Source organism: Narcine bancroftii, chromosome 8, assembly GCF_036971445.1.
Source record: "Narcine bancroftii isolate sNarBan1 chromosome 8, sNarBan1.hap1, whole genome shotgun sequence".
Taxonomy (NCBI): Eukaryota; Metazoa; Chordata; class Chondrichthyes; order Torpediniformes; family Narcinidae; genus Narcine; species Narcine bancroftii.
In genome coordinates, this window is record NC_091476.1 from 39,996,921 (window position 1) to 40,069,009 (window position 72,089).

The 72,089-nt window shown below is 41.3% G+C and overlaps 2 protein-coding genes across 5 annotated transcripts; one reads left to right on the forward strand and one right to left on the reverse strand.

Moving 5' to 3' along the window:
* Positions 1-6,452: 6,452 nt before the first annotated feature.
* ids (iduronate 2-sulfatase) lies at positions 6,453-31,802 on the forward strand. Of its 2 annotated transcripts, XM_069893489.1 has the most exons (10): positions 6,453-6,723; positions 12,549-12,685; positions 14,038-14,215; positions 15,847-15,935; positions 24,972-25,172; positions 27,195-27,365; positions 27,841-27,967; positions 28,919-29,092; positions 29,601-29,652; positions 31,332-31,419. In XM_069893489.1, the coding sequence occupies exons 1-9, from the start codon at positions 6,627-6,629 to the stop codon at positions 29,636-29,638; spliced, it is 1,212 nt and encodes a 403-aa protein (XP_069749590.1). In that variant the 5' UTR covers positions 6,453-6,626; the 3' UTR covers positions 29,639-29,652; positions 31,332-31,419. The 2 variants fall into 2 exon arrangements, with proteins under 2 accessions (XP_069749590.1, XP_069749589.1); XM_069893488.1 differs by lacking the exon at positions 29,601-29,652 and having other exon boundaries at positions 31,332-31,802.
* A 12,422-nt stretch (positions 31,803-44,224) lies between these two features.
* Positions 44,225-58,847, reverse strand: lygl1 (lysozyme g-like 1). Of its 3 annotated transcripts, none has more exons than XM_069893490.1 (5): positions 58,736-58,847; positions 56,705-56,791; positions 54,895-55,091; positions 46,826-46,964; positions 44,225-44,524 (listed from the first exon to the last, which is right to left on the reverse strand). In XM_069893490.1, exons 1-5 carry the CDS (start codon positions 58,740-58,742, stop codon positions 44,382-44,384), a joined length of 573 nt encoding a protein of 190 aa, XP_069749591.1. In that variant the 5' UTR covers positions 58,743-58,847; the 3' UTR covers positions 44,225-44,381. The 3 variants fall into 3 exon arrangements, with proteins under 3 accessions (XP_069749591.1, XP_069749593.1, XP_069749592.1); XM_069893492.1 differs by having other exon boundaries at positions 56,705-56,762; positions 58,736-58,839; XM_069893491.1 differs by lacking the exon at positions 56,705-56,791 and having other exon boundaries at positions 58,736-58,840.
* Positions 58,848-72,089: the final 13,242 nt, after the last annotated feature.

Genomic DNA, 72,089 nt, shown 5'->3' on the forward strand with positions numbered 1-72,089 from the left:
GTTAAAATATTTTAGGAATTATATATGTGGCTGGCACGGTTAACGTAGTGGTCGGAGCAGCATTATTACAGCCATAGCAAAATGGGTTCAAATCCATTGCTGTCTGTAAGGAGTTTGAATGTTCTCCCCTTGCCTGCATAAATTTCCTCTGGGTGCTTGGGTTTCTTCCCACATTCCAAAGATGTATGGGAATCATTGGGTATTTGGGAGGCATGAACTTGCTGTATGTCTAAATTTAAAATAAAGATTTAAAAAATATGAATGAAAAGCTAAAATTCTCATAAACAATATCAATAATGAAAAACACTAAAATGAAATAAAAAGAAAAACATTAAATTATGAATAATACAGCCACAAATCTCTAAAAATAATTAAAAACATTAAATCAAAACAAAATAAGAAATATTTTTAAACTATGAATAAAAAAGCTAAAATCTCTAAAAACACTTAAATAATTAAAATATTAGACTAAAACTAAACAAGAAATTATATAATTTTAAAATACAATTTAAAAAAGCTGAAGTTCCAAAATACACTAAAATAATTAAAAACATTAAACTCAAACAAAACAAGAAATAAAATTTTTAAAACAACTAAGCCAAATTTGCTAAATGAACTTTAAACTAAAACAGAAAAAAAAATATTTTTTTAAAGATGAATTATAAAAGGGTAAAATTCTAAAATAATTGGAAATATTAAACTAAACCTGAGCAATAAAAGAACTCACCATCCTCACTGTACGATTACCTGTAGCCCTGCAAATCCTCCATGGGATCAGTGAGGGTCTCGGTTCATTCCTAGCCGAGCTTGTGAACTGATTCCCCGGGGTAAACAAGGTTTGAACAAGAATAAGTGGGACTCTTTGCAAAGGCTGGGAGAATGACTTCTCTGGTTTCTATTAAACCACACTATTGGCTTTATCCCAGGTCAGTCTCTCTCTCTCTTTTCCCTCTGCCTCCTTTCACAGAGCCAAAATCACTTCTCACCTTTCCTCTTATCATATCCAATTAACACTTTTTGTTGGTCTGTGTCATGATAATGAATATGTATGAGATGTACCGGAAGTCACGTGGTATGAGAGAGAGAGATAAGAGCACAAGCAAGAGAACAAAGGAAACGGGAAAATAAAGCCACTAAGAAGTTTACCTGATAAACGTGTGTTTAATGTTTCATTAACTTCACATTTCGGGCCACAAATACTCTGACAACGGTCCACAATTCATTTCAGAGACATTTGCGGAATACATGAGGACCACAGGTATCCACCATCATAAAGTAACTCCGAAATGGCCGCAAGCCAATGGAGAAGTAGAGAGACAAAATCAGTCCATTGAAAAACGATTGAGGATTGCACACGCAGAAAGACAAAATTGGCGAGAAGCATTGCTATCTTATGTGGCTGTCTATCGAGCAACGCCTCATGCAACCACTGGAAAAAGTCCTGCAGAAGCATTTTTTGCGAGAAAAATCCGCACAAAAATGCCAGAAATAAAGGAAATCCGAGACGACCAGGAGATGAGGGACCACGATGCTGAAAAGAAAGGTGCAGCAAAGCTGTACACAGATTTGAAACGTGGAGCCAAGTATTCAGACATCATGCCAGGAGATAATGTTCTAGTGAGGCATGAAACTGGTGGTAAGCTAGACACACCTTATTACCATCAACCCTATACTGTCGTATCCAGAAGTGGCAGTATGGTGACAGTCAAGTCTCCGACTGGAGTCCTGTATAAGAGAAATGTATCAAGTGTAAAAAGGTACCAGTCCAGACATACATCGAGTGAAGAGGTTGAAAGGCCAATACGAGATGCTGAAACTGAGAAACCTGATGATGTTCCAGAGGCAGTTACCAGCACTCCTGATGAAGTGACTAGAGCGCCAGAAACACCCGAAGCCGTGGCGAGCAGTATGTCCGACGCTGAGAGTGAACAACCGAGAAGCGACGACAATATCGCAGGCAGGCCGAAACGAAACCGGAAAGTGCCCAAACGATACGAAGACTTTGTGCCATAGTTTTAATAAGAACTTTGGGACAGTATTTAATCTTATATCATAAAGTGCATGTATGAGTGCTGTAGGAAGTAAACTTTATGTAGTTGAGTTATAGTATTACCATTAGTTACGATGTTTGTATGTTTCCGAGGGATATTGGTAAGTGAAGGTAAAGTTTATTTCTGATTAAAGGAGGGATGTCATGATAATGAATATGTATTAGATGTACCGGAAGTCACGTGGTATGAGAGAGAGATAAGAACACAAGCAAGAGAACAAAGTAAACGGGAAAATAAAGCCACTAAGAAGTTTACCTGATAAACTTGTGTTTAATGTTTCATTAACTTCACATTTCGGGCCACAAATGTGACAGTCTGGACTCCTGCTGTTCTTCAGTCTTTATTCTGTCACCTTCCTGTTCTTTACTTATTTCTTGAAGAAGGGCTCAGTAATATATATTCACCTCCTCTGGAAGCTGTGAGACTGGCTGAGTTCCTCCAATATTTCTGCGTGTTTTTACTACAATCAGAGCATTTGCAGACTTTCATGTTTCAACCCATTTGGCATTCCAAAACCGTCAGTGAGTCTAATGCTTCTTTGTGTGGGTTGGGTGTGGATGAACTTCACATTAAATGGTTTAAGTGTTGATAGTTCTGTTCAAATTGTGATTTTTTTCAAAAAAACATTAGCAGGAAGCAGCAATGTCTCAAGAAAACTAGTTGTGAGGGCTGAGAGAACAAATCAAATGAGACATTCATTATTCAAGAGTGAATTATCCTTCACATGATCCTTAGTACAGGAGATTTGGTGGAATGGATGTGGTAGAATGTTCTTTCCACCAGGGGTCATACTCTCAAGAAACAGCACACAAGATTTTCACTCTTGGGGGAAGTGATGAACAAGGGGTCATAGATGGAAAATAGGGGGATGGTCATTTAAAATGCCATGCGGCCCATAGAAATTACAAAATTATTTCCCCAGGGAAGAAGGAGTGTAAAGTACATGCATTTGAAGTGAGGGTGGTGGAGTTTAAAGATGAGGTGGTAGGTTTTTGGAACAGATTGCCACGAGTAATGGTGGAAGCAAATACAATGGAAGCATGGAAGAGCCCTCTAGATAGACACATGAATATGAAGGAGTGGAGGGATGGGATAATGTGCAAACAACAGAGTTTTAATTTGATTTGGACATCATGTTCAACAACGAAATGTGGGACGAAGGAAATAAAATAGGAAAGTCTGCAGACACCACGATTAAAGTGAAAACACGATGCTGGAATAGCTCAGCAGGTCAAACAGTGTACTTTATAGAGCAAAGATACATAACCAATGTTTCAGGCTTGAGCCCTTCATCAAGGTGTGACATAATGATGGCAGGATCCCAAACAAAATGGTGGGGGAGGGGCAGGGGGATAGGCACAGACCTACAGGCAGGAGGCAATAGGTGGATAAGGGAGGGAGGGCACACTACAGGCAGGAGCCAATAGGTGGATAAGTGAGGGAGGGCACACCAGCAAGCAGGGGTAGGGGGGATGGCTCTGTGAATAGAGAGGGATGGGGATGGAGATCTGGAGGAAAGAAGAAAAAAGGAATGGGAAGGAAGGGAGAACCGAGAGTAGGCGAACAGAAATCTGAGAGGCAATGTAAATGACATCCGGTTGGAGAGTGCCCAGATGGAAAATTAAGTGTTGCTCCTCCAATTTACAGGTGGTCTTGGTTGGACGGTACGTGATGCCATGGACAGACATGTCAGCATAAGAGTGAGGTGCAGAATTGAAATGGTTGGCCCACTGGGAGATCCCTGCCACTAATGAAGTGCTTAGTGAAGCAATTTCCCAGTCTGAGTCCAGTCTCTTTGATGCAGAGAAGGCCTCCAAGGGAGCACCAAATGGAATAGATGACTCCTGCAGATACACAAGTGTTGCATCTCTGTTTGGGTCCCTGAATAGTGGTGAGGGAGATGGTGTGGGCACAACTGTGGCACCTCCTGCAGCCACAAGGGAAGTTGCCAAGAGGGTGAGTAATGTGGATGAGGGAATCACGGAGGGAAAGGTCCCCAAGGAAGGGGGAGAGGGGATGAAGTGTTTGTTGGTGAGATTATTTTGTAGAAGGTGGAAATTGTGGAGCTTAATGTGTTGGATGCGGAGATTGGCATGGTGGTAGGTGAAGATAAGGGGAATCCTGTTTCTTATGTCTGGGGGCAGAGGGGGCCAATGCAGATGAGTAGGAAATAGAAGCGATGCGGGTGAGGGCTGAGTGATGAAGGGGAAGCCACACTTGTGGAAGAAGGATGAAGGGCCTATTCCTGCATGGTTCTATGCTAACACAGATTAAATTTAAGATCACAACTGTGCAAGTGGATGAAGATCTCTTGATGGACATTCATAAATGATGCTGTGAATAAATATTTTGATATTTATTTTTATGATAAATCTATAATGAGTATTTTGTGAGCTTTTCCACTGAACGTTTAAATTCCTTTCATGATTCATGGATTGGGAGGATGACTCACTGTGATCATGGAGGTGCTGGGAATCACGACTGGAGAAGTAGTGGTTATAGTTAATTTAAATGCATAAGAAGTTATATATGTTGGAAGATGTATGGAGATTACGCATTTGGAATATTTTTTTATCAGAACCAAAAAGCTTAATGCAATAAGTTTCCTGGATGCATGAGTTATCTACTTCTTAAACTCAGTGAATGGAAAAAAGTCAGCGAATCACTGATAGTTAATTCAAAATTCAAGTTCAAGTTCAGCCTCACATCAACTTGGTTGACTACGAAACCCAGATAAACACCATGTGAGAGGCTGCATGCTTGGGTGATGTCCAAGGTTGAACCTAGGTTCTGTGTCTGCAAAGCATCTAACCTCCTGCAGACCTCATTGCTTGGTTATACCACAAAGTGGAGCAGTTCGCCTTTGTCAACTGGGGCCACAGGAGTGGAATCAGAGATTCTGCGCGTAGCCCATCCTCTATGGCCTTCCAAAATGGTCACGCTGTCCAGTTCTCAATGCCCCTCACATCTTGAAACGGTAGAAGCATGAATATATTTAGAACTAATAGATAATACATTTAACTTAAATAAAATATTTTTTAAAAAATGTTAGTGGCTTCCAGATAGATGTGTGAATATGAAGGGGATGGAAGGATTAGGTATCACCTCATCGTGTCGGAGGGAGCAACACAGTAGTCCCTTTCACACTTGTAAGTGATCCCAGGAATTGACCACCAATTGGGCTTTAAAGTGTCTAGTGTGAAAGTAAAATCAGCTCAACACCAGCATCAGATGACATCATCTCACGCTGGGGATTGATAACCTCGACCCCTGGTACAATCCTCAGCGTCTGCAGACGCCGGCGCTACAATCAGGCAAGTGTGAATTGTTGGATTGAAATTATCTAAGTTTTTGTGTGAGTGCAGGAACATGAAGGAAGAAAAGATTAAAATGAAGGCATAAACTTTGCCGTGTGAAAGTCGCAGCAGGAGAGAGGGGAAATAAATAGCAATAGCAGACAATTTTTAAACAGCGTGGGAAAGCAGGTAGTGCTATAAAGTACAATTTATAAAGACCAGGGGAAAAAGCAATGGCAGAGCTCACTTCCCAGAATGACATGTGGCAGAGAAACCCCTCCATAAATGCTCTGTTGCTGCAGCTGATCATACAGTTACTTCTCTGCCGCGTGGAATCCTGGGAGAGCAGGTCTGCCATTGCTTTTTCCTCCATGGTCTTTATAAATTGTATGCGATAGTGCTACCAGCTTTACCCACACTATATCAAGTGTCCCCTATAGCACTATAAACTTTCCCATGCTATATAAATTTAGGGCGAGAGCGCTACCAACTTTTCCACCCTGTTTAATAATTGTCCACTATTGCTATTTATTGCCTAACACTTTACCACATTCCCTTATAAAGGTCGGGACCTCAACAACTTTATCCTCATACTGTACTGTACATAAAGCTTAATTACGTTATAATCAGGCATGAATAACTTTGTTCAAATATAAGATCATAATACATTGATCAGGACTTCACTGGTTGAAGGTGGAACAGTTTTAACTCTGGGGATGGCTCCTTGCAAGTGTTCACTCTCCCAGTTAGGAGTGGTCAAGTGTGAAAAGCCAACCCCCCACTCCTATCCCGGGACAATTTAGTGTGAAAGGGGTGAGTGAAACTCGAAAGTCTGCAGGCACAGTAGTTGAAGTAAAAACACAATGCTGGATAAATTCACAGGTCAAAGAGTGTATCTCATATAGCAAAGATATGGATGCAGTGGACAGGAATAAAACAATGAGGGGCTCCAGCCTGAAACGTTGGTTATGTATCTTTAGCTTTGGACACTGTTTGACCTGCTGAGTTTCTCCAGCATTTGTGAAGGAGCAGATTGTTGCTCCTCCTCGGGTTCCCTGTGTAATGCGCTGAACCAGCTTGATGCCGAATCTCACAGAAAGGGACGTGCTCGCCGCTCGGCTCCTCATCCCCCCCCCCTCTCGAATCTAGGGCTGAGCGAGTCGGGGAAGAGCGCAGCCGAAGGCGGAACCTGCTGAGTAGATGGTCACAGGAGACGCGCACGAAGCTCCGGGGGGATTGCGGACGCCGAGCGAAGGGTGTTATTGCCACACTCTGGGCGATGACGGGCGAGCGGGCAGCGGCGTTGGCGTTGCTAGCGTGTTGTTGCATTGGGGAGCCCAGTGCCAGTCAAGCCCGGGACTCCGTGCAGAGGACACGTAAGGCCTTTCGCTTCGTGCTGGGACCGGGGGGGGGAATCCAAGCAACAGTCGGGCGAGGGGGGTGGCGGTGAGCAGCGTGCAGGGAAAGTTTGGCGTTATTCCTGTTAAAACAAGCTATGGCTAAAACTTGCGTAAGTCTGCAGACAGCGCGATTAAAGTAAAAACACAAGGTTGGAGACACTCAGTGGGTGTATATCGCAAAGATAAAAGACACAGCACCAACGTTTCAGGCTTGGTCAAGGTGTGCAGGGACAAGGCGCCACCTGTCAGGTGAAAATCAGTGGCCCTTGACCTGAAACATTCTCTCTCTCTCTCTCTCTCTACTCCACTCCCTTTCTACAGATGCTGCCTGTTTCCAGCATTATTGAATGCCACAGAACAAGCCCTTCAGCCCTTGATGCTGTGCTGGCCCATATATAACTACCCCAAAAATGTAACTCTTCCTAATGCTTAACCCTCTATTCTTCTTCCTTCCATGCGCATGTCTCTTAAAAGCACCTATTGTTCCAGCCTCCGCCACCACTCCTGGCACCCTACCTCTCTATGGGGTGGGGTGGGGGATGCTTACCCCTGATGTCTTCCCTAAACTTTCCTCTTTAATTCTATTTTCGAGTTGCACCTCAGTTTAGGCAGTTATCAAAACTTAATCTTTCCTATGTTTAAAAAAAAATAACTGCAGTACACAAAATTACTGGAGAAACTCATCTGGTCACACAACTAACATTCAAGCCATTAAATATTTAAAAAAAAAGCTAATTAAAATAATATTTATCGAGAAACATTGTTATTCCCAAAACCTTATTCAGCCATTTGCTGCCTTTCATTTCCATTGAAACAAGTTGAAAAAATCTCCCTATACTTGCTTGAGTATAAAAGCAAGGAAGTGATGTTGCAACTGTATAAAAGTTTGGTCAGGCTGCACTTGAAATGCTGGGTGCATATCTGGTTGCCCCACTTAGAAAGGGTACAGCAGAGGTTTACCAGGGATGTTGCCTGGTTTGGAGTTATGGGCAGGGGCCTGACAAACTTGGGGCATTTTCTTTGGCCCATCAGAGACTGAGGGGAGACCTAATAGATGCTTACAAAATCACGAAAAGCATTGATGAGGTGGACAGTCGAAACCTTTCCTCAGGGTAAAAGCATCACAAGTTAGAGGACAAATGCTTAAGGTGGGATGGGGGGGAGGGATAAATATTTTCCACAGAGTGGTGGGTGCCTGGAATGGGCTGTCGCGAGTGGTGTGGGAGCAGCATCACTAGTAGTGTTTAAAAGGCTATTGGATTGGAATGTGAAGGGGATGGAGGACAATCAGCAGACTTCTAGTTTGATTTGGACATCATGTTCAGCACAGGCATGTGGGCCGAAAGGCCTGTTCTTGGTGCTGTACTGTTCTATGTGGTTGGTCAATCTGATTTTTTTTAACCAACAAGAAGCAAACTGGGAGGAAATCAGTGTGTGGTGATGAAGAGCTTCACACAAAATGCTGACAATTCCTTCCTCCCCACGGATGTTGGTTGATGCATTGAATGAATCCTGCAGTTCGTTTGCTCTGTCCGTGCTGGTGATTGGTGAGTTGGGAGGGGTGTGATCAGTGTTGAGAGACGCTTACAAGTGGGATGAAAAGGATGTTAGACTAGTATGGGGGAGTTAAATCAATTGTGGCAGAGTTGGGATGGATTGGGAAAGACTGTTAGGTGTGGAGATGGAGGGTAGAAAGTAAAGAAATTAAAAGGGTTCTCACAAATTGGTTTCCCAACACCAGGCCCAGTCCTTCTTTGGGTGAGCCCCTTGAAATTGCAGCCCCATAGAGAACCGTCACTGTTAGTCTGGTTGGGCCAGAGGTACTTGGGAGCAATGTGATCTTAATTTATCTTCCAGTTTTCCAAGTGAGCATCACACTTGAATTAAGTGGAAGACTTGTAAATCAGAAGTAGAAAGTGACTGATTTACTACAGGAAGTGTGATTTCACTCAGAAATGTGTGGTAAAAAGTGCTGCAAGGCAAAATTTCCAGCTTCACTTCTCATGACTGCTAGGGGGAATTAATTGATGCTGATAATTTTATAAACATAACTGGGATTAACTGTCGGTTCCTTCACCAAGCTAAGTTTCAGTTCTATATGTGACAGCTGGAATAGCTGAGCAAACCTCAGAATCACATGAGGTTATCCCTGGATGGGTGGGAAGTGAGAGGAGGCACTAGGAACCCAATTTAAACCGCCTGCACCTTCTCAACTCTTCCAGCTGGATGATTTCACACTCGTTCATGCAAGGCTCTCTTAACTCTTTTCGCTTTCCTATATTGTGGCTGGCACTGAGAATGTTTACAGCCCAGAAGTGACTCAGTCGTTTTGAGAAAAGATCTTCCTATAACGTCATTACATCACAAGGGGACTTTTGTGTCAAAAAACGGGTCTACGTTTCTGTGAGTGTAAACAGGGAGGCGGGAATTAATTGAGTGATAAGAGTTTATTAACATTGTACATAAACATAAGTACAATGTTCTTCAGATGCACCAAAACCTTTCCAGGTGGGTAGGTTGATGCCGTTACTGTGACCCAGGGAGGTTCGCACACTGTCATAGATTTCTCCATCAGAGATGGAACTAGGGTGGCTGTGGGTGGAACTGGTGCAAGGATTCTACTTGTTGGAAGTCCTGGGAAAATCTCAGCGATGCAGTCTTGTGCACCAATAGTCAAATCCAAAGCAGCTGCGAGTTGAGACATATCTGGGAAATTGGGTTGTAAAGTGTGTTGGGGGGGGGTACATATTGAAAAAGCTGTTCAGAAATATAGAAATCTTCCAGCTTTAGAATTTCTGTTTTAGATTAAATCCACTATAGTTCCTTCAGCTTTGTGAGTTGGATGCAGACTGATGCAGCAGATTATTGGTCCTTACTGCTTGAACACTTGCTGTGAGTGGAAGGCCTCCAACTACTGCGCCGTCACACTTCCCCTTCCTCTGGCGTTTCAGACATATGTGCTTATAGCGTGTGGAGATGAAACCATCATTTTGGTGACTTCCCCCTAGTGATGTGGGTGGGTGAGGGTGAGACAATAACTCATTTTAAGGGGAGCATGACCCACAAATGCTCCCTTCATGACGCGGAGCCTGTGAGTCGAGTGAGAAGCTTCAGCGTTGTCCACCTTTGCTGTTGGTGGCATAATCTCAGAAACTCGCAGAAGGCAAAGTTTTCCAGTGGGAATTGTTTAAGAAGAGAAGTGGGAAGCATCTGAAGCAAGGAGGAGTTTGTTGATCACCTTAACATTTTCCTGAGCAACTGTATTTCAGGAGGAGTTTGAGAAGACACTGCAAACATCTACAGGTTTACCTGAGAGAACAGCCTGACCGGTTTATTTATATATAAAAAAACATTTTCCTAATGCATGCCTTTGTTTTTGCTATTATCTATTTTTGTGATTTTCTTTCATATTTTAAGTTTACTAGTATATTGGCCACAAAGGAAGTTGTTGTGGTCAGTCCAAGCATGCCTGGGCATGCACTCAGTGTAGGTGTTGTGCAAATGTTGTCTTAGGTTAGGGCATGCTTAGTCAGGATAGATGCAGACGGGCTATAAAAGCAGCTCACATATACAAATACTATGGATTACGTTGATTATAGATTGAATGCATGTTATGCACCTGTTCTTCAGACAATAGCATAGTTCAGGGGTGGGCAAACTTGCTTGCTGTATGTACGACCCACATTTGATAAACTTCAGATGCATGAGAGCCACAAGATTTGAAAAAAAATTACATAGATGTTTTTACTCTTACATGAATATTTTGTAACAAAAGCTTTATATAAATAGGAAGAAATATATGCCAGTAATAATTTTATTCATATCTTTTTCTTTGGCTTGGCTTCGCGGACGAAGATTTATGGAGGGGGTAAAAAGTCCACGTCAGCTGCAGGCTCGTTTGTGGCTGACAAGTCCGATGCGGGACAGGCATATATGTAGTTTTTAAATGGCTAATTTGTATTAATTTCAATCAACAAAAAGTACACATATACATACCAAATATTTTCAAAATCCTGACTGATTTTCTGTGGAAATCTCCGCCCAAGGAAGCAATTGAGGCTGCCTCATTAAGTATACTTAAGATACAGTAAGATAGATCTTTGCATTAAGAGAAATTGGGTTATGAGCCAGAGGTGGAGCTGGGTCCATGGTCAGATCAGCTGTTATCTCACTGATTGTGGGAGCAGGCTCAACAGGCCAAATGGACAACTTCTGCTCCTGTTTATGATGTTTTCTGTTCGGGAATGCTGCTGCCATTGGTCTCTGCAGATACCTGCGCCATTGCAAGGTCCACAGCTGAGTGCACAATGCAGGAAACGACCCGATGCAAAGCTGCCTCCTGCGGCAGACCAAGGCCAGGGGGCCCTCAGCTCTGCTGGTCCCCGTCTCACCTTCCACTCCCCTCTTCCCAGTTGCTGGCAGGATTGGAGAGTGGAGTCTGGGGTGAGGAGCGATCTAATCTCTGTGCTTTCTGGAGCTGACTCTCCATCTGATGAGCCCAGGGCTTGCCTATGGTCACTGACCAGGACCCTCACTGCTGTTGCTAGCTCTGACCTGGCTTGGTGCCTGCCTGTGGTCCTCACTGGGCATCCTCCAGCCTCACCCCATCTCTGTCATCTTGATTCCCCCATGCCGGAGTGCCTGGACAGACAGCCCACCTCTGGAGCAGACCATGCTTCATTGGAGCTTTACTGACCTAACTCCGGCTTCTTGACATCTGAAGCCATTCCCTGCAGAGGACCCTCAGATTTGCCTGGCCTTCCTACCACTGGTGCTCTGCTGTGGTGTGGCCTGGCCCAACTGAGGAGAACCCAATTCCAGTGTGCACTGCTCGCTCTGCTCCTCTATGTCCCGTACCTCCAGTTCCCTCTCCTTGTCACGCAGCCTGGGTTGTGACTGCCCTGGGACCCCCCTGGCCTGGCTGCAGGGATTTGCAGAGTCCTGGGGTGGCTTCGGAAGTTATGGTATCTCCTCTTGACAAAATATTTCCACAAACTACAAATTACACGTCAAAAAACTCATATAGCTCTGAGATGGTTTTTGGCCACCCCTGGAATAGTGAGTGTACTTGAAATAGCATTTTTTGTCTTCAGAAAGATTCAATACAGCAGAAATGTCTGGTCATTGTATATGCTTAAGCATTTATTAAGAAAACCTATGAGCTCTACTTCGGTTGTAAAATTGGTGACTAGGACAAACCCTGGTCTTCTCACATTTGTTGGGCAAAATGTACAGTCAACCTGAGTGCTTGGCTCAGTGGTACATTATGTGATTCAACATGCTAAATTCAATAAAAGTTGAACTTCCCACGTGATACAGCTAATCCGAAATTATCTTTGTGTTCAGCTTGAAGTTGTCTATCATAATCCCCAATTTTATTTCAGGAGGCAAACTTTTTGGGGGAAAAATATTGTTTTTCAGTGTTATGAGTATGGTAAGGTCCAGCAGATGATACAATAGAGAGGTGATGATGACTGTGATGGACAGTTCCAGCAGCCCTGTCGTGACATCAGCACTGTAAAAAATCACTGCAGATCATTCCACATTGGTAGCTAGTGACACTTCCAGCTGAGGAATATAAGGCAGAGCTTCTCTTTCCAGAATCAACCTCCCTGTCATTGATGGAAGCACATTATCAGGTGTAGCAGGATCAAAGTCTGAAAGCCTCAAGTCGTAGGTGGACAATCTCATATCAGTGTTAGTATGCTACCTGATCCTCTTGTAGTCGGTTGAATGTCTTTAAATCAAACTAAAAAGGTTTGTAAAATTTGTAATGTTTATAACTTCATTTTTGTCTTCAGGCCACATGAACGTGCTCTTCATTATTGCTGATGACCTACGTACCAGTTTGGGGTGCTATGGAGATCCAGTAGTCAAATCTCCGAACATTGACCAGCTTGCCTCAAAGAGTGTTGTCTTCAAAAATGCATTTGCTCAAGTAAGTTGAATATCTATAAAATGAAATTCTATATTCATAACTTTGCTTCCCTCCCCCATCTTCCTAATGGTTTCTCCTTCTACCTCTCTCTCTCTCTCATTCTACCACTCCTGTCCTATACTCTATCACTTCTGGGCCCCATTCCTTTATATATGTTGTTAAAGAGTTCTGTGTTGTGTATTGGCCTATGTTTAAAAAGTGACAGTTTGCCTTCGAGAGCCAAGGTGAAGCTGGACTGCTGAGAGAGTGGGAGACGGACTGAGCATGTGCAGAAAATGAAAAAAATTCTGGAGTTGACGATAAACCATCACTGGGTGGTGCTGTGGAGTGGAAGAAGGCCCAGAGCATGAGTCATGGTCTGGAAGACAGTTTAGAATGTTGGACATTTTAAAAGGCATGAACAATCCGAAGGCAGCCAGAAAGATCTGGACCAAGCCAGTGGTTCCTCTCTCTGCAGGCAACACAAGACAACTTCGATATTTGTTCTCTCTCTCTCTCTCTCTCTCTCTCTCTCTGCTTCAGTTGAGATCGAAGTTTCGTGAGTCTCGTGTGTTTTTATCTAAATTTTTCTGTGGCCTGGTTGGAAGTGTAGCTTAGACTTTGATTAAGTGTGTTATATTTAGGCTGGGGTATTTATTAGTTTTACACTGTTATCAAAATTTGTAAAGTGGGCATTGTTATAAAAGGGGGGGGGGATTTTGTATTAAAGTTTGAAGGTGAATTTTTTTGTTAATAAAGTAATTGTTCATCTTTCCCCCTGTGTGATATGCCTTCTTTGTGGTTGCTGGTTTGATCTTGTAACAATGTTCAGATTTATTGTGAGATAACTTAATGTTATGGTTAGTGCTACGCTATTACAGCATCAGCGAAACTGGTGCTCTCTGTAAGGAGTTTATATGTTCTCCCTATGACCTGTATGGGTTTCCTCTGGGTGATCCGATTTACTCCTGCCCTTCAAAACGTATGGGGTTAATAGCTTAATTGAGTGCAATTAGTCAGCATGGGTTTCAATGGCTGGAATGGGCTTCTACCGTGCTGTATCGTTTAAAAATAAGAGAGAAATAATTGTTAACGTTTTGGATCTGAATCCAGAAATGTTAACCATTCCTTCTCTCCCACTGATGCTGCTTGATTCACTGAGTTCCTCACCAGAGTGGTTTTGCTCCTGAGTTAAGAGCGTGTTGCGTGTATTAAATAAAACATTCAGTAGTCTGGCAGAGTGTTGTATTAGCAGATTTTCCAAAGTTTCAAGGGTATCGGATAACTGGAGTTCTGTAGTTTGGAGGAAACTTGAATCATGTTGAAATGAACTCTGGCTAGTGAGTGATCAATGTTCCTCTTATTGCACTCAGCAAGCTCTCTGTGGGCCCAGCAGGACGTCCTTTCTAACCAGCCGAAGACCTGACACCACTCGTCTATATGATCACAATTCATATTGGAGGTCACACGCAGGGAACTACACCACACTGCCTCAGTATTTGAAGATGAATAACTTCTTAACCCTATCAGTGGGGAAAGTCTTTCATCCAGGTAAGATCCTGCTGAGGAACAGGAGGAGGCCAAGCGATCTGGCAGTTCTGTCCCGAGGTTGTGCGGGAAAGCAACCCATTTTTACAGTTCAGCCCCTGTGTCTGCCACACCCCCCCCCTCCTCTACATCTGGCCTGCAGTGACCCCTTTTGGTGACTGGCGTCAGCCCCACCCCCCTCCACATCTGGCCCGCAGAGCACCCGATCCACATTTGGCCTGCAGTATCCCTATCAGCAGTAGGTATCATCCCGCTCCTTCTCCACTTTCTGGTTTGACATCCAGAACTGAACCCCATGTGGACAAAGCATTTGACATTTAGGAGGAGGGGTAAATTGATTTAATTCTGAATTCCTGCTTCCTGCCAAAGGAGCAATCCTACGACATCAAGGAGAGGTAATGCTACTATCCTCTCTTGGGGCGGTGAATCATTACCAGATGGGGAGGAGCTGTTATAATATATAAATAGATAAGAACATCTGGCAAAGAATGAACATGGAACCAACCACTTTTTTTGCTGAGGCTTGTTCTACAAGCGAGTCTCGTCTGATTCCACTTACTTCGTCTCAGCATTTCAGAACCTCAGGGCACAAAAGGGACTGAAGGCATTCAGTCCTGATGAAGATTTCTAGCTCATTGCTGCTGCTCGACCTGCTGCATTTCTCCTCGAGCAGAATGTGTGATGTTTCTGAATCTCTTTCCTTTGCAAGTGGGTACTTGATGTTTGTTTCTTGAAGATGTATTCTTTTTATTGAAATAGGGTTTGCGAGCACTGGGTTGGAAGGCTAATTGGCGGCACAGGTTTCATGGGCAAGAAGGGCCTTTTTTACTTTTAAAAATATTTTTACAATGGAAAGTTGAACAATACCATTATGAAATGTGCCTCAAGAGCAAGAAGATAAAAAAAGTTACAAAAATGATCATAAGTAAAAGTTCCAAAGCACAATTGTGATAATAAAATAGAACATAAAGGGAATAAATTTCAAAACCCCTTCCCCTAAACCAGGTTGAAGGTTAATGTTCATAAGTCAAAGTGGCACAATCCTAGAGTGGGACAACACTGCCAGAATTCCACATTAGCACTAAATCTTAAAGTTATGGTAGTAGTCCACAAACGGGTCCCTTATCATTTGGAATTTAATTTTTGAATCATTGATTGCACATCTAATTTTTTTCCAAATTTAAGCAAGACACAAGTCCCTTAGCCATTGTGCATCTATAGATGGGGTATTTCTACTTAAAGAAGGGCCTCGTGTATCGTTAAAATTGAATTAAAAATAAAGACCACGTGAAGACCATGTGGAATGAGCAGGACATTTAGCTGGAGCCAGGATGCTTTACACTCTATATTGAATGCATTGAATGAGGTTCAAGGTCATGCTAATGGCAAGAACAGGAGTTCACCTGGAGTCCACTTTCTCTGCTGTAAATTCTATATCAATCTTTGGTCAACGTTCTGATTTCAGGCATCAGAATAATAATTAATTGCAGGATGATGCTCTGTCAAAACTTGCCCAGAGATCTGGCATAGAAGAGACCATCATCAGAATCTTTTATCAATCTTTGTACTTCGTAGATAAACTGGAATTTGTGATCTGTCACACTGAGGCTTAAACGATGCTTCTCTCCTTTCAGGGATTGTGTCCAATCATACAGATGACTATCCATACAGCTGGTCAATCCCTCCATTCCATCCTTCAACACAGAAATATAAAAATGCCAAGGTAAATCTAACATTATATTTTAAAAATATTTGTTCTATGGATGTTCTTGATGGTACTTCAACATTAAAAGCATTGCTCTAAGGATGTAATCATTGATAAGTAAGGGGGAGAAGAGGTGAAAGGTGTTAGGAATGTGATGCGAGCTAGATCTGGTTGAATGATGGAACGACCTTGAAGGATTAAGTTGTCAGTCCGTGTGTACGGTGATATATTTCCAAGTGCCGCTTGGAGAGTAATTTTCAAGGGGTGGTATCTCTATGCTTTTGCTGCCCTTATCCTTCCAGTTGGTAGAGGTGATGGCTTTGGCACGTGCTGTCTGTGGAGTCTTGGTGAGTTGCTGCAGATGGTACTCGCAGCTGCTGCTGGGCGTGAGTGGTGGAGTGAGTGGATGGGGTGTCTTTCACGCTGTGTCTTTGATCGTGTGGAGGTTCTTGAGTGAAGCTGCACTCATCCAGATAGGCTTCAAGTTTGAGCCAGAGTTGGTGACTACTTTCCACAGGATTCTTAACCTCTGACCCACTCTTGTCACTACATTGTGTTTATGGCTTCTCCAATGGTAGCCCCCTGGGGTATTGGCACAGGGAGATTCGCTGATGGTAACAGCATTCGGGTCAGTGGATGAAAGCTGGATTTTCTCTTCTTCGATATCGTCATTGCCTGCCACGTGTGTGGCACCAACGTTGCTGATCCCTAAGAGCCCGGGGCTGGGTAGTAGATTTAGATTTGATCTGCTTCATCATCTGAGGAATCACAAGTGTTGCTGAATATTGTACAGTTATCAGCAAACATTCCCACTTGACGCTTGAAGGAAGGTCATTGATGAGCAGTGGAAGATGGTTTATCAAGAGATAATTTTGCTTAAAACTGGAGAGAACAATTAATATATTACATCAACACTAAGTAAAATAAAGTTTAAAAAACCCTTCACTTTATATTGAAGGTTTGGACCTCGATGGGTGTCATTGCTTTAGCAATTATAAAGCCCAATAGACAGGTACAAAATGTAAGGCAGCCCCATTGATATAGCAGTTTGTGCAGTGCTGCTATTACAGCACCAGCGATCCAGGTTCCAATCTATGCTGTGTAAGGAATTTCTACATTCTCCCCGTGTCTACATGGGTTTCCTCGGTGCTCTGGTTTCCTGCCACCCTCTAAAGCATATGGGAGTTGTAATTTAAAAATAGTCCTCAACAGAACATATTAATATTTGAGAAAGGATTGATGGACCAATGTCTCATCATCTGCAACTTTTGTACTTTCCTGCTATCATCTGTATGGAAATGCAGCCTGGAATCAGCCTGTTCTATCAAATCAATCAATCCTCAATTCTGAGAGAAATAAGTTAGTTTTTGATTATCAATATGCATTTTTTAAAAACCTTTGCAAAACTATAGCGGTCTGTGCCCAAGATGGCAGCGCTCATGCTTGGCAGCGGGCCATGAGGTTTGTGGGCTCTGAGGGATCAGCAGACCAGCGCAGGGCCTGAGAGCAAGAGAAGGAGAAGCCTGGGAGATGACCCTACCAGGGAAGGTGATCACAGCAATGGGCCAACAAAGAGCTCAGTGACTGAAAGACCCACGCAGGCCGTGGGCTGCTAGAGACTGGCTCGTGGTAGTTGATTGCGAGATGAGGGGGTTTCTGAGGGCAAGAAGGGCTCCCAAATGAGCTTGGATGTTTTTTTTAAATAATTTTTTTATTTTTCATGCTGTGAACCATATCAACCAAAATATATACAAAAGTTTCTCATTAAATATACACAGTGGCATTTTCTCCCTTTTTTTTCCCCCCACCTTCCCTCCCCCCTTCCCAACCACCTCCAAAATCAATAAATATTGAACATATACAATACTATAAAATCATTAAACAATGTCATCACACAATGAAAAATAAACAAGAAAAATGTAATCTACTTTTACACACTGGATCAAGTCGTTTTGTCTTCTTATCATTTTAGGGGGTGGAGGTCTGAGGCAAGCCCTCTGTGCTATGTTCCATGTATAGTTCCCAAATTTGTTCAAATAATGTCATTTTATTTTTTAAATTATATGTTATTTTTTCCAGTGGAATACATTTATTCATTTCCATGTACCATTGCTGTATTCTCATGCTCTCTTCCATTTTCCAAGTTGACATTATCCATTTTTTTGCTACTGCTAAGACTATCGTAATAAATATTTTTTGGGCTTTATCCAATTTGAGGCCCAATTCCTTACTTCTTGTATTTCTTAGAAGAAAGATCTCTAGATTTTTTGGTATGTTATTTTTTGTGATTTTATTTAATATCTAATTTAGATCTTCATAAAACATTTTCACTTTCTCACATGCCCAAATTGCATGTATTGTTGTTCCCATTTCCTTCTTACAGCGAAAACACCTATCTGATAATGTTGGATCCCATTTTTTAAACTTTTGGGGTGTGATATATAACCTGTGTAACCAATTATACTGTATCATGCGTAACCTTGTGTTTATTATATTCTTCATAGTTCCAGAACATAACTTTTCCCATGTTTCATTTTTTATCTTTATGTTTAAATTCTTTTCCCACTTTTGTTTGGGTTTATAGCTTCATCATTTTCCTTGCAGCTTAATGTACATTTTCATTATAAATCTTTTAATTATCATTGTGTCTGTAATCACATATTCAAAGCTGATTCCTTCTGGTAATCTCAGTCTGTTTCCCAATTTATCCTTTAAATAAGCTTTCAGTTGATGATATGCAAACATTGTACTATGAGTTATTCCATATTTGTACTTCAACTCTTCAAATGTTAATAAATTATTTCCCAAAAAACAATTTTCTATTCTTTTGATTCCTTTTCTCTCCCATTCTCTAAAGGAAAGGTTGTCTATTGTAAAAGGGATTAGCGGATTTTGCGTCAATAGTAATTTTGGTATTTAGTAATTCATTTTTTTTCCTTTCTAAGTGGATCTTCTTCCATATATTGAGTAAATGATGCAATACTGGTGAGCTTTTATATTATACCAGCTTTTCATCCCACTAATAAAGTATATGTTCCAGTACCTTCTCCCCTATTTTATCTAGTTCTGTCTTAGTCCAGTCTGGTATTTGCCTTGTCTGGTAAAAATCTGCTAAAAACCTTAATTGTGCGGCTCTATAATTTTAAAGTTTGGTAGCTGCAAACCACCTTGGTTGTACCTCTCTGTTAATTTATCTAATGCTACCCTCTGTTTCCCTCCTTTCCACGAGAATGTCCTTATTCTCTTTAGTTCATTAAATAATTTCTCTGTTAAGGGAATTGGTAACGATTGAAATAAGTATTGTATCCTTGGGAAGACATTCATTTTAATGCAATTTACCCTCCCTATCAATGTTAGCGGTAATTCTTTCCAATGTTCTAAGTCTTCCTGCAATTTCTTTATTAGTGGCTGATAATTTAATTTGTACAAGTGGCTTAAGTTATTATCTAACCTGATCCCTAGGTATCGAATTGCTTGTGCTTGCCATTTAAATGGTGATTCTTTTTTAAATTCTGTATAGTCTGCGTTACTTATTGGCATCATTTCACTTTTAATTGCATTGATCTTGTACCCTGATATTTCTCCATATTCCTTCAATTTCTTATGTAATTCTTTTACTGATACCTCTGGTTCTGTTAGGAATACTATGATGTCATCTGCAAATAAGCTGATTTTATACTCCTTCTCCTTTATTTTTATCCCTTTTATTTTATTTTCTGTTCTTATCAATTCTGCCAAAGGTTCTATTGCTAAGGTGAACAATGAGGGGTATAGTGGACATCCCTGTCTAGTTGACCTACTTAATTTAAATTGGTTTGATACATATCCATTTACTGTTACTTTTGCCAATGGTCCATTATATAATGCTTTAATCTAATTAATATATTTTTCTTGTAGATTGAACCTCTGTAATACTTTGAATAAATAATTCAATTCTACTCTATAAAAGGCTTTTTCTGCATCTAAAGCAACATCCACTGTTGGCTTCTTATTTCCTTGAACTGCATGAATTAGATTAATAAGTTTACAGACAATATCTGCTGTTTGTCTTTTTTTAATAAATCCAGTTTGATCTTGTTTTACTATTTTTGGTACACAATCGGCCAATCTGTTTGCTAATAATTTTGCTATTATCTTATAATCTGAATTAAGTAGAGATATTGGTCTATAAGATGCTGGTGTTAGTGGATCCTTCCCTGTCTTTGGTTTTACTGTAATTATTACTGTCTTACATGAATCTGGCAAATTTTGTGTTTCTTCTATTTGGTTCATTACTTCCAGGAGAGGAGGAATTGATACCTCTTTAAATGTTTTATAAAATTCTATTGGGAATCCATCCTCTCCAGGCGTTTTATTGTTCGGCAACTTTTTTAATATATCCTGTACTTCCTCTATTTCAAATGTTCCTCTTCTTGCAATTTCAGCAGTTCAATTTTAGCTAAAAACTCTTCTACTTTATCATCTTTCCCCTCGTTCTCAGTTTGGTATAATTGTTCATAAAATTCCTGAAAGTTCTCCTAAATCTCTATTGGGTTATATGTAATTTGTTTGTCCTTTTTCCTTGATGCCAATACCGTTCTTTTAGCTTGTTCTGTTTTAAGTTGCCAGGCTAATATTTTATGTGTTTTTTCTCCTAGTTCGTAATACTTTTGCTTTATTTTCATTATGTTTGCCTCCACCTTATATGTTTGTGATGTTTCGTATTTTATTTTTTTGTCTGCCAATTCTCTCCTTTTTGTTATGTCATCCCTTTTTACTAGTTCCTTTTCTGCACTTACTATCTCCCTTTCCAACTGGTTTATTTCCCGATTGTAGTCCTTTTTACTCTTGGTTACATAACTTATGATCTGCCCTCTAAAAGGCTTTTATTGCATCCTATAATATAAATTTGTCTTTCACTGATTCCGTATTTATTTCAAAATATGTTTTAATTTGGCGTTCAATGAACTCTCTAAATTCCTGCCTTTTAAGTAACATGGAGTTTAACCTCCATCTATATGTTTTTGGTGGGATGTCCTCCAGTTCTATTGCTAATAACAGGGGTGAATGATCAGATAGTAATCTAGCTTTATATTCAGGTTTCCTAACTCTCCCTTGAATATGGGCCAACAACAAAAATATGAATACGTTTTATGCCTACTTGAATAATATGAGTATTCCTTCTCTCTTGGGTGCTGCCTCCTCCATATATCCATAAGTTTAATTTCCTGCATTGATTTAACCATAAATTTGGCCACTTTATTCTTTTTGCTAGTCTTTTGTCCAGTTTTATCCAACATTGAATCCAAATTGAGGTTAAAATCCCCTCCTATCTATATATTTCCTTGTGTATCTACAATCTTCAAAAAAAATATCTTGTATAAACTTTTGATCCTCCTCATTAGGTGCATATATATTGAGTAAATTCCAAAATTATGAATATATCTGACACTTTATCATTACATACTTCCATGCTGGATCTATTATTTCCTCCGCTATTTTGATTGTTACATTTTTATTAATTAATATTGCTACACCTCTAGCTTTTGAATTATAGAATGCTGCCGCTATGTGCCCTACCCAGTCTCTCTTTAATTTGTTATGTTCAACTTCAGTTAGATGCGTTTCATGCACAAATTCTATATCTATTTTTTTTATTTTTTGTGTACATTTAATAGCCTCTTCCTTTTAATTTGGTTATGTATTCCATGAATATTTATAGTCATATAGTTCAACATGGCCATCTCATATCCTGTTTACACCTCATTTCCGCTTCCTCACCACCACCATCCCCCTTTTCCCCATTTTCATCTCTCAGTTTTCCCTTTTTAAACTCAATGTATGACAGCACATTTAAAATTCCCACATCCAATATTCCCTTAACCCCAAATATCATCCCCCCCTCTCTGAGTTTGGATTGCGAACCTGCTCGCAAGCATCAACTGATTTTGCAGTCACAGTTATTCTCTTCCCCCCCCCCCCACAACCCCTCCAGAAAACACTTTTTTACACATATAACATTTTTTCCCCCTTACTTCCTTTCTTCCCTTCTCTTTCTCTTCTTTAGTTCTTTACATATACATTGTTTTTACATCTTTATATTTATTTTATTGCCATTCGTCATTCTTGTTACAACTCTTCATCTCTCCTTCTGTCCTGCAAGTGTTCTGCAAATTCTTGTGCTTCCTCCGGATCCGTGAACAGTCTGTTTTGCTCCCCAGGGATAAATATTTTAAGCACAGCTGGATGTCTTAACATAAACTTATAACCTTTTTTCCATAGGATCGATTTTGCTGTATTAAACTTCTTCCTCTTTAAGAGTTCAAAACTTATGTCTGGGTAAAAAAATATTTTTGTCCCTTGTATTCCAATGGTTTATTGTCGTCTCTAATTTTATTCCTTGACCACTCCAGTATATTTTCTCTTGTCGTATATCTCAAAAAATTTTACTAAAATGGATCTTTTGGCTTTTGATGTGTCTGTGGTTTCGGAGCTAGTGCTCAGTATGCCCTTTCTATTTCCATTCCTTCCTGCATTTCTGTCGTTCCCAGGACCTTCAGGATCCATTCTTTTATAAATTCCTTCATATCTGTGCCTTCTTCATCTTCTGTTGTTTCGCCTATCATAATTTTCCAACATATCAATTTTCTGAGCTAACAACTCTTGTGTCTCTTTAATTTTTTAAACACTTTCTTCCAATTTTCCTCTCAAGTCCTTCACTTCCATTTCTACAGCCATTTCTCCTCCTTCCACATTTTCTACTCTTTTCCCTATTTCTGTCATGACCAGCTCTAATCTTTGCACTTTATCTTCTGTTCTTTTCATTTTTCTTTTAATTGCATTAAATTCTAATGACAACCATTCTTTTAATGCTCTCATTTGTTCTTGAAAAAAAGCTTTATCTATATTCTGTACATCTGTTTTACCTTCTGTCCTGGGTAAACTTGTACCTCTCACTTTGTTCGTTTTAGATTGGTCACAGTGTTTGAGCTACCGAAAGAAAACAGACACACGCTGAGAGCACTTCAGTTTATACAAATCTTTATTAAAAAATCTTAAGCTGATTTCAAACTACAATATGCAAGCCCTTCCCAATTATACTTATCAACGCCTGGACTGGTCCAAACAGCCAAAGGCAACGACCACACACTTGTAGTAGGTTGTTGGGGCGCTGGTAGCAGCTTCTCCATCTCCCCCGACCGGGATGTTGGTTGGACTCTAGAAGTTCTTATTCTTTCTGAGAGACATTTCCACTCCTCAGAGAGTCTGAAACTTCAGCAGCGGGACCATGGCTTATATTACCCAAAAATTGCTTACTCAATCACCTATTCCCTGCGTAAAAAAAAAAAAAGATAACCGAGCACGCCTAGGCTTTTTGAGCTGGCCGGGGAAACTAAAATGAGAGGACACCGTTTCAAGATTCGGGGGAGTAGATTTCGGACAGAGATGAGGAAAAATAGTTTTTCCCAGAGAGTAGTGAATGCTTGGAATTCTCTAACCAGGGAAGTGGTTCATTAAACATATTTAAAATTCGGTTCGATAAATTTTTACATGATAGAGGAATTAGAGGATGTAGGGAGAAGGCAGGTGGGTGGAGTTAGGTCATAAATTAGATCAGCCATGATCTTATTGAACGGCGGAGCAGGCTCGATGGGCCATTTTTTGCCTACTCCTGTTCCTACTTCCTATGATCTTATGTTCTATCAAATACCACAACTTTCTAGCTTATCACTTTGAATACAATGATTTGCTTAGCTTCAAGGTCTTGCTTGACAGTCTGCGACCAACAATCCCATCAATCTCAAACAGCAACCGGCTAACAAGTAGGAAGATTAAATGTTCTTGGTACCAGATGTCTTTTTGTCAGATAACTGCATCTCAGGGCCCCATGGTGGAATTTAGCTTATGATTCTTACATTATTCTCAAAGTAGGTTACTGATACTCAGCCTTGCATAAGCAAAAGCATGGTCTAAATCTTCCATTACACCTTCTATTTCTCTGTGAAGATCTTGGTCTTCTTCTTCCTTTTATTCTGTGTCTGTACCAGTGTTTGTGTCTTCTTCTTCTCCTCTTCTTTGCATCTGCCTGCTCCTCGGCTAAGCCCCCCTCCCGTCGATGTTTTCCTTCTCCTTAGATTGCACAATTGCGCACTTTTGTTTGGCTCAGAGAGCCATTTTTGCAGTCCAGCAGTTGGGGGGTTGCAAATCCAAAGGGCCGTCACCAACCTCGGAGATCGGGCACTCTTCACCATGGCACCTTGTTTCTTTGTGCAGATTAGGCCTTCTTTCTTTTCCAGCGTCTTTTCTTCTTTTTTTTTCCCCCGTTTTTACTTTTTCCTTCTTGGGTGCCATTTTCTTTATTTTCTCTACAACTTTATTTTTTATTTCTTATATTTTGTATTTATTGAACTTTGTCTTTTTTTAACTTTTTTTCTTCTTTTCTGGAGAGGGCCGGTATTACCCTACTGGCCACTACTCCATCACGTGACTCCTTCATGGGCTCAGATGTTGAAGGCTTCCTGACCTTATAGGAGATTCTCTTATTAGTGAGGCTGCTGGGCTAGTGGTACCACTTTGTGTGTCTTTACAGCAAGCAGCAGTTTACAAATCTTGCTGAATTTCAACCTTGGTTAGTTACGATCAGAAGAACATCAGAAGTGGCACGGCATACCCTGCCACAACTATGGAGTATTGAATTCTCAGCAATCATCTGGGATATTTAACTCTTGGGGGAGGGGAGGAAGGTGTAATTTGGAAGAGATTAGCTTTGGTGATTGTCATTCTCTTTCCATTATTTCTTATCTTTGTTCAAATGTGGCTATCATTGAGTGTTGCTAAAAGTGTAAAGAGAAGTGAATCAGTGACCTGGTTTAATTTTCTATGACCACAGATGTGTTCCTCCTAATCCTAAAGCTCCCTTGTCAGTGAACTGTCTTTGTAACTAACAATCTTATCATTTGTTTCAACATGGAAGGCCTTTTGAAGTTGTGCACTGACTGTGATTCAATGCATGCAGTTCCGACCTGCCCAAGGTTATAAGGAGAAATTGATTAACTGGGATTTATCTCCAACTAGGTGTGCAGAGGACCAGGCAGTAAACGATATGCAAACTTGGTTTGTCCGGTGGATGTGAAGGAAATGCCTGAGCACACACTGCCTGATATACAGAGCACAGACGAGGCGATTCATTTACTGAAAAGTGTGAAAAACACAGGAAGCCCATTCTTCTTAGCTGTTGGTTATCATAAACCGCACATTCCACTCAAATATCCCAAGGTAACAATTCGCCGGAGTGCTGCTGTTCTTCCACATGACTGCTTAGTGTTATTTTCAATCATGTTTGTCTTTCCTGGAGTGAAATACAGCAATAGCCATTTCTGGGTCGTTTCCTCTTGCGTAGATTGTTTGACTGACACCCTTCTGCCTGTGATGGAGTTTCAAGGTCAGGGTACCAGCACAGCATTCCTTTTGGAGTATTTCGGTCTATTCGGAGAATTTCAGAGAAATGTTAGCAAGATAATGTTCAGGCCCATGATTTTGGATGTTGACTGGACAAGGCACTGTTGAAGTGGATGCCTGCTGGTTGTACGTAAACCACCCCTCTCCCCAATACCCTGGCACTGAACCCCCAACCTGCCAGTCTTATTTGTATTTTATCCGATGCACAACATCCTTGACCTGACCCCAACCCCACCCAATGCCTTCACATCCCTGTCTCATAATCCCTTGTCTAGTGCTCTGGATATGGCCCCTTCTGAAAGATGAGCTGGTAGATTAATCAGCCACTTGAAATTCCTACGTGGTCTAGTTGGGTCAAAGAATCAAAGGTAAGTTAATGGGCCTGTGGTTGAGAATAAGTTTCAGGGATACAGGGAAGTAGGCAGGCAGTTGGGTAGCTCTTCTAGAAACTAGTTCAGTAGCCTCCCCATACAGCATGGAAACAGACTCAACTTGTCCATGCAGATCAGGTTATTTACCCAAGCCAATCTCGTTGGCCTGCTTTTGGCCATTGAACATTTTTTTTTTCCTTCTAAACTTTTCCTATCCATTTAACCATCCAAATGTCTTTCAAAGAACATTACCGAAGATGTACCTATGAGGGTTTTCTCAATACTACTTGCCAAGTCTTCTCGTGCCCCCTTCTGGTTCCCAGAAGTCCTTTCTTAAGTTCTTTCCTGGCTACCGTATAATTATTATGAGCACTAAACCTTGTGTATGTTTCCTTCTTCCTCCTGCAAGCTGTCCTACCTCTCTCTACCACTTGTCCTGGTGTGTGGAAAAAGGTTGCCCCTCAGGTGCCCTTTAAACCTTTCTCCTCTTACAGTAAACCTGTGCCCTCTCATTTTAGATTTCCCTAATCTAGTACAAAGAGTATGCTTGTTCAGCTAATCTGTACCCCTTGATTTTATAAACCTCAATCGGATCACACCTCTGCCTCCTAGGCTCCAGAGAAAATAGTCCTAACCTATCCCTCCTCTCCTTATAATTGAAGCCTTGCACTCTGGTAAGCTCTTACACAGCAAAGTAGTGTGAGTCAAAGGTCTTTTTTTTTAATTTAAAGACGACAGTAGTGCAGTTAGATCTCCAGCTGGACTTGACAACTAGTTGAGTATTTCTTAGATATGAAGATGCCTCCTTCTATTCTATACTCTCAATACCAGACTTGAGTAAAAAAAAAGGGTTGAAGCCCATAACCCTCTTTTTCTTGCACCCATGTACCTATCAAAGAATCTTTTAAATGCACCTATTGTACCAGCCTTCACCACCATCCCCAGCAATGCATTCCAGGCACCCACCTATCTCTTTGTAAAAGGAAAAAAAAGATACATCTCCGATGTCTCCCTTGAACTTGCCTCCATTCACCTTAAACAGACATCCTCTGATAATGACCATTGTCACCTTGGGGCAAAGGTGCAGCCCTTATATTACCTCTATTAACTCACCTCCCACCCTTCGTCACTCCAAAGGAAAGCCCCTGATCTGTCAACCTTGCTTCATAAGATATTCCCCAATCCAGGCAATGTTCTGGTAAAACTTTTTTTTTGCTGCAGATTTTAGCATCTGCAATCTCATGTGCCTACAATGTATTTGAAGTTTGGTTTGAGTACAGGACTTTGCAGTATAGTCACTGTGTGATGTGGAACCACCTCAAGTTATAACCTATTCTTTATAAACCGTGTGAACTGGAACTGAGTTTTGGGGATGTGCACCGATCAGAGGCCCTATGTTATATTGCACTGAGGATCTTTTCCTCCATATGGAAGCATAAACCTAAATTTTAAATTTTACTCCATTTAGGAATTTCTAAAATTGTATCCACGTAAAGAGATCCACCTTGCACCTGACCCCAAAGTGCCATTGAAACTACCACCCGTGGCATATAATCCATGGACCGACGTGAGATCAAGGGATGATGTCCATGCCCTCAACATCAGCTTCCCATATGGACCCATCCCTAAGGACTTTCAGGTATACATGTCATGTTCTTTCAAAGGAAGCTGAGCCCCCCCCCCTTTTTCATGCACAAAGGCAAATTGATTGATAAGCCTTGAGTGTTTATTTGGCTTGAGTGAAAAATCCCAAGCTACTGCCAAGTCCCTCCAGGACCCATGAGCTACCTTTGAAGTGATGTTCTCTTTGTGTGGCCCACCACTTCTTTTGACAAATCCAGACAAGGAACTCTGAGCATTGATTGTTGATGCTCATCCACTCTTGAATATTGCTTGAGTCGTCAGAAAAAATTCTCTGAATGTTAAATGAACAATTTGTTGAATCATCCCCACATTGTCTCCTCCTATTCCTATAACACCCCTTAGGAAGAGAGTAATAGCTCTCTTACCCACTAGCTTTCATCACCCTTGGGTGAACATTTCAGTTTGTCCCAGTGACCCCACACCAGAGGGTGGCTTATGAGGCTGTCATTTGTGCCCCTTGTATCACTCAGGTGCTGATCCGCCAAAGTTACTTTGCCGCTGTCTCCTACATGGACACTCAAGTGGGTCGCCTGTTGGATGCTCTAGAAGAACACGAGCTGATCAATAATACAATTATTGTGTTTACGTCTGACCATGGTGAGGAACTTGATGGGAGGGGTGGTGGGGGTTGGTCTGCTGGACTCTTGTTAGCTCTTTGTTTATTTGGTGACACTCGTATAGGGAAATAGTTTATTAAATTAATGAGGAAAACCAATTGATTCAAAAAATATACATGAGGCACTCCATCACCCTGACCACTGGAGAATTTGCTATTGAGAAGGACCAGGGACAAGCACCCTCTACTACACAGCAATAACTCTGTAGTGGAGAGCACAAAGTTATTTGGAGTTCACTTAACTAGTAACCTAGCATGGACACTCAACATCTCCACACTTGTCAGGAAGGCGTAACAGCAAATGCATTTCCTGAGAAGACTGAAATTTTGTCAGTCTTCTACAGGATCTCTATCGAGAGCATCCTGGCTGGCTGCACCACAATGTGGTATGGAGGTTACAGAAATGTTCATCATAGATCAATCCACAGGACTATAAGAGTGGCAGAGAGGATCATTGGAGTTTCCCTCCCTCCCCACCCGCCACCCTTTCCAAGAAATGTAATCTACCCGGATTGCTGTCTGAAGAGGGCGTGCAAATTATTCTACCCCACACACAGCATCTTTCAGCTGTAACCATCGGGAAAGATACAGGTGTATCAGAGCCAGCATCATGGGGCTGAAGAACAGCTTTTTGCCATGGGCAGTGGGAATACTGAACGACCAAAAGAACTGCTTGCACTAACCATCCGAGACTCTCATATTCATGGAACAACATTTCTTTATTTATTTGTATATATGAAGAGTTGACCTGCATGTGTAATGTTTGTCTGAATGTGTGCTATGTCTGCTTGTGTGTCTGTGTGTTTTGTTCCAAGGACCGGAGAACACTTTTATCAAGTTGTACTTGGGCAAGCAGATGACAAAAGACTTGATCTTGATGTACCTGTGGGAGAGCTAGTCACTATTTTAACGCGTCTTCAAATTCTCTGTAGGTTGGTCACTGGGAGAACATGGAGAGTGGGCCAAGTACAGCAACTTTGATGTGGCAACCCGTGTCCCTTTGATGTTTTACGTGCCAGGATTGACTGCGACCCTACCTCTTCCGAAGCAACGGGTTTTTCCTTTTATTAATCCTTTCACTTATAAAGTGGGGAGTCTGCCCAGAGGTAGGTTGCATAATTAGATCTCTTGGAAGATTTTTCGAGTTTGGAGGTGGAACTTTTCCTATGTTGTGAAGAGATTTTTTTTCTGTTTCAGATGTTCAATATTCAAACTCTTTTGCTCAGAACTTCCCTGAGTAAATCTGGTTAACATATTTAAGATCTGAAAAGAGTGTGTAATGAAGCAAAAATGCATCATCCAGGAAGTGATGCCATAATCTCTGAACCAGTTCTCATTTTTCTGGAATCTTTGTTGCCTGATAGTTTGAGACACCTGATTTTTCAAGTAACTTATTCTGACAGTTTCCCCTCCCCTTATCCTGTGTAACCAATTATACTGTAAATGTTATGCGATTGCCATCACTAGAGTGTGATGAGCTCGAAACATTTACATTCTTCCATAGAGAAATGGTGGGTTGGAAGATGATTGGGCATTAAATCTCTCTGCATTATTATGACAAGCTGCTGTGTGATTATCTGCCACAGTTGTTAATCTTCCATATTTCACTTTCAGCTGTAGATTTATGTACTCCAAAGGAAGCAAGGTGGTGAAGGAATTCCATATGGTATTTCTCAGACGTCTTTCATGAGCAGTGTCTTGCTTTTATAGTAAAACCCCTGGTCTCTGGCCCCTTTGGGGATTGGTAGATATTGGATAAATGAATTTTCCTGTTGCTTAAGGTAGCGTGGATTGGCAAACTAATGGTGAGGTGACCCAATTGTAAACTTCCGTATTTTTATTTATTTATTTTCTGCAAATTTTTTTTGTCAGTTGCTTGAGGCTTCTGGTTACATGAATTCCAGAAAGTAGGGGTTTTACTGTATTTGCAAAGATTGCATAATTGTATTCATTTCTTTATTGTTGTTTGCTCATAGGACATGCACTCAGTCATTTCTGATGGTTCTACCATGAAATGATGGAAGAATTCAGCCAGTCTCGAAGTATCCAAACTGGATGCTGCGAGACCAGCTGAGTTCCACCAGAATTTACTGTGTTTTTACTATAATCACAGTGTCTGCAAACTTCCATGTTTTAGTACCATTCTTTATGTCCTTCCTTGCCTAATTAGTAATTTTAAAATGCATCACTTCACAATTTTTGGGATTAAATTCCATCAACCCATCTTGCTAGCTCATTAGTGTATCATTCTGTAAAAGAAGACTGCCCTTCTTGCTCTCTATACACCGTCAGTCTTCATTGTTCTCTGCAAACTTACTTGCCCATTGGCTCCTTAAACATCAGGGACTCCGGCACTGATCTCAATGGCTGTTAATAATCTTTCAATCACAAGACAATCCTTGACCATTTATTTCCCTTTGCTTCCTTTCCCCAATCCAATTTCAGATTTAATTTGACATTTGCCTTGAATTCCATGGATTCAATGTTTGGACCAATATCCCATGGGAGACTTTGTTAAAGGCCTTATTGTGTGGTGAATGTCACCTACAGGGACTTCAATGTTCAGTGACACAATTTTAATAACCTCTTTGAAAATTAAATTAGACAAGATTTATCTTTTCACAAAACCACACTGACCACTCCCTCTGAATTTTAAGTAATTGTAATTGATGTTAGACTGGAATTAATATTCCCCTTGAATATAGGTACCAAATTCTCTGGCCTCTGGTCATTTTACACCTCTTTTGTGTCCAGTAGATTTTTGGAAACTTCTCTCAGAATTCCCAGATTCAGTCTTTTGTCTCCCATAACAACCTAGTCCTGGGGATTAATCTTGACGAAGGGCTCGTACCCGAAACATTGGTTAGTTGTCACTTCACATGGAATGCTGTGTGACCTGCTGAGGTTGTCCAGCATCTTGTGTATAGAACTCCAATCACAGTGCCTGCAAATGCTCTTGTTTAACTCCTGGAAATGTATCCACCTTTTAAGCCATATAGAACATTAATACATCTTTTTTTTTAATCTCTGGTAATGTTTTTCTAGAACTTCACCAGCCTTTCCTGAATTTTCCAAATACAGTGTCTTCCTCCATTGTGGAACTTTTATTTACAGTAAAAACCCCTGGTATCTGGCTCCTATAGGGATTGGTAGATTCCGGATAAGTGAATTTTCTGGTTGCTTGAGATTGCGCCTGGTGTGATTGAGAAACTGACTATGGGGCACCAATTTTAAACCTTCAAATTTTTTACCTATTTATTTCCTGCAATTTTTTTTGCTGGTTGTTTGAATTCCGGATAATGGTGATTTTACTATATTTTGTTCTTTCTTTAAATTTTGTTGCAGTGTCAATGGTGAATTCAAATATAGAACTGGTTGATCTTTTTCCAACACTCTGTCAACTTCTGGGGTTGCCTGTGCCACCAATATGTCCGGCACTTTCGTTTCAAGTGGATCTCTGCACTGAGGGGAAAGGAATGGCTGGTTATTTAAAGTCTGGCCCTAAGATGACCAGTGATGAATCATTCGCCTGCACTCAGTATCCCCGACCAGCAGACACACCACAGCCAAACTCTGACCTCCCTTTGTTGAAGGACATCCGAATCATGGGATACTCCATCCGCTCCAATGATTACAGGTACACCCAATGGGTTAGCTACAATGCATCCACTTTCAGTGCCAACTTCAGTGATATTCACGCAGGAGAGCTTTATCTTTATAAAACTGACCCAGGACAAGATAACAACTTGTACAACAATATTGCATTTGCTGGGATGGTCCAGAAACTCTCAGCCTTAATTAAAACCTGAACATTCACATTTGCATCCGTTGTTTTATTTTAACCACCCTTGTATACTGAATTAATGGATATACAGAACATGGATCAATATCCAGTCCTGATGAAGGGTTCTGGCCTGAAACATTGACCATTCTTTTTCTCCCACTGCGTTCCTCCAGCAGATTGTTTGTTGCTCCAGATTCCAGCTTCTACAATTACTGCTGGGTCCATAGAAGAATATCCATTGTTTACCTGCTGCACTTAAACAGGGCATAGGTGAATTTAATTCTGCCTTTTATTAATAATTCTATGCCTTTGGGGTTGCAGCGATCTTTTTCACTTACAATACAGTAGAAGCTGATTCTGGCAATTGAGATCCATGGTGCCCAATTACACACAATTAATCTACAACCCTGTACGGTTTTTTTTGAAGGGTGGGAGGAAACTGGTGCACCCATGAAAATCCCAGGCAGGTCACGGGGAGAAGGTACAAGTTCCTTACAGACAGTACTGGATAATTTCCGTGTCTGCATGGGTTTTCCCCGAGTGCTCAGGTTTCTTCCCATCCTCCAAAATATTGGTTAATTTGGATGAAAATAGGTGTCATGGGGTTAAATGACCAGATTTGGCTTCTGTAGTGTTGCAAAAGAAAAGTAAAAATAAAGTGACAAAAGTTGGATGCAGGGAATTGGACCTGTAATCCTGTGACTGAGAGAGACATTGTCTTGGAGCGAAGACTGAGACTTAGAATTCATCGAGGTTAGTATTGCGAGGTGGGAAAATGTGACAGGAGAGTCGACTATCTGGCCTATTGAACCTGCTCCGCCATTCAAAAGATATTAGCTCACCTGACCATGGACTCAGCTCCACTTGCCCACCATTTTCCCCATAACTCTAAATTCCAAACTGTGCAAAAGTTTACTGAACTGTGTCTTAAATAGATTTAAATCGAAGCCTCGACTGCTTCCTTGAGAATCACCTATTTCTCCAAATATTTTTCTTGTTTTATTCATTCGTGGGATGTGGATGTCACTGATGAGCCAGTGTTTATTGACTGGACGCAACAGTCTGGCCACCTCATAGGGCAGTTTAAAGTATAATCACATTTGTGGATCAGCAGACCAAATGGATAAGGATTTCCGATTCACTCCCTGATGGACATTGATGAACCAGATGGATTTTTATGTCATTATGGTAGGTTTGTGCTTTTTCGTAAATTCTAACTATATTTCATTACTTGAATTTACATTTTAAAATCTTAATACATCATGGTAGAAGACCTTTCTGGCACATCCTGCCCAATTACACCCAGTTAACCTACCAGCCCTAAACATTTTTGGAGCGTAGGAGGAAACCCACACAGACACAGGGAGAACTTACAAATTCCTTACAGACAGGACCATATTGGAACCCGCATCGTTGGTGCTGTAATATTATTGTGTGCTAACCATTTACCTATGAGTCATTGTGAGATTCAAATTCATCCTCAGTCGAACAACCTAATTGTGACCAACATCCAAATGTCCTTATCTGGTTAACAACTGATTTATTAACATGTTCTTTTGAATGTCCTGCTAATTGTTGTATGTCTAGTGCTGCTTTCTCCCTGATCCATATTAAAATGGTGTACGTATCTCACCAAGTATTTCATGGCCTATAAAGACCTTTGGGTTATTGTGAATCAAGAATGCCATGGCCTCAATGCAACTCTTCCATTCCTCTTCCTCCGATTTCCTCTTGCTCTCTTGGACACCAGTGGAAATCTTGAAAATGATGTTTGCTTTATGATGTGATTCTACTTAATGATAGGGGCGGCAGGGTTAGTGTAGTGGTTAGCACAACGCTATTTCAGCGCCAGTGACTTGGGTTAAAATCTGATAGTGTCTGCAAGGAGTGTATACGTTCTCCCTGTGTCTAGCTTCCTATGGGTGCTCAGGTCTCCACCCACATGCCAAAGATGTACATAGCCAGTATGTTAATTGGTCACATGGGTGTATTTGGGTGGCCTGTTACTATGCTGTATCTCTAAAATGGAAAAAAAAATTACATCACCAATTTGAAACTAAATGAACTGATGTGTTCCATTCTCAATAACGCATGTTGTTATATCTGGAAATGGTTGGTTGTTCCTGTTGCCTCCTGATTATGCTGTAATCTCTGAGATTATGGGAGAATGTTGTACAAGGAACAGAAGCCTGCTCTGCCATTCTACAAGATCATAAGATGTGGCTGTGAACTAAGCTCAACTTGCACTTTTCCCATTGACCCTTAATTCCCGTACTGTGCAGAAAACTAACAATGTTTTAAATATATTTTACGAAGCAACCTCTATTGGTTCCTTGGGCAGAGAATTCCATAGTGAAACATGAAAGACTGGAGACACTGTGATTATAGCATAAAAACTGAAATGCTGGAAGAACCCAACAGGTCTCACAGAGTCCATAAGAGGTAAAGATATATAAGCGGTGTTTTGGGCCTGAGCCCTTGTTCAAGGTGTGAGTAAAAATCTGGAAAGTGTCTGAATTAAAAGAAAATGCAGGGAGAGGAGTACAGACCAACAGACAAGATGTATTAATTGGATATGGAGAAGAGACCAGGAGATGGGAAAGGTGAGAATTAATTGGGGTGGGGTGGGGGGGGAGGGGGAGGAGTTGACTTTATGAATGCAGAGCTGGAGTATAGGAGACCAAAAGGGAAGAGAGAGAAGAGTTTTTTAAACAAGAAATCCTGTGATATTGCTGTAAGGAAGACTGGAATTTAGCTGGCTTTGGTCGTTTACATTGAACCGAATAAAGCCAGTATAATGCCAGGTCAGTGTGTCTTTTTACACAGCAAGCCAGCATTCCGGAGCAAAAAAGGTGGGATGTATAACTCAATAGTATCGGCTTCTAGTGTCACATATATCATACCGTATTTAATGGCATAATGAGATAGACAACAGACTCGCCAAGGCAAATAGCGCCTTTGGAAGACTACACAAAAGAGTCTGGAAAAACAACCAACTGAAAAACCTCACAAAGATAAGCGTATACAGAGCCATTGTCATACCCACACTCCTGTTCGGCTCCGAATCATGGGTCCTCTACCGGCACCACCTACGGCTCCTAGAACGCTTCCACCAGCGTTGTCTCCGCTCCATCCTCAACATCCATTGGAGCGCTTACATCCCTAACGTCGAAGTACTCGAGATGGCAGAGGTCGACAGCATCGAGTCCATGCTGCTGAAGATCCAGCTGCGCTGGATGGGTCACGTCTCCAGAATGGAGGACCATCGCCTTCCCAAGATCGTGTTATATGGCGAGCTCTCCACTGGCCACCGTGACAGAGGTGCACCAAAGAAAAGGTACAAGGACTGCCTAAAGAAATCTCTTGGTGCCTGCCACATTGACCACCGCCAGTGGGCTGATAACGCCTCAAACCATGCATCTTGGCGCCTCACAGTTTGGCGGGCAGCAACCTCCTTTGAAGAAGACCGCAGAGCCCACCTCACTGACAAAAGGCAAAGGAGGAAAAACCCAACACCCAACCCCAACCAACCAATTTTCCCCTGCAACCGCTGCAATCGTGTCTGCCTGTCCCGCATCGGACTTGTCAGCCACAAATGAGCCTGCAGCTGACGTGGACTTTTTACCCCCTCCATAAATCTTCGTCCGCGAAGCCAAGCCAAAGAAGAAGAGACCCACTATTTTTTCCCCCAAAAATGGCTCAAAAATATTCCCCCAGTCTTGTATACAAAGTTGAAATTAGGGTGATAATGGTGAGTAACGCCGACAGTGATCATTGTCACTGTGTGGCTCACTTGCATCCTGCACTGTCATTGTTGTGTTGACAGTGTCAGGTTTGAGAGAGACGAGTCTGGACACAAGGATTTGCAATCAAACGTTACTTTTATTAACACAAAACAATTAATAGAAGAGTGTAGGAAAATCATAGCAGGAATAAAACACAGGTGCACAATTAATAGAAGAACATGGGAAAATAGATGCATAATTGAATAAAACATGCACATACCATTTATAAAAGAGCGTGGGAAAAATACATGCATAATTGAATAAATCATGCACGTACCATTTATAAGAGTGTGGGAAAAATACATGCATAATTGAATAAAACATGCACGTACCATTTATAAAATAGCATGGTAAAATCTACTGTAAGTATTGATCAATAGCTTTTTCTTTCCACTCACATACCATACATTAATTAATCCCTATGCCATAGGTACACTCTCATTAATAAGGGATTACTTAAGGTGGTGTATGGGTGGGGGGAAAAAAGTTGAGAACCATTGCTCTCGAGCTGTTGATGGATCTGTGTGGCTGCAGGTGCCACAGGAGCATTGGAGGTGAATCCACAGACATTGTGTCTCTGTAGGGACTCTTGCTTCTCTCGTACTGTAAGGGCTGCCAGGCTACATTGATGGTGACCCTTTGTCTGCCTTATGGCAGACAGAAGGCAATTTTGTGTACTATTGCATGTTCTGTACTATTACATTACAATAAATGAATCTTGGTACCATCTCTGTGGAGTTAGTGCATTCTCCCTGCAACTGCATTGTTTTTGGACCACATTGCTATGTGTTGGTTTTTTAAATTAGTAGGCCAACGTAACTTGTCCCTAGCATGCAGATAAGCAATAGAATATGAAGAAGCCAATAGAAATGTGGGAAGAATATGTCACGGGGAAAGTTAATGGCAAAAAAGACTGTTTTGTGAGCTGGCATTGGATCCTGGGCCAAATGTTTCGTTCTCGGAACTATAGACACATATATATGGATCATAGAGAGAGAGAAAATCTTTTCTCATAAACAGGATTAATGAATAAAGCCACATAAGATCACAGAGCTTCATGAAGGGAACCCTTTTTGTGCAATGAATCATTACGATCAGGTAATCACACCTCTCAATGTACAATAGCAGATCGTTCATTTTTCAGAAAGGAATGCACTGATACTTGTGATTAATATGTGTTGCACTTTTGGGTAATGGGATTAACAAGAAAATCAGCAGATGGTGGGGTCACGTGCAAGACTGACCAAGATCTCACCCTTTACTTCCTGTGGATGCTGCATGACCCGAGTTTCTCCAGCGTATTGGAGTATTGGTAATGGGATTGTCTGTTTTGTTTTCGCAGAGAGCTAAGGAAGCTGAATGGGACAAAGTTTAAAAAAAAAAATCAGTATCGATATTCCTAATTTGAGTGAGATCATGTAAATAGAGCATGTAATTGCCCATGCACACATTTCTGGATTAAGCAATGTGAATTTGCTGGTGTCTAACCTTGTGGCCTATTAATATTTTAAGTACTAGCCAATTGTCTGTATTGGAGACATTATTTTGTAAATGGTTTGGGGGATTTATTTGTAACCATTTTCACTTGTTTAAATGTGTATTTGAGGTCCAGGCAGTCAACTTGAAATCAATGCTTTCTGACCCTGACCCCTGCTGGCAACAGAAGAAATATATTACTGTAGAGCACATTTCACATGTAATTAATACAAAACATTCATTTTGATGGTAATAATGTTACCCTCGCAAGTATTAAATGACCATTTAGATTAAAGTTCCTCATTTTAACCTTGGTCTTTTGTTGCCTCAGTTACTGAACCAAATTATATGGAAAATTGACTTCAAGCAACTTACCAAAAAAAATCACACATGTTTTACTCATGAGATTCCAATCTAATGTAGTCACACAGGAGACAAACAAGCCTTTCATCTGATGTATAGAAAAGTACGGTAAAATCCTCGGTATCTGGCTCCTACAGGGATTGTGGATGTTGGATATGTGAATTTTCCGATTGCCTGACTCTTACAAAGCCTAACTAATACACCTGCATTAAGAATAAACAAACAAAAGTGGGAACAAGATCTAAACATAAAGATAAAAAATGAAAAATGGGAAAAGCTGTGCTCCGGAATAAACACGAAATACGCATATACACAGGCTATACACCACACCCCAAAAGTTAAATAAATGGGACCAACAGTATCAGATGGATGTTTTCACTGTAAGAAGGAAACGGGAACAATAGTACATGCAATTTGGGCATGTGAGAAAGTGGAAAAGTTTTGGGAAGATCTAAATCAGGTATTAAATAAAATCACAAAAACCACATACCAAAAAATCCAGAGATCTTTCTTCTAAGTAATATAAGTAAAGAACTAGGCCTCAATTTGGATGAAGCACAAAAAAGATTTATTTGATAGCCTTAGCTGTAGCAAAAAAAATGTATAATGTCAACCTGGAAATCAGAAGAGAGCCTGAGAGTACAGCAATGGTACATGGAAATGAATAAATGTATTCCATTAGAAAAAATAACATACAATTTAGGAAATAATGTCACAGTATTCAAACAAATTTGGGAACTGTACATGGAACACAGCAGAGAGGGCCTACCGTGGACCTCCACCCCCTAAAATGACAGAATGAGAAGACGATGAAATGAACAGACCCAGTGTGTAAAAGTAGATGACACAATTTTTTTGTTTATTTTTGTTGTGTGATGACATTGTTTAATGGGTTTAATGTATTGTATATGTTGAATGTTTAGTGGGTGGGGAGGGGGGAAAAAGGGGATAAAATGACACTATATTCAAGAGGGAAATGTTTGTGTGTATTTTGGTTAATTTGGTTCATAGGGTGAAAAATAAAAAAAATAAACAGTTTAAAAGACAAAAGTGCAAAAGTTAAAGTAATTTGAAGAAAAAATCAGTTTTGTAGTCCTTAATTATGTAAAGTTCAGGTAATTCTCGTAACTTACAAAATTTAAATTCAAACCCCGATCACTGCTGCTGTAACAGCGTTGCATGCTAAGCGTGCTGCCATGGACTCCCTCCTCCAAGTTTACAGATAAAGCCTTACCAATATACTTAATAACATAGTAATAACGATAAAGACCTTCCAGGCAGGGATAGTGAGACAATTTGGGAGAGACACCCCCTCCCCCAGCAGTGAATAACACCGGCCACCTCTTTATTCTGAGCGCCACCATTTTATTTAAACACCGCTTTATTAAAACTTCATTCAAACAGCTACTGCAGTTTGCTCCCATCTTCAAGGGTTTTGCTGCTGCTTTGGAAAACAATTATTTTTACAATGTTAAACTTTTATTTATTTAATCCTATATATTTATTTATTTCCTATTTTTGCCACTTGCTTGGGTTTGTCAGTTGCTTGCATTTTGGATACCAGGGATTTTACAGTATCCTATTTGAATGGTGAGGATGGGCATTTTAAAAAAATCATGTAATGTGGGGATTATATGCAGAATATTACCACTGCATGTGACAGAAGTGTTCAAGAGCCCAATATCATATATACACGAGGAATAGTTGATACCATATAAAAGTTGACCCCTATTTTTTGGCCCCGGCCACCCGCCCACTGGAGGTCCTGATGTCTCAAATGCCATCTTTTTCCCAGGCCCCAGAAGTCTCCCATCCAAGTTCAAGACGCCCTGACCACGGACTCTTGCCCAAGCCTTGGCTGCCCGCCATCCGTGCTCCTGATGCCCCGAGCACGGATCTTCACCTCGGCTGCCTGCCCACCTGAGCGCCTGTTGCACTGACCACAGATCCTTGCCTCAGCCATCCGCCAATCCGAGCTCCCAATGCCCCAACCACAGATTCTTGCTTCGGCCGCCCACCCATCTGAGCTCCCGACTCCTTGACTGCGAACTCTTGCCTCAGCTGCCCACCCATTCGAGCTCCCGACCGCGGATCCACACCCCGGATGCCCACATATTTGAGCTTCTGACCACTGATCCATGCCCAACTGCCCACCCATCTGGCTCCCGACCATAGTTCCTCGTCTTGGCTGCCTGCATCCAAGCTCCCGTCCACCCCAAATATGGACTTACCATCCGTTCCCATCCATCTGAGCTCCCGACATCTTGAACAATGCAGGCGCTTAACGCGGTCAAAAGTAGCATGCATGCAATAGTCGACCCCCTAATTTTTTACACTAAAAATTGTTTGCCAAAACTTGACTATTACATAAATATATAGGGTAGATAAGGAGCAAAGTGAATGTGGAACAGCAAACAAAGGTGCTGATCATTCATTTCTGCCTTGGAAATGTAGGGTTTTTTTTTCTTTTCCTAAAGAAATAATGAGCTTGTGTCTGATTGGAAAAAAAATCTTTGCTAGGTGTTCTATGTTAACCATTCTCAACATTTTTATTTGTCTTTGGTCTCTTAGGACTCTGGTCAAAGTTTATGGTCCCTTTCTCTGTGAAGCAGTCATTTAGTTGCTTTCTTCCAGACTTCTCTCCTACTGACTTCATAAAATTCCTAAAAATATTTTATGATTTCAGTCCATGCACCCCCATCCCCACCCCCCTTTAATGCACTGGGGTGTAGGGGTGTACAGCCTCCATTGAGAATGGCTGCTCTTGGCATTTTGCACTTTGGTTTAAAAAAAAATCTTTGTTCAGCAATGGTCCGTGTTGAAGCATCTCTGCTAGATCACTGCAGTAGTGTATCAATTGAGATGTTGTGGATTTCCCAAATGAAAGATGATGTTTTGTGAGGAAACTTGCTTTACAGACATAAAGAACAAAGACGCAAAAGAGATTGCAAATGCTGGAAACTGGAGCAATGAACCATCTGCCGGAGCAACCCAGAGGGTCGAGCAGCATCAGTGAGAGAAAAAGAATGGTCAATATTTCGGGCTGGAACCTCTAGTCAAGGCTTACCGTAAATATGCATGTATAATGTGTTTTGAGTATAATGCGACGCCCCCCCCCCCATTTTTGAGGGGGAAAAAGGGAGAAAAATTTTACCACCGTGTATAATACGACCCTCCCCTTGCCTGCCCGATTCGCATTGCCCTCTCTCACCCTCACCCGCCCGATTCACACTGCTGTCTCTCCCCCCCGCCCGCCCGATTCACACTGCTGTCTCTCCCCCCCGCCCGCCCGATTCGCGCTGCTGTCTTTCCCCCCCGCCTGCCCGATTCACTCTGCTGTCTCTCTCCCCCTTGCCCACCCGATTTGCGCTGCTGTCTCTTTCCCCCCTTGCCTGCCTGATTCGTGCTGCTGTCTCTTTCCCCCCTCGCCCGCCCAATTTGCACTGTTGTCTCTCTCCTCCCCCTTGCACGCCCAATTCGCACTGCCATCTCTCTCCCCTTCACCTCCCTGATTCGCACTGCCGACTCTTTCCCCCTCGCCTGCTCAATTCATGCTGTCATCTCTCTCCCCCTTGCACGCCCAATTTGTGCTACATTCTCTCTCCCCCTCGCCTGCCTAATTCATGCTGCCGTCTCTTCCTCATCGCCCGCCTGATTTACGGTGCCGTGAATATGCATGTATACTGCGACTCCCTACTTAGAGCTCGAATTTTGGTAGAAAATATTTTGCATTATACACGTATATTTATGGTAAATGTCATCCATTCCTTTTCTCCCACTGATATGCTGTTTTACCTGCTGAGTCCCTTCGGCAGATTGTCGGCAATGACGGAAGGATATATCAACGGGGTGTTGTGAATCTGGGCAGATGCAGCAAAGAGGCTTCCATTTGGTGGGAGTTGGGAGGTGTTGTATAACTAACGGTTGTGAATACTATCATCTTGTACATCCATGAAGGAGTTCAGGAGTTTATCCTCGAAGCGGAGTGTGATCAGAATGTGAAACTCATTGAGGCAAAGAGGAAGGGTGCATGTAGGTGCTCTGATGGAAGAATAACATAAGAAATAAAGAACCAGAAGGTTATGATGATAGATTGGGTTAGATGGCAGCTTGGCTGGAACATAACCATCGATTTACCCCAATGGCTCAATTTCTGTGTTGTAAATTTAACATAATTTATATAATTCCTGAATTTAAGGGGTTGTTGCACTACTTTGATATGTCTGTAAATTGGTCCTAATGAGTGATTGAAGGCAGATTCTAAACCATGTTCTTCAATTTCTGTTTTTAAGAAGTTTATTTTTAAAATTTAACAAGTTGGAAATCTGAAAATTGGGGAGTTCCTTCTACTTCATTGGATTGACCATGAAAAAGCTTTTACTCTAAGCTTTTGTGTCAATTTGAGTATGTTTCTTTCATTTTATTTCCTTTCACTTCGATTGAAGATTTAAACAAAAATCTGAGCAGATTTGTTCATGTTCACATAGTTAACAAGGGAAAGACAGGGCTGTGGAGGTGGTGTTTAGTCAGAGAGCTCTCTGAAGTAGCAAACACGGGCTTGATGGGTTGAATGGGTGCACTGTGAGATCACAACTTCATGAATAAGTTTGTTCTTTCACTGAAATAAGTTAGTTTGTTTTCTCAATGTTAGATACCATGGTTGTTTTGGTTTCTGGCAACTATTAGGGGACAATCAGAGTTCCATTGCTGACTGACATTTATACCTGATATTTCCTCAATGATTGCAACAGACTATATCCACATCCTGGTTTTGAACTAAGAGCTTTACATGGAATTTCTGCTTTCTCTTTCTTACTCTCTCCGCTTTATATTTTTCTTCCTCGATTTCTTTGCATTTATCCCGTTCATTCTCTGTCTCTCTTCCAGAAACATTGAAAATAGTACTTTCTTGTGTTAGCATCTCAGGTTCTCATTTTGAAGCCCAAATATATGCAAATCCGTTGGCTGTTTTCAACTTCTGCTTAATCTTGTGTAAAACAGAAAATCCAACCCATGTCACAAGAAAGAATTGAACTACAGTATTTGGAATAGAATTTTCCCAAAATTGCAGAGTCGTTACTTGGTTATAATATGTTTGCATATAAACAAATATGAAATCATCCATGGGTTAATGCAGCAGATGTATCCTGATCTGAGGGTATTTTAAAATAGCGTGGATTTCCCAGTAGCCACCCATTTCAATTCCCTTTCTCATTCCTTGCTGATATGTCTATCTGTGATCTCATTCACTGCCAGACTGAGACCAACCACACATTGGAGGAACAACACCTCATCTTCCGCCTGGGCACCCTCTAACTGGATGGCATTAATATTGACCTCCAGTTTCCATTGAACCCCCCCCTCCCCCACAACCTTCTTCTTCTCGCCTTTCCCCCAGCTTGGTTTCTCACAATCTTCTGTATTCCCTCTGTCTCCTTTCACAGAGAACCAAAATCAATTCTCACCTTTCCTCTCATCATGTACAATTAAGACATTTTGGCTGTTGGTCTGGACTCCTCCCCCTTTCTCCCTCCAATCTTTATTCAGATCCCTTCCTGTTTTTTGCTTGTACCTTGAAAGGCTCAGGCCCAAAACATCAATAATACCTTTGCCTCCAAAGGATGCTGCAAGACTGGCTGAGTTCCTCCAGCATTTCTGTGCATTTTTACCTGATCTAAGACTGATACATGCTGATAGTGGAAGGGCTGTGGAAGCCTTTCTGCTGATGCCTTGAACCATTGTATGTGAGATTATGTTCTGCTGGTTTACCTTCATGGAGTTTGAAAGGATGAGGGAGAATCTCATCAAAACATAGCTAATATTGAAAGGGTTGGATAGAGTGAACATGGAGAAGATGTTTCCATGTGATGGGAGAGACTAGGACTAGGCATAGCCTTAGAATGAAAGGATGTCCCTTTGGAAGAGGGAGATGATCAGTTTCTTCAGCCAGAGGGTGGTGGAATTTGTTGCCACGATGGCTATGGAGCCAAGTAATTGGGTAGATTTAAAATAGAGGTTCTAAGGTTAGGGGGAAGGGTCAAAGGTTATGGGAGAAGGCAGGAAAATGAGTTGGAAAAAAAAATCTGCTATGCTTTGAATGATGGAGTAGACTCTGGACTAAATGGCCTAATTCTGAACCAGAATTTATTGTAATGAACAAGTCACAAAATTCTTAGTTCTGCGGCAGTTATTGCAAATATTGCAATAAATTGCATTTTAAAATAAATAAATTAGTGCAAATGAAGAGGAAAGTGAGGTCGTGTCTGTGGTTCATTGACCATTCAGAAATCTGATTGCAGAGTCGAAGAAACTGTGGTTTGCTGCCGAGCGTTCATCTTCAGGATCCCGTATCTCCTTCCTGATGGTAGCAGTGTGAAGTGGGTCCTTGAGGATGGAGGCTGCCTCCTGTAGATGTGCTCGATGGAGTGAAGACTGATGCGGGTGATGGCGCTGGCTGAGTTCACAACTCTCTGTAGTTATTTCCTGTCCTGTGCACTGGCACCTCCATACTAGACAGTGATGCAACCAGACAGAATGCTCTCCACAGTAACCTGTAGAAATTTTCAAGAGTCTGAGGTGACATACCAAATCTCAAACTTTTCACGATATATAGCCACTGGTGAGCATTCTTCATGATTGCATTGATGTGGAGGCCCCAGGACAGATCTTCAGAGATGTTGACAACCAGAAATTTGAAGTCCTTAACACTTTCCACTGCTGAAGACTGCTGGTGTTGTGCTAATTTTGGGGACTGGAGCTTAACTCATCTCACTTTTTTTTTACTGTTACACCCATTGTTGTTTTCTAGTAAGAAACATTTGCAACCATAATTTTTTTACTCTTGTACATGCATTTATTGTAGACCAAAAGTAATCACATCACAGATTGAGTTGATTTTATTCATTAAATGAAAGGGTGAAAAGAAATCTGAATTTTGCGATACCTCAAGTTGCAGTGATTTATTCTTTGAGACATCAGAATCTTGAATCAACACATGCCATACCCGTGCTTTTTAAGCCTCTGAGCACGTGCCACTACATCATTAGCGTAGTCATTGCCTGTTGTACCAATATCCATTCCAGCGTAGGTGCGAACATTTGATGTTCCAGCATTGTAGGCTGAAATCCCACCTGTTGTGAAACAGACTGCGTGGCATATTACAGCAATAACTGTTTCTTCAGAGGTAGCTTCTATGTAGTAGCATTACCCTTGACAGAGGAGTGTTTTCAACTAAATTTGACACTGAGTCAAATGACATGATCTTGAGGACAGGTGACTAAAAGTCAAGATCATGAAGTGGATTTTAAATAACAACTAAATGGGGTGAAGGTTGGGGAAAGAATTCCAATTCAAGGAATCAGCGGTTTAAACAATAGCCACTCGTATGATCAGAAATGGAGAAATTGATGAAATACTGAATCATGGCCCTCGGCTCACCTTGTCCACCTTGAATGAGGAGGAATTTCTTTAGCCAGAGGGTGGTAAATCTGTGGAATTTTTTACAACAGGTGGTTGTGGAGGCCAGGTCATTGGGTATATTAAAGGCAGAGATTGATAGGTTCTTGATTAGCCAGGGCTTCAAAAGCTATAGAGAGAAGACCGGGCAGTGGGAGTGAGTGGGGAAATGGATCAACTCATGATTAAACGACTGGGCACAAATGATGGGCTGAATAGTCTATTTCAGTTCCAATGGCTTTGTAATCAAACATTTCATTTACCTTAATCCTTTTTTAAATTCTCCTGTGGTGAACTGTGCCTCTCCATTATCTAAATGACGTCCATAGTTCTGGGCCCCCGCAGGTTCAGGAGTGCCCAGTGGCTGGGGGGGAGGGGGGGGCTGGGGGAGGGGGGCTGGGGGGGGGTGCACAAAGAACTCTGTGAGGTGTGTGACCGCAGAGGTCGGGTGATTGTGCTAGCGTGCCTCTGTAATTATTTGAACTCCTGCGAAGATTCCATTGAACAGTTCTGTTGGTTCAACTCACAGACAACTTCTGTTGTGCCTTATTCACTGCACCACTCACTACACTCCCAACACATCCATCAACTCCCCTCAAGTCTGCCATGCACTGTCACGTTTGGGAAATTAATCTACAGGTCTTTGGGATGAGGAATGTATCAGGAGGACTGGAAGGAAAATCACATAGTCTCAATGAGGACGTGCAAATTCCACACACGATGTCGCTGCACAGAGTTGAATCTGAGTGGTAGGAGCTGTGAGGCAATAGCCGGACCACACCAAACTAGTTAACATTAGCTGCTGAGGAATTAAAACTTCCATAGTGTTCGTGAACATTTCCAGTATTTTACTCTTGCCATTGATGGCGGCGTGATTAGTGCAACACTATTACAGCACCAGCGATCCGGGTTCGAATCTGACACTCTAAGGCAGGGGTGTCAAACTCAAATTCACAGAGGGCCAAAATTAAAAACTTGGACTAAGTCGTGGGCCGAACTAAATATTTATTGAAAATTTTCAACAACATCTGCGAGTTTTCTCTTCTTTCAACATATGTAATGTTAAACTTTTTCTTATTAAAATAAATGTTTAATAATAGTTTTGGTTAAACTCTTTCCAGAAGAAGCATTAACAAATGAGAAATAAAATATTCAATAAATATTCTCTATAGCCTTTAAGCTCCTTTTAAATGTATTTTTTTTCACAAGCCAACAAGCCAAAAAAATAACAACTTGCTTCAATGACAAACAGGTTTGTCTTTTAAAATAATGAACATATAGTCTGCCTCCCACCTGTCTTGAAAGGTCCTGTTTTCTATCTTTTGTTTGGCCATTTTTCGTAAGGGGTTTATTACATGTGAGTTCGGCGACAGGTCGCAGATGCTCATGAAAGTAAAGAGAGGAGGTGGGGGCGATTAGCGGGCTGACGGGCCGGCGCCAACACATTTGCAAAGCATTCTGGGATTTGTAGTATTAGCTGTGCATACGCTATACTGGTGCGGCGGCCAGCGGGCCAGCTCTACTACATATTTGATATGATCTTGCGGGCCAAATATTATATCACGGGCCAAATTTGGCCCGCGGACCTGAGTTTGACGTGTGCTCTAAGGAGTTTGTCCCTGTGACCTGTGTGGGTTTCCTCCAGCTTCCTCCCATGTCCCAAAGACAAACAGGGTCAATAGGTTAATGGGTCACATTCCCTGTAATTGGGTGACTCGGGCTCATAGGCCAGAAAGGCCTGTTACCCTACTGATTCTCCAAATTAAAATTAAATATTCACTCTTTACTTAACATCAATTCACAACTAGCCCAAGGCATTGGGTACAGATGTGAATGAATTTGCCAAACTCTGGAAAATGGCTCTTGGTTAGAGTTGAAGCTAAGGGGATTGGACACAAGAATTTTGAAGGCTGACTGTGCTTGATTCCTGTATCCAGAGAATTAAACAGTTGACGGGAAGTTAAAAAGGCACTAACCTTTCAGCTGTTGTTCTTTAGTCCAATCTGGAAACTTCTTTGCAATGTTGTTGATCATATCTATCAGAATCTGTGTTGCCTGCATAACATGTTCTTTGCTGTTCCATGTTCCAACGATAGTATGATAGTTTTTGTCAACCTGGAATAAACAAGATTTTTTGTTTGCCATGGATTGGGATCCGCTTCTCGTTGCAATGAGATTAAGTTGAGGCACAATATCATAGAGGATTTCAATGTTGATTGTACTAAGGTGCAATTATTGAGGCACAATGTTGCAAATTAACTCGGCACATGATCACTCCCTCGAATGGCTTCTCAGGATTTTGCATTGGGATTTAAGTCAGTCTTGTTGTGGATTAGCAGTCACATACAGACCAGTCTAGAAAAGAACTTGAGTGAATCAGATGAGTTTTGCCAAATTTAAAAAAGACAAATCTATGATCACTGATCTTTTACTTTCCTCAACCTGAAGCCACACATATTAATATTTGGGAGGTATTCCTCTTCATTTCGTGTTTATTTTTAGCTGTTTAAAGCATTGGAAGTATTTGATGAATGAGTACAGGGGAAGTATCTCCTCTGGAGAAAATCTGAATGGGGGAATTGGTGAGGACGTGACAAGATACAGTTTATTCAAAAGGCTAAGAATTCTGAGAAGTTGCGTGGTGATGGTATGTGGAACGATACACAACAGGTGGTTAATATTGAGGATGCAGGCCAGAATATAATTAATGGGAGATGTGGTGGATGAAGACTCAATTTTGATATTTAAGAAAAATGTGGATGGATATGTGATGGAAGCGGTAAGGAGGGGTATGGATTGGGCACATGTCAATGGGACCAGGCAGAATAATAGTTAATCACAAACTAGATGGGCCAAAGGGCCTATCTGAGCTGTAAGTGTTCTATGATTTGAAATATTCTGAAAGGGGGTTATTGTCTCCCTCCCATTCCTATGTTCTTATCAAATAGACTTGTTGCAATACTGATCCTTGGCAATAGGTGATGATGTTGCTCCACGTGAATACATTTCTGAAACTCGAGGCAATTCCTGTATTGCTGAATGTATTTCAGTGTTGTCCATTATTGCTGAATGTATTTCACAGTGCTATTATCCTATTGTTAAATCTTTTACGCAGTGCTATCCTTGATGCTTGCGAGACCAACAGCCTGATAGCTGTTGGTTAGAAACTATTTTTGAGCCTGGAGATGCTTGGTGGAGATTGAAGGGGTTGAAGTTTTCAAAGCAGAGCTGGGGAGACATGAGGTGCATGACGAAAGTCTCTGTGGAAATAGGTTCAGACAAATCTGGTGATAAGGAGCATAAGCACTGATCTTTACAAAGGCATTTTCAAAGAAAGAATGAGAAAGAGACATCAGCGCCATGATGGGGAACAGAGAGCAGTTTGACTGAGTGGAGCATTCAAGATGGTCGCAAAGTGTCGCAATGTTAAAGGGTCACAGACGCATGACGGATTGGTGATGCTGGAAATCTGAAGCTGAACACTATCTGCTTGAGGAACACAGCAGGCCGAGCAGCTTCAGTGAGAGAAAAAGAATGGGTGATGTTTTGGGCCGGAGCCCTTTGGGACTGGGGATGAGGAGGAGAGAGGCTTGTCTGAATACGCTGGTCCTCTTTACACTGGCTTCTCTGCTCCATGCCCCCAGTCGTGATGAAGGGTTACGGCCCAAAATGACGGCCATTTTTTTTTCTCCCACTGACACTACTTGACCTGCTGAGTTCTTCCAGCAGATTGCATTTAGCAAACAAGCACCCAGTCTGTGTTTGGCTTCTCCTTGTAGAGGAATCCATGTGTGAACACCAAAGACAGTACATGAGACTGAAAGGAACACAAGTGGACGACTGCCTTCGGCAAGGTTGGTGAATGGTGCTAAGAGGCCTGATGCTGCTGTTTGAGGTGTGGGTGGATACTGCAGGCCTGCTGTGGAAACCTGAGTGCCCAGAGAACATCTCTGGGCGGGAGGAAATGAGAGCAGACAGGGAGAACCTGCACGCAGTTCCATTCTCTGCATTGTACATTGCACACTGCACAAAGTGAAGCATATATGGGAGGCATTGCCTTAAGGCAGCAACCAACATCAAGTATCCCCACCACCCTGGTCACAACCCCTTCTAACTTTGGGCAGAAGGTACAGGTCCCTGAAGTCCAGCACTTCTAAGTTCAAGAACATTTTTTTTTGCCCCAATAAAACTGTCAGGCTGATGAATCTACCACATACTCCCTCAACCATAAAGTACTCTAGGATCTCTAAAAGATCCATCTGCACTATTGAAACATAACTTTTTTTAAAATCCTGCCCCATCTTCAACTCTGAATATTAAGCAACTGCTTACTTGTGAATCTGCAAGGGCTATCCACTGCATCTGGAACTCCCATTGTGGTCTCCTCTACATCGGAGAGCCTGGACGTAGAGTGGGAGATCACTTCATTGAGCATCTCGGCTCTGTCCGCTGTAATAGCATGGATGTCCCACTGGCTGCCCATTTCAATTACCCACCCTATTCGCACGGTAACATGTCTGTCCATAATCTTATGTACTGCTAGACTGAGACCACCTGCAAATTGGAGGAATAACACCTCATATTCCATCTGGGCACTCTCCAAATGGATGGCATTCATCGATTTCAGTTTCTGTTAGCCTATACCTATTTCTTCTCCCCCTCCCTCTCCCTCTCTCTTTCTCCCCCCCCTTTCCTCCAGCTCTGCATTTGCAGAGACACCCCCTCCCTCAATTAATTCTCACTTTTCCTCTCCTGTCCTATCTATGTCCAATTATCACACTTTGTCTTTTCGTCTATGCTCCACCCCTGCCCTTTCTTTCCTTCTTCTCAACCTTTTTCTACAAGCGCCTGCTTCATCCACCACTTCTCCTACTTCATACCTTGAAGAAGGGCTTCGGTCCGAAATGTCGATGATATATCTTTACCTCCTTTGGACGATGTGAGATCTGCTGAGTTCCTCCAGCATGTGTTTTTACACCAATCACAGTGTCTGCATATGTTCGTTATATTTACCTGTCCTCTTATATACAGGATCTCCCCAACTTAGGACCGTAATTGGGACCGAAAGCTTGGTTGTATCTTGAAATTGATATAAGTCGGAGTTACCAAAGTCTTAAAGCAAATTTTTAAATCTTTTCTTTTCATCATAAGTTTGACGATAACAACTTAAAGCTTCCTGAATTTGTCGCTCATCCTTGGCAAATCGTTCCACATTCTGGTCCATGTTAGTCAGGGCCCCAGAGTCTGTAGGCTGGCCGCGGCTATCTTGATTCATGTGCGATTGATGCATGCATGGTGGGTTCACGTATTGGAGTTCGGTTGGTTCATGCACAAGAGTTATGTTGTCTGATGATATTCAATTTTCACCCTTAACTCTCACAGTAATCAAGATGGCCGTGTCAAGCCTCTGGACCCCGGGGCGCCGACTAGCAAGGAAAGCATGCACATTTTGGCTCTTACATGCCTGTTATCCCTGTTATAGTTTGTCAAATAAAACATAAACTACATAAATGTTATATTTTTTCTTATATTTAAAAAAACGGTTGAATGTGCAGATGGATGCAAGTCACATAAGTCACAAGTTGGGGATACTTGTCACATTATCACTTTTGTTTTGGCATATTTTAGTAATTTATTTGAGTTGTAGCTGGTATGTAGCCACATCTGTCTGGCTATAGCAAGTAAGAATTTCAGTGCATCTGTAAATTGTACTTCTGTATATGACAATAAAATCTCATTAGTGTCATGAAGATCCTTGCAAACCCTACCCAGGCTGACCCTCCTCAAGGAACTGAACCCAAACCATCCCTGGTTTCTCAAAACAATTCCCTTCCGATTCATGAAATCATGATGTTGCAATAAACTTGAGTGTTTTGATAAAGCCTTTGTTCATTGCTTTGATACTTTTTTCAATTTGTGAGAAATTTCAGGAACTCACCTGGATTGAGGCAATCAGTAGACTAATTGTTGCTACTGGAACAAAACCACTATGTCTGAGCGCTTCTGTCTGGTTCAGTGTTTTTTAACCCTTTTTTCCCCACTCACATACCACAAGTAATACCATAGGTGCTCTGTGGTTAATAAGATGGTATGTGAGTGTGGTGGGGGTGGGGGGGGGTGGTGGTGGGTGGGAAATGGTTGAGAATCACAGGCTAGAGTTACAATAATTAGTGGGTTGGGCTTTTAATGAGCTGCTGTGTCCTTCAAAAGCATTGAAGCCAAGGAAACAGCCAGCCATTCACCTGTTGACTCTCCCACCTGCAGACTCAATATGAATATTTCCATTTTCTCTCTTCAGAAGGATGTCAGGGAACAATGGAGGCACCATTAATATCCCCAAAACTAGCTCCTAAATTCCTTCCTTCTTGACCCTGTAGCATTAGGGGCAAACTCTGAAATCTCACCACAGTTGGTACACACACACACACACACCCTCCCCACACACACCCTCCCCACATCCCCACCCCCCATGTTCCAACTGGCAACTCTACCATAAGATTCAAGTCACTTCTTAATTTTATTCCACACCCAATTTCCCGTTCCAATATAAGCTTGAGTAATGGCATTTTACTCAATAGAACACAGAGCATAACAGCACAGTACAGACCCTTCAGCCCTCGATGTTGTGGTTATCTATATATTCCTAACAAAATTTTTTTTTACCCTTCATACCCTCGTAACCCTCTATTTTTCTTTCATCCCTGTGCCTCTCTACTAAGAGTCTTTTAAATGCCCCTAATGTTTCAGCCTCCATCACTGCCCCGGCAAGGCATTCCAGGCACCCACAACTCTGTGTTTAAAAAAAATTACCCCTGACGTTTCCCCTAAACTTTCCTCCTTTCACTTTGTGCAGCTGCCCTGTGATGTTTGCTATTCTTGCCCAGGGATGGAGGTGTTGGCGGCCTACCTTATCCATGCCTCTCAAGAACCTTGTAGACTATGAGATAGCTTCCAATCTGGGTTGACAGACCCTTGAACACTACTGGTCCAAATTATGATTCTGCAAATATTGTTTTGACATTCTCCTAGCCTTTATTTTTGAATTTTAATATAACACACATCAGAGGACCATTCCTGGGACCAGGACACAAGATTAAATGCCCAGGAATGCAGGGATCCAGGCACAGCCAAAGTCCATCATGGGCACTGCCCTCTCAGCCTTCAAGAACATTTATGTGGGGTGCTGCATTGTCCTGGTTATGCTCTCTTCTCTTCTTCAGACAAGGTACAGAACCCTGACCCTGATGGTCTGAATTGCCTAATTCTGCTTTGATGGTCTAAGGAGTCACACCAATGCTTCTACTTTCTGAGGAGTTTGAGGAAGTTTCACCGTGTTATAGAATACTCTGTCAAATATCTTCAGGTACACTGTGGGAGAGTATAGTGGTTGGTTGCATCTCAGCCAGGTTTGGAAACTTGAAGCCCAAGGAACGCAGGGCGACAGACATGGTCAGGTCCATTGTAAGCACTGACCTCCGGCCATCGATCACGATCGTGTGAGGTGCTAAATCACCATGGCCATGCCTGCTTCTTGGCACTATTTCCCAGCAGAAGCACCTCTAATTTAAGAAGAGATGTTTTCCCATAGCTATCATTATCTCGAACCTTCCCTTAATCATAATCTTCAAATGTGCTGGAGAAACTCAGCCAGTCATGCAGCATCCTTAGGAAGTAAAGGATAAGCACCTTTCGACCCATGGCCCTTCATCAAATATAAGCAGATGTCTGAATCAAAAGGTGGGGGAAGGAGGAGAGGAGGGAGGGACAGGGATAGGAGCACAGACTAATAGGCAGATGGAAGGGTAAAAGAGGGGAAAAAAAGCAGAGAGGTAATGGGGGGAGAGACCCTAGTGTAGCTCTGTGATAGGAGAGGAAAGGGGGTGGAGACAGCGGGATGGGAAAGAGAGACTCAGGGGAGGGGGTTAATTGAAATTGGAAAAGTTGATTTTAATACTGTCTGGTTAGAGACTACTCAGATAGAATACAAGGCGTTGTTCCTCCCATTTGCATGCCCCTCATTCTGGCAATGTCACCTGGAATCTACCTCAAAACTGAAAGATCTGTACTGCTGACACAGCACGTTTGTACTGTTGGCCAACTGAGAATATGCATAATTTATTCTATTTTCCTTTTATGTTTATTATGCTAATTTTCTCTTTATGGCACTTCAATTATACCTGATGGTTTTTAGTGTTGTTTGTGTACCCGGGAAACTGCAGTCAGCAAGACTTTTCAATGGATCTGTGTGTGCCCATGAGCCCTTTCATTTAGTGTGGACCATCCACAAGATGCACTTTAGCAGCATCTCACAAACCAGCCGGAAGAATGAGTGAAAAGCCAGAAACACCAGAGGAACTCGGCCAGTCTTGCAGCATTCGGAGGAGGTAAGGATATATTACCGACATTTCAGGCTTGCACCCTTCTTCGATCTTGACCTCCAGTCTGCAAGTTCTCCCTGCATCTGCACATATTTTCCTCCTGTGGCTCTGCCCTCTTCCCATATTCCAGACTCGTGGATCAGTTGGGTTAATTGGCTTCTGTAAATTGCTCTTTAGTTGGAGAAACATTGGTGGAATCTGGTGGGAGTTGATGCATTGGGATTTATTTTTCCTTTTCCTTTGATACTTATCTTTTTTTCTCTCTCCTGTTGTTTTGGGTTTTAGTTGTATTTAAATTGTTGTTAGTGTGTTTTATGCTCCTGGGAAACTGCAGCGAGTAAGATTTTCATTGTACTGACATTTATGATGACAATGCGTTCTCATTCACTCCGTTAAATCCCCCTGCATCAATCATCCCTTTGCAAAATCAATCTGCTGGAGGAACATCAATTCAGGGAGCATCCGTGGAGGGATATGGACAATCGACATTTCAGGTCAAGATCCTTCATCAGGATCCTCCAGATTAGCTATTCTCCACCTTTTGTTTTTTGCTATGGTCCCATTGTTTATGGGCCCTCTTCCCTGTGCTTTCTTCCGTACTTCTCTCCTATCAACTACATTCATTCGTTCAGGTGCTTTGCTGTTGGTCATGGGTGATCATGTCTCTCCATCCGTCATGATCTCTGACCCTCCGAACTGTAGTTGTTGCCTCCCCTGTTCTCCTTCGGTGAAGGCTCCATCTCTGAGCTGATGTCTTTGCTGAAGCGGTTTCCCATTGCCACCTTCAGTTGCAATGTCCATACTGGACGGGCAACCTTGTCCATTGATAAGCAGATTCATCTGCCCAACGTTTTTAGTTTTACAACCATAAATTTCAATTTGTCGAATCTGCTTGTAAAAGCTATCCACCGTTTGCAATCTATGGCTTCATGTGACCCTGACTGGGAGGTTAAACAGGTACGACACCTTGCCCAAGGGTGACCTGAAGGCTATCGGATGGAAAGAGTGCCTTAAACCTCCTTTGGCTGAGCAATTGCGCAGCACCGACACCGGAACCAACTACATAGAAAACATTAAAAATATTTATGAAACGTGAGGCAGAAAGGCTTTTACTTAAATGTATTGTGGTCCCCAGGGGTCTATAGGGTCCTTATTGAGAATGGCTTCTCTAGACCAACCATTCTCAACTTATTTTTTACTATGGCTGTCTTCGGACTCTGCTCAATTTTATGGGCCCCTCTCCGTGAAGCAGTCAAATTCAGTTGGTTTCTTCTGTACTTCTACTGATTACATTAGACACAAAAAATGTTTAATAATTTCAGTCCATAGTCCCCCTTCAAATGTGCAGAAGCCCCAGAAGGGCCATATGACCCCCGTTGAGAATGGCTGTTCTAAAGTCCCATGAAACTTCTGCCCTCTCCACACACACAGATCAGGTACAGCAGCCAATTAACTGTCTTTGGAATGTGGGAGGAAACCAGAGCACTGGTAGGAGATGGACACAGTTACAGGAAGGACGTGTAAACTCTGCAGCAGAATACATCCGAATTCAAGATCTTGCCCAGGTGAGGCAGCAGTTCTACTGATTGCCTGCCTGCTGCAACTGTTCCAGTCTGGGCCAAGGGGAAACATTTCTCTCTGCTACGTTAAGGGAAACATTTCTCTACCTGCATGAGGCCGAATCCATTCCCATCGTCGCCCCATCCGTCTTTCAAGGTGTTGCCTGCTCGAGATTCACGGGACATGATTGCGCCGATAATGGCTGGATCGATTTGATAGGCAGCTGCAACTTCCTTTATCAGTGCCTTGTATTTGTTCACCCTCTGAAGGTCGGTCTCGATCATCTCATGAGAAGCTTTTACACCTAGAACAAACAGAAGCAGAACTTCTGCTGAAGGGATGCTTTGGATTGGATTTGATCTCACCAGGTTTTGTAGCAATGGAATAAAAAACAAAACCTGTTGGAAACATTAGCCAGTCAGGAGGCATTAAGGAAAGAGGAGCAGAGTTAGCACCTCACTAATCTCCCCACAGACGCTGCCTGACTTGCTACCTCTTCATAGCATTTTTTTTTGTTTTATTTCAAATTTTCTGTGTCTGTAGTTTTGTACATTTTCATTTGTAGCAATGGACCTTTTTTTATTGAGCACACTGGTACTCCCACCCACAATGGTTGTGCCCCACAAGATGTCAAATTATCGTAAATAATGCAAAGAAATTTGTACCAAAATTCGAGCCCAAAGTAGGGGTCGCATTATACACGCATATTTACGGCAGTGCGAGGGGGGAGAGAGAGAGACGGCAGCGTGAATCGGGTGGGTGAGAGGAGGGGGGGTCGTATTATACACGGGAATAAAAATTTTCTCCCTTTTCCCCCTCAAAAATGGGGGGGGGCGCATTATACACGAAACATTATACAGCATATTTACGGTAAACTAAAACTTTGCTGCTTGCATGTGATCTATATCCCTCCATCTCCTACATATCCATATAGACAAACATTTTAAATGCTACTATTGTATCTGCACCCTTTTGAACATCAAGAGCCCTCCTCAATATTGCTTAACAGTAAATGTGTTCATTTATTCCTTCCGTTTTTCTGCGGTTCCATGTTTGGAAATTCCTAGTGTTTCACAATGCAAGCTTTGTATTTCAATGTCCAATATCATATGTGAACATCCAATTCTGGTTATATTTGTTCATACCTGGCCCCTTTTCCCCACCCCTCAGCCCTTGGCTCTGTCAGTCACTAGGATATCTGTTTGATGCATTCCTCATGTATCTTCATCGAGTCGGAGAACTAAAGGTTCAGGAGCCCCAATTGTGCATGGAGAGTGGAAGGAGAGGATTGCTGTCACACATTAACTAATGAAAAAAACACATAGCCCATCTTTCTGTGAAGCCACACTACTGCTTTTTTAAAGTCATAAAAGAAAAATCTGAAGTCCCTCCACTGACAGGTCTATCTTCAGTGATACCATTCCATGCCTAACACCTTAACCAGGATTCAATACCATCCACATTTATGCATCAGGTTCAGGTAGAGTTGGGTGGTCACTCTATCTATTAGAGCATTTGTATTTTGTACATTCTCTAAAGTGTGGGGCCTTTACCCTATGGAAAATATTTAGGCTGTCAATCTTATCAATGCCTCTCCTTGTTCCATCAAAGATCTAGAGGAAACAACCACCGTTTCTCCAACCTCCCCTCTTTGCGGCGACAGATTTTTAAATACCTGACTATTTTAATTGGTAGACTGTCGTTTCACTTCAACTTCTGTCCGAGGGATTGAACTCATGACTGGATTATCTGTCTCCATTAATCTGGCAATTTCTACGAACCTTGACTGTAAAATGTAGACCATGTCTAGTCGTGACAGAAGCTTTAGATAATTAATGTGATTGTGCACCATCACTAATAGGATATTATCATAGATGAACATCCATTTAACATGGCAATTTTTTACTATTCACTTACCAATATAACTCAGATTATCTTGGTTTGCAGTTTTCTGGGAAGCTCCAGTTGTATCCACCTTTGTAATATCACCGTAAATGCAAGTTTCTGGTTAAAACAGGCATGTTCAATGTGTGTTTATTTGCATACAGTGTACAGATGCACCAAATTCCAACTTTCTGCTGCCACACAGGTTTGCAAAATACCCCCACAGCAACAGTAAACACCTAAATGACCATAAATGCAAGACAGTAAAAGAATCTATAAATATCAAAGGATAGATAAATAAATATTCACATTTGCAGTTTGTGCAAGAAAAGAAAGTGATGTTTCAGTTGTGCAGACAAATCTTTTGTGGGTCTTGGCACAGCTTGTAGCAAGGGTCAGAGTAGTAAAGGTGATTAAGGATATTTGAGACTGGTTCTGAATGTCCATACATACAGCCCAGTAATGGGCCCTTCTGGCCCACGAGCTTGTGCCACCCAATCAACTGACATTCCCGGTACATTTTAGAATGGTGGGAGGGAAGCGGAGCACCCAGAGGAATCCCACACAGACGCGGGGAGAACACACAAACTCCTTACAGATGGCATGGGATTCGAACCCTGGTCCTGATTGCTGGCGCTGTAACAGCATTGTCCTAACCACTACGCTAACTGTGCCATGCAGATGGGTAAGGAAGCAGAGATTGGCTGCCTTTATAGGGATTTGACAAAGGAATGGAAATTTGATTTGATTCCTAGATTTGATTTTCCTCAATCTTCCTCCATTTATTCTCCAAGCAATGCACTGCTGTCTCTTCCCAAACATTGCCATGTCCGTGAACCTGTCCTGAGTGATCTCCGAGAGAAGGCTTGGATAGCGTTAGATCTTGCTACAATTCACCAGTCTTTTCTTAAACAAGCTTATTGTCATACACACAAGTACTATGTACAGAAGCACTGAAATTCTTACTTGCTGCACCTATTCTGGTGCATAAAATATGCGAAAAAATGATACATTAAATTAATAGAAGATAAAGGGAATAGAAAAAGTTAGATAAAAATTCACAGATGCAATGGTTCGGGACACGTGCTGTTCTATAGCGTTTGGAGTTGGAGAGAACAGGAGGGATCTTTAGTGCTTTAACCCAGAGAGACCGTATCTGGATTGGTAGAAGATGGTGTGGTGGGCATGGACAGTTGGTACTGAGTGACTGAATGATTGATATATGTGTCATGTCAAGTTATGCTTTCATTCAGACCTTCATTCTCCATTCTCTCAGACCTTGAACATAGAAGCAACAGTTATCTGTAATTAATGTTACATACAGGTAAGCCCATATATTTGTGATGAACACGCTATCTAAATTCAAGTAAAACACAAATGTCTGCAGACACCAATAACAAAATTCAACCAAAACCCTGCTGTATGCATATGATGGATATCCTGTCATATTCATGCGTCTCTCTAGAAGGCTGCTTAAACACTGATTTCATATGCTTTCACCACTATTGGTGGCAGACCTTTACAGGCACCACAACTCTCTACATTTTAAAATAAAAATTTACCCCGCACATCACCCTTAAACTTCCTCCCTTCTCAGCACATGATACCTTTAACCTACAGAAAAGATTATCACTGTCAACCATATCAATACTTCTCATTTTTATACACCTCTCAGGTCACCCCCCTCAGTGGTCTGGTGCTCCAGGGAAAAGAGCCTACATTTGTCCAACCCGCCCCTCAAGCTCATACCCTCTAAACCATGTAAACATCCTGGTAAAACCTCTTCTGTGCCTTTTCCAAAGCCTCCACATCCTTCCTGGGGTGACCAGAATTGCACACAGTATCCAACATTTGTATAATTTAAACTTGAACATGTAAGACATTCCATTCATGAAACTGCATGAAATGTAAACCACAGAAACAACTGTGTCATTGTTTAGTCTTCACATGAGTTACCTTAATTTCTTGCAAACTACATATTTAACCTCCAGATTTGAGGCACTAAATAAGATATGGGGAGGCGGGGAGGTGGGGGGGGGGGGGGAGTGGAAAGAGAAGACTTACCTGACATAATGTTCACTGGGCTGTTCTCGGCTGTCAGAGCAGGACAAATATGGTTGTGAAAACTTGCTAATGACTCAGCCTTTATAGGAACTCACACCCGGAATGTCGTAAATGCGATTCAGTAAACAAGGTTATCTCATCTGGTGACCTAAAATGAAAAGAATGCTGCCAACAATTGGAGGAAATGTTGCAATGAAAAAACTGAGCCATCCTGGACACCTTCCTCTTTGCTATTGGTTCCCTACTCCACCTCGTCCTATCACTCCCAAATGCCACCTTCAGGTCGTCCTCCCACAACAGGTTCCTCCCTGCTCATCTCCCCCCCTCTTATCTGGATCCAATTCAAAAAGAAGAAAGGTTATATTAAACAAAATGAACTTTCATCTTTCACCAGAGCAGTTCCAGTGGTGTAGGGGATTATGGATAAGGAAGATGGCCATTGCTCCCACATTGAGCCTCGTCGCGAACTGGAGCAGGATATGGCAGCAGCAAACCTCTCCCCATCCCCCCCCCCCCCCCAACGTTCGCAGCAACGGCACATCGAGGCAGCAACATGATAGCATCCTGAATTGAACCAGCCAGGGGTTTCCGTGTGATGCACACACAAAAGTGCTGACTTCACCAGAGTAACCGGGTGCTCCGTTTCTCTTTTCAAATCAGTGAAGAGGATGCTGGGTTTCCTGTTGACTTCCAGGAGATCTCAGTCTCCAAATAAACATTAGGCTGCGCCGCCACAGGGCCACTAGAAAATCTCTTCAAAGGATGGAGAATTTTGTATTGGACTTTCGACTGGCGACTACATGCTGTAGAGGGTGGTAATCGAGAGCTCCTGCCAGCTTTTTAATATTTGGCTCTTATTAAACTAATTTTTTTTTAGCCAAAGTGGCTTAAACTTGGTTACTTTGCTATTTAACACCATTTTCTTTCTGAGAATGACATCGACAAGAGGTACCAAGACAGCGAAAGAGGGTAAAGAAGAAATGGTCCCACTGACTTCAGACCTTATCTCTGATATGATGAAAAAACAATCTCGAGAGATAACAAAAAGACCTAACTGCAGCCATGAAAGAATGTTATTAAGTGATCGATGCCAAGCTTTACACTCAATCTCAATAAATGAAGATCATTTAGATGCCATGGAGACCGAGTTGGCATCTGTGAATAATCGAATTGAGAAGCTAGAAAGTCATTCTGAAGAAATGGCTGCAAGTAATGGCTGTAAGTTAACTTGGCAGGTGGTCGACTTGGGGGGCAGGAGTAGGCATAATAACATTTGTATTTTGGACCTAATAGATGTACCAAGGAAGGGCAGCTGACTGAATTCTTTTCTAAATTACTTATGGAGATAAGAGACTTTTGCACTATTGATCCCACATCGCTCATTAATTCCAAAGCCGACCTCCAAAAATCGTTCACGGTCGGTAATTCTCCAATTTCACTATTTTCCAAAAAAGGAGCGAGTTATTTGAAAATCCCGTCGCAACAGAGATCTGACCTACCTGGGTCAACATATCAAATTTGTCGAAGATTTCTTCATGGAAGTCATGGCGATGCAGAGAAAGTATCATGAGGTTATGGCTGAACTTTACAATAAAGGATTGCTGTATCCAGCCCGGCTGAGGATTATTCCGGAAGATGGCAGCAAGAAATTTTTTAACTCCGTGGAGCTCACCCACAAGGTCTTGTCTGATCTCACTTTAATTTAGAGTCTGACATGAATTATTACTGCATGTCTGAATTTTTCTCTAATACGAGGTAGGTGGAGGAGGTGGGTGGGTTTCCTCTCTCTCATTTTTGGGAAGTCTGAGGGAGGGGGATGGAGTTCTTTTTTCTTTTCATTTGATATTTGAAAGGTTAAGTTTTTAAGTTACTGAGTTTGAAACTTTTACAGAAGTTTAATGGTCTAACACTTTTTTCATGTAGCGCAGTTGCATATGGTTTTATTTATTCCCACTGTGATTGCTGAAATCAATAATAATTATACTGCACATTGTTTACTTTTACAGTATTATTACTTTGGTCAACTGTCTTATTATTAGAATTTATTTTTATTCCTCAATCTTTTTTTTGATTTACTGGATTCACTTATCTCTTCTTAAATATGGCAAGGAAAACACTCAGATTTCAACAAAGCTCATCTTCAAAAGTCTAAAAGTAATGATGGATTGGCACTTACTAATTTTAGATTTTATTATTGGACAGCCAATATACGTAATCTGTTTCTTTTGTTGCATTTTGATAAATTAATTGACTGTCCTTCTTATGTAGAAATGGAATTGAATTTTACTAAAACATACATTTTTGTTGTCAATTCTAGGGTCTTTTTTAACTCTTTTTTATTTGCTGACTGAAAATCTAATAATGAGACATAGCTTGAGAATATGGGTACAATTTAGAAAGTTTTTGGAATTCAGAGTTTTTCTCTTGCCAGCCATATTATATTTAACCATCTTTTTTAACCTTCAACATTGGATAATGTTTTTAAGGACTGGCATAGATAAGGTATTAAATGTTTTAAAGATTTTTTTTATTGGAGACAATTTTGCTTCTTTTGAGCAACTGCTGGTAAAATTTAAATGACCAAGCATTCATTTTTTTTAGATATTTACAAGTTAGACATTTTGTTCAATCAAAGATCCCTGACTTTCCCACATTTTTTCAGACAAATATTCTCAGTTTACTTTGCGATTTACAGCTCTCTCATAGAGGCTCAATTATTTATAACAATTTGATGAACTTAAAAATAGCCTCACTAGTTAAGATCAAGAATGTCTGGGAACACTATTTGAATGTATTCACATTTGGATGAGGATTGGGATTCTATTTTTAATCTGATTAGTACAACCTCCTTTTGTGCATGACATTGTTGCAATTCAAGGTGGTCTACAGAGTACATATATCTAAAGTTAAACCATTTCATTTTTATTCTGATATTCTTTATGTGGCAAATGCAAAATTTTTGAAGCTTCATTCTTTCTTATGTTCTGGATTTGCCCTAGTTTAGAAAATATATTTGGATTTTCTCAAGATGATGATGTTTTACTGTCCAACTCAAAACCAAATTTTATCTTTGACTTCTCTGATAGCTATATGAGGGATTTTGATTAAACGAGAAGTCAATACTCCACACGCACACACACACACACACACACACACACACACACACACACACACACACACACACACACACACACACACACACACACACACACACACTGGTTAAGTGATATCATGTTCTGTCTAAGTTTGGAAAAAAAAATCATATATGCTATTAAAGATGTAAAGACTAACTTTCATAAGACGTGGGGCCCATTTATGGATTATTATCATAACCTAAATAATTAAGATGTTTGGAAACTCCAGTGATGTGCTGTCTGGTTCCTGGTTGATGTCATTCAATTCCTATGTGGCTTTTTTTTTAGGTAACCTTGTATTAGAGGTAGGGATTTTGATTTATAGAGTTTAATTTTATTTTCTTTGATAATATAATAGATAATTGTTTTGTTTAATTGAGAATTGTAAATATTGAATGTATTCTAGAAGGAGAAGATAAGGTTAGAGAATTGTAAATTTCCTTTTTTTTAAAAAAAAGGGAAATTTTATAACTTCATTGAAAATAAATTATAGTTTTCTCCTTTGTTTTCTTTTCTTTATTTTACTCCCTTGTATTTTTTCTGGCCATTATGTTTTGATACATTATTCTGAATGTGGTTTGGAATGTGCTGAATTTAGTTCATATTTTGAGAAAATTTCAAATATAATTGGAAAATTGTATAATTCAGATATTCAATTGATAATGCTTTAAATAAGATTTAAAATATTTTACAAAGAAAAGAATTGTGGCAATGATTTACAATTTTATGTATGGTTGTGTTAAACAAAATGTATTATTTATTCTGTGTAACTCTATATCATTTTATTGAATTGTACTTTTACAAAAATGTTTTTTTATTAAAATCAATAAAAATATTTTAAAAAGAAGAGACTTTTGTACCACCAGAGGGCTGTGGAGCTTCAGATACTGAGTTAATTGAATGCTATAACCAATAAATTTTTGGACATTAGAGGAATCAAGAGGTAATTAGAGGTAATAGAGCAGGGAGATAGTATAGATCAGCCAGGATCTGTTGAGTGTTGGAATCAGTTGAAGGGGCCATATGGCCTACTCTTGCACCTATTTCTTATGTTCTCAGAATGTTAAAATGCAGGAGAAAACCGCAACCCAATATTCTGATGGAGTCACAGCAGAACTCAAAAATCCATTGCAGCACAGTAGAGGCCCTTTGGCTCACGAGGATGTGCTGATCGATGTAAACCTACTCCACAACAATCTAACACTTCTGTACCTCAGTCTCATCACTGCCAAAGTGAAACTCTATCAAGCACAAAATTCAATGAGTCGGTTTTATTTATTTCCTGCTTGTCCCTCTAGACACTGCCAAGCAAACCAGCATTCAGAGCACCTGTGAGATGTATCTGGGCAAAATGTGCGATTGTTTCGATTTCTGGCCAATGCTCTGACACTCTCTGGACTTTAGTAAGAGTGACAATGCGAGAAAAAGTGTTTGCTATTACCCTGTGAAACTCTGCATTGGTAGGGCGCCCATAGCAGATCAAAACTCTCCAAGACTATTTTAATACCATAGTAGACCTTCATGGAATCAGGGAAATGATCAAGAAAACCACCAGAACAATATTAGGAATAAACAGGTATTAAATGCAAGAGGAGAGATAGAAAGGCAAAGAGATTTAATCTGCTCATAAAAGATGAGTGTGCCTAGGAATGGCAAATGAAATTTAATTCTTACTAAATCTGAGGTATTACATTTTGGTGAGTCAAACCAGGATAGGATATACACAGTAAATGGAAGGATCCTGGGGAGTGTTGTACAACAGAAAGTCCTAGGGGTACAGGGACAGAGTTCTCTGAAAGTGGTGTTACAAGTGGACAAAGTGGTAAAGAAGACATTTTGCATGCTTGCTTTCATTTGGCAAGTATTAAATATACAAAGATGGGTTCTCATGATACAGCATGGACTTCAGAAGGGGGAAATCAGGAGAACATGAAGCAGTGGAAAGGGTTAAGAACTTCAAATCCCTGAGTGTTAACATCTCTGAAGATCTATCCTGGGAGCTCCATGTGGATGGAATCACGAAGAAGAGAACATCCTTTCTGGTTGCATCACTGTCTGGTATGGAGGTGCCAATGTGAGAAAAGGCTACAGAGAGATGTGAACTCAGCCAGCGCCATCATGGGCATCAGTCTTCATTAACAAAATCTACAGGAGGCAGTGTCTTAAGATAGAAACCTCTATCCTCAAGGACCCTCACCACCCAGGCCATGCCCTCTTTTCACTGCTACCAAGCTAGGTACAGGAGCCTGAAGATAAACCCTCAGCAACATAAAAACAGCATCGTTTCTGTCATCGGATTTCTGAATGGTCTAGGAACCACAGACACTACCTCACTTTCTCTTCTTCTGCACTAGTTTATTTATTTTAACACGTAGTTTATGCAAGACTTGTACCTGTAATGTTGCTGCAAAACAATAAATTTTGTGACATGTTCACGGCAATAAATTCTGATTCTGATGTGCATTGGCAATTGCTGTTGTTGCTCTTTTCATGTTATTATCACTCAAATTCTGAATATCGATATTGATTCTTGTTTTAGCTTCCCCAGCTCTCGAGAGGGACCTGAGGGTGGTCTGTATCAGAAAGGAGCTGCCAGACGTAAATGCAGAAGCAGATCGAATTTTGATGTTCAAAAGATGTTTGAACAACTTTCTGAATAGGAAGAACTAAGAAGGCTATAGACCAAACGCAGGCAAATGGGACCAGCTCAGAATGCCATCTTGCTTGACATGGACAACTTGGCCATAAGGCCTGTTCTGTGCTGTGTGACTCTCTCTGATATGAAATTTTCCTTAATTAAGGTAAAATATAGCACAAACCTTCTGACAAGAAGTGGCCATGTGCCCTTTTAAAATGTTTCTTTGGGAACAAGTTTCACATGATTGCAAAGGTTTTTCATAAAAATAATAATTTAAATAACTTTTTGCATTAACTTTCAGACCCTGCATTTTATTACAGGTTGAGTACGTCTTACCCAAAATTCCGAAATTGGAAATCTTACGAAATCCGAAACATTCTTCGTCCGTGGTCCCGGTAATACGTAATAAAGTTCAGAAATCCCGATTGGAGAACAGGTAGCGGAGGTACATGTAGATTTTTCAATATATGTCTACTTCAATTAATTTGTACAGATGTAAATATTTGTATTGTAATGTGAATGCATGCATCTTTAAGTCTGAGTGAATGAGTGGATTTTTTAAATTGTGTTCCAAAATCCAAAAAAGTCCACAATCCAAAACACTTCTGGTCCCATGCATTTCAGATAAGGGATTCTCGACTGTATCAACAAATATTGTCCCCAGTTACCAAATGAGACCTTTCTCGTTACTGTTATCCACTTGCAACACCAATGTCATGTGAAGCAAACCTTTCTGGGTGTGACACAATACACAATGGATTGAGTGTTGTGTATGCACTACATAATTAGTACTCGGAGATGTGGTGCTTCCCCATTCTTCAATACCGTCAGATTAACATGGCTATTGACATACAGATATATATACCCAACACTCTTCCCCCTCGTCCAATAAATGTTGAATGGGTCTTTACTAACTACCATTACTACATTGGGTCCATGACTACTAGTGAGAATTAAGGTACATATACTGAGTGATTATAATAGGGAAAGGCACTTAATAGACATAGTCTTTAAAGTGCTTGGGTGGTTTTCTTCCTCTCTTGGACCGCCTCGTCGTGGAATGATGTACTGGTATTTGCTCTGGGCTATTCTGGGTGGGACCCAAAGATGGTTGGGTCGACTGCCACTGCCGGTCTTCACTGGCCTCCAGGGTTTTACGTGCTGGGTGCATGTTCATATGCCTGTGACAAATCTAATTTTGTGAACTTTTGCCCTCCATTTAGTGCTTGGAATAGTTCTTCTGCTTTGGGCATGGGGTGTTCTGGTACTTTTACTGCCAACCATCCACCACTCTGGAGTGCTTTCTGTTTCCCATGAGCTTTTCCTGGCTTGTTTCAGCCGTGACTGTTCAGTCTCTTTCACTGGCTGAGAGCTTGTTGAGCTTGTCTTCTCTCTCTCTCTAACTGCCAACTACTAGAAAGCCCATGTGACTCTCTCACTTGTTAAAAAAAAACCTTCTTCAGCAAACAACAGGAGTTCTCCTTCTTGGTCAAGCTGTTGTCTTAGGTAAACAAAACCCAGGAGTGACCTTTCTGTGAGCACTTTGTAAAAAGGTCAGAAGCCTTGCAGTTATTCAACCAGCCAGCCTGTCTCTAATTCAAACAATTTCTATTCATTTCATGACGTCATTTCAATGATCACCTACTTGTGAAATGTCCTTAGTATTCTCCATTTTTTCTGAAAGTTCATTGAATATGAATTCTTCAATATTTCAAATAAGATCTGTTTTAAAATGTGTGTATGTATGTAACCTTCTCTAATCTTACCAAATTCTTCCAATGTTTATCCATTACAGTCGTCACCTTTTACCTTTATCCTTTTGTTTCCTCCCCTGGTTGGTACGTGAAGCCTGTGTAGGGTTCATTTCATTCTCGTTGCCACTGTTGTGTATGCATTTACACAATTAGGACTTGGAGATGTGGTGCTTTCTCAGCCTTTAATACCATCAGACTATATGGAGGAGCGACATCATAACATGGGTGTCGTACTGTACAGCAAGGCGGGCTTATACCCAAAATTGAGCATAGTTGATAACTATGAGCAGTTACTTGATTTCTTCCAACTGCTCCCTTCAGACAGGAGGGACCAAAACCTGAAGTCTGACACTTCGAGGTTCAAGAACAATTTTTAAACAAGTGAACAGGCTGCCAAATCTCCACATACCACCCTATCCTTAACCATAAACTGCTCTGAGGCCACCAAAGATTTATCTGTATTATTTAAACATCACCTTTTGTTGCACTCACTGAAAAGCTGGTATGGAGGCACTGATGCCTCCAAGCATAAAGCCATGCAAAAGGTAGCGGGCACAGTCCAGATCATCAGAATCAAAATTCTCCCCACCATCGAGAATGTCTACATATATAACGCTACAATCGGAGAGCAGTATCAAATATCAAGGATCCACATCACCCAGGTGCTGTTGCCATCAGGAAAGAGGTATAGGTGCTTCAAGACTCGCACCACCAGGTTCAGGAACTCTTTCTCTCTTCCCCCCACCCCCCAACCATCAGACTCCTTCAATCAGTGATTCATTTAAAGAATCTTTGCACATTATTTATTACTGAATATTTATTTTTTATTCTGTATTTTCACAGTCAGTTTACATTTTTTTCTCTGCTTACATTTCTAATTTTGTAAATCTATTTTTCTTTTTGAGTGCAGTGTACAGTAGAAATTCTCTCCGGTATAGGAAATAGAATCTCAGGATTTGTATGTGATGTCATGTGTATAGAATACAATAATTTTGAACCTTAACTGACTTTAAGTGTGAATATTTATTTATCCTTTCACATTTATTATCTCTTTTTCTGCTTCATGGTATGTTGTGTTAATTTGTCCTATTACAGTTACCTGTGTGGCCGCAGCAAGTAAGAATTTTGGAGCATTTGTGAATTGTATTTATGTATTTGACAATAAACTCACAAACTCTCACACAGATCGTATTCAGATGTATTGTCGAAGTTCATGCATGACATCACATACAACCCTAAGATTCTTTTTCCTGCAAGCGAGACAGAATTGGTAGTGGAAAAAAATTGGACTGGGATAGGAAGCCCTTTGTGCCACTTCCACTGGGCCACCCTTAACTGGGACACTAATTACTTTTCCACTGAATACAACTCATCCCCGGGGATTCGAGTGTTCTACCTTCAACTGGAAACAGGTGACTTCCTGCTATCCCTTTTTGACTTGTTTTATCAGTACGCTGATGTCAGCAAATGTTGGGGATTTGAGTAGGGGTAGAGGTGGTTAATTCCCAATGTGAAATGATGTCATTTGATGCTGGCATTTGGACCCTGTCCCAATAAATTCCCAGTTAATTCCTGGGACAGAGTGCCAGTGGTAAAGGGGGTAAGAAGATACTTACACTCGTAAACAAATAAAGAAATGTAAATCAACTGACTCTTCAGTACAGAAAGAATGAAATCAATAAAGTGCAAAAGTAAGAGTCCTTAAATGAGTTACTGTAGTTGATGGCAAATAGGCCCACTTTTTCACAAAAATTGGCTCAAAAATATCCCCCAGGTCTTAAATGCAAAGTTGAAATTATAGATTTACCATATTTCCGCTGAGCAGATCACTAGCTACTCACCCATCTTCAAGCCCGCGGAAATGTTAACGGCTGTCCAGGAAGCAGGCCCGCAGCTTCCCTTGGGTGGCCCATGTTTTCCAAAGCCACTGCAGTCGCTTACTTCCCCCGGTGAGAAGGCTGACCATGGTGGCCCCTGCCAGCAACTCAAGATCACGCTTTCCAGAGCCTCCGCCACTGCTCACTCCCCCCACCAGCAGCGCAAGAGGTGCAGGAGGAACCCATATGCCCATTTATCCATAAATACGCTAAAGAAAAATTCTTAATATTTTCTGCTGAAAAATGGGGGTTTTATATGTCCGTGAGTCAATTACGGCAGTCCGTACTGTTGTAGCTGGTGTATCACGCGTCCCTGTATGACTGCAGCAAGTAAGAAATTTGTTAATTTGTGCATTGTTCTTATGTGTATGAGAATAAACTCACAAACTCTTGCACAGATCACACTCACAAGAATCAGTATCAAAGCCCTGAACAAGTATTTCTACCAATGCATGCTACTGTTTCAATCTCTCCTCGAAGTGGGCAGGAAGTATCAACTTACCCAGCCACACTAGCACCTAAGAATGTGATTCAGAAGGAATAATTCACTGGGGATTTCCTCTGCTCCCGATTATTGTACGGTTAGAAACATGCTCCTTATAATCTGTGCTTGACTTCTTCTATTGAATATACTCCCCTTAGTGTTGCTGAGGACTGAACAGCTGGAAAACAGTTCACAAATATTCTGTGAATGCTGGCTCAATGGTCAGGTCACATAATATTCTGCATAATTGTATCGAGAACTTCTGATAGACCAAGCAATCAATATAATCTCAAGTACAATTAGCAGAGTTGATAGACTGATAGTTTCCTGAATATAATTATTTTCTCATGTGCTCAAATGGCACAAGCTTGCTGGCTATGGGCTAAAATTGCTGATGGTCTCAGCAGAGGTTGTTACCTCTGCCTTTCCTTCGTCACCAAATTGACTGGGATCTTTCTCTGCAGAACACACCAGTGCAGCGGGTAGAGTTGCTTCTACGCAGTGCCGGCGAGTTCAATCCTGACCTCAGGCTGCCTTTGCAGGGTTTGCATGTTCTCCCTGCATGTGATGGTGTGGGCATTCCCAGGGTGCTCACGTGCAGATCGGAAGTTTGATTAATCTCTGTAGATTGCCGCCAGAGTGTGGGTGAGGATGGAAATTTTGTTGGGTGATGGGAGAGTTGAGGACCATGTGCGGGACTCCCATGAGAGGGAAATTGGAAGAACACATGAGACCTCATCGAGGGGTCACCAGTGGAAAGGGTTAAGAACTTCAAATTCTGAAGGGACTACATCTCTGAAGATCTATCCTGGGGCCTCTATGTCAATGCAACCACAAAGAAGGCGATGGCTCACCAGCAGCTATACTTCATGAGTAGTTTGAGGAGATTTGGTATGTCACCAAAGAATCTTGCAAATTTCTGCAGGTGTGCCATGGAGAGCACTGGACTGGTTGCTTCAATGTCTGGTGTGGAGGTGCCAATGTACAGGACAAGAAAAAAAATTATAGTGCTGTGAACTTGGCAAGCCCCATCATGGGCATCAGCCTTCACTCTAGTAAGTACATCTACAGGAGGTGGTGTCTTAAGAAATCAGCCTCTATCAAGGATTCTCACCACCCAGGCATGTACTCTTCTCACTGCTACCATCAGGAAGGAGGTACAGCAGCCTGAAGATGAACACCCATTCGTACAAAAACAGCTTCTTCCCTTCCACCATATTTCTGAATGGTCAATGAACCACAGACATTACCCTACTTTTTTTCCTCTTTTTTTCCACTCATTTATTTAAAAAAAAGAATTTAGAGCAATATTTGCACCTGAAATGTTGCAAAACAACTTTTGTGACATGTTCATGATAACAAATTCTGATTCTAATCCAAGGAGAATTTTAAAAATGGGATTAACATCAGATTTGTGTAAATGAGTTATTGCTGGTCGGTGGGCTAAAGGGCTGTTTCCATGCTGCACACAGGAGACAAAGTCCTCCAGTATCATGAAAAAGTTCAATAATACAGACAAGTATCCAAGGGCACAAAGTCCAGAACCAGGCAACACGTTGAATAAATGTCTTTTCCCAGCGAACTGTGAGAGTGTGGTATCATGGGGAGAGGTTGCATGAACAGTGTAGAACTGTAGGTGTATGCCACAGGGTCATGGAGAAGAGAGGCAGAACTGAATGTCTCCCTCGACAGCACCACTGGCTCTGGATTTGGTCCAGCCCGATAACTGTTCGGGAACCACACAGTCCCAGGAACATCCCTGTCCCTCAGCGGAACGCGCGCATCCTAGATAGTGACAATGGGATTTTAATTTGAAAATGTAAATTGTATGTAACAGAAGGATAATATTGATTCTCGTGAATTTCCAACAGTTAATAGTATGCTTAGATGTGTTTGTGTTTTGTTATTGTTTATTGTTTGAATAAACTTTTGTTAAGAAAAAAGATAAAGGAAAAGGGATCAAGAGAAAGTTGCCATTATTTTCACTACAGTTAGAACATAACATACATGAAATTCTTTAACTTTTGTCCTACTGAAAGGCAGAGTCGTCATTTGTCCAGCACCCCTCACCTGGTGTTCCTAGGCAGTCTCCCCTCCAAGTACTGATCAGGTCAGACCCTGCTTGGCTTCCGAGATCAGACAATCTCAGGCATATTCAGGCTATTAGGCTTTTGTCAGGAAGCATCCCAGTTGCCCATTTCTGCAGTGGTTCGTTATTGCAGCTGAATTAGATGAGTTTGTCATGGATCAGTCTTCTGGTGAGGCAAGAGTTTATAAGCAACCAGTTTCCGTTTTTTTTTAATATCATTGAAGGAATAGATATTGCATGCTATCAATTCAAAGTTTAATCAATCTGAAGTTAATTTAAATGCCAAAAAAACAATCTGCTAGAGGAACTTAATAAGTTGAGCAAGATCTATGAGGAGAAAAGGAAATGTCAGCATTTCAGGTTGAGGTCCTGCAACAGGAAGGAGAGGGGAATGGGAAGATGGGGAGTATAAAAGAGGAGAGGTGGAGGGATGAGATGGGGCCAGATAGTGATGGGTGGATCAAGGGGGGAGGGGGGAGATGAATGTAAGAAATAGGAACACCTGCTCCTCTAACCTCTTCGATCTATTGAGTCTGCTAACCTTCATGCCCCCATTTACATGACTACTGCATTAATCCCATTTATATTCCTCTCTCCCCATTCTCTGCAAACTGCGTTCCCCTGCCCCCCCCCCCCCCCGACCTTCTGGATTCCACTGATCATCTACACACTCGGCTAATTAATTTGCCCATCCACACGTATTTGGCATGTTGGAGGAAGCAGATGTGCTCTGAGGAAACACAGGGAGAAGGTGCAAACTCCACACCAACAGACCTGGAATCGTCCTGCACTGAGTAAAGTTTCTCTCTCTTTATTTTATCAAAACTGTGTACCATTTGAATGCCTCCATCCAAGCTTGCATTAATTTTGCTTTTAAAGATTTCCACTGAGGTTGCGTGAGACAAGAACCAGAGGTCATGGGTTAATGGTCAAAGGTGAAATGTTTAAAGGAACTTTGGGGAGGAACTTCACGCAGATATTGATGAGAGTGTGGAATGAGAGACCAGCAGAAAAGGGTTTAATTTTGACATTTAATAAGAACTTGGATAGATACATGGATGGTAGGTGTCTGGAGGGATTTGATTTGGGTGCGGATCAATGGAACTATGCATAATAATAGTTTGGCACAATTAAGATGGGCTGAAGGGCCTGTTTCAGTGCTGTAGTGTTCTGTGGTTCGATGATGCAAGATGGTAGAAGGCCCATTTGGCCCACAAAACCCATGCTGCCTAATTATACCCAATTAACCCACCAACTCCATAGATTATGGAGGGAAGGGGAAGAAACTGGAGCAATCAGAGAAAACACACTGCTCCAAGAATAGTCTTTCAACTCGGCCTCTAAAATTTACCAAAGATGTTCACCTCCAATGCTGTTC

What these genes read in the sequence shown, in the direction of transcription:
- ids (XM_069893488.1), top strand. Translation starts at nt 6,627, where the DNA reads ATGACGGGCGAGCGGGCAGCGGCGTTGGCGTTGCTAGCGTGTTGTTGC. An exon ending in TCAAAAATGCATTTGCTCAA is followed by an intron (nt 12,686 to 14,037) that starts GTAAGTTGAATA and finishes TATTGCACTCAG; the next exon opens with CAAGCTCTCTGTGGGCCCAG. An exon ending in AGTGGGGAGTCTGCCCAGAG is followed by an intron (nt 29,093 to 31,331) that starts GTAGGTTGCATA and finishes ATTTTGTTGCAG; the next exon opens with TGTCAATGGTGAATTCAAAT.
- lygl1 (XM_069893490.1), bottom strand. An exon ending in ATGGATTCGGCCTCATGCAG is followed by an intron (nt 46,965 to 54,894) that starts GTAGAGAAATGT and finishes TGTTTATTCCAG; the next exon opens with GTTGACAAAAACTATCATAC. An exon ending in TAAAGAACAACAGCTGAAAG is followed by an intron (nt 44,525 to 46,825) that starts GTTAGTGCCTTT and finishes GTTTCACAACAG; the next exon opens with GTGGGATTTCAGCCTACAAT.